Here is a 61,665-nt window from a genome sequence, read left to right on the forward strand (position 1 = left end):
AAAATGAAAGAGCGTTGCATTTTCCATAGTTGTGGATGAATAGTGCCTGCTTTCTAAACACTACAATATTGTTTGACTGATCAGACGGCTAACTAAAGATTTATAATAGTTCCCAATTAATATGGAAACAATAGAGTACAAGGGGGTTTGGGGCACAGAGCCTGCTGTGCCTGCTGGGTGCCAGTCGGGTACCCGACATCTGCATGAGAGGGAGAAAAGAGGCCTCTCTGTGCTTTTTTTTGTGCCATTTTATGAGCCCACACACCCAATTACATACAGTGCCTTTGGAAAGTTTTCAGACCCCTTCACTTTTTCCACATTTTGTTGTGTTATAGACTCAATTTAAAATTGATGAAATATTTTTTTTTGCCATCAATCCCCCCCACACAATACCCCATAATGACAAAGCAAAAACACGTTTTTAGAAATGTTTGCACATTGATTATTTTTTTAAATACAGAAATACCTCAAGCACATAAGTATTCAGACCCTTTCCTATGACACTCTTAACATTTGCTGAAAAATTAAAAAATGTCTTCAAGCTGAATTGAGTCCATCTGAGTGCAAGGATAATACTTAATGTGATTTATTTTGTTTTTATAGTCTCTGGTTTGCATAGGAATCAACTACACACTGTGTAGATTAGGATGTCACTACCAACTCAGCAAATTTCATAATTTTCTTTTGATCCTGACAAACTCCCCAGTCCCTGCCGGTGACAAACATACCCATAACTTGATGTAGCTACCACTATTCTTCACACAAGGGATGGTGTGGAAACTGCATTGCATGTGCTGGATTTGCACAAAACTTTGTAGTAAAACCAAACAAACTTTTTGGCCACTTGGTTATAGTTTTGTAGAGTGACTGAGATGATGTTGTCCCATCGACTGTAAGTCTCCCCAGGCCTCAGGGTAGCATTCCTGAGCAGTTTTGTTCCTCTCCATTTGCTCAGCTTGTAATGACAACCTGATCCACACAGTATGTAATTGATTCCTTTACAAATCAGAGACCCTATAACAACAAAGATATGAATTCCAAAATTACAGAAACTATTATCCTTGCATTAAGATGGACACAATTCAACTTATTGAGTGATTTGTTGATGACATTTTTGACACTTATGTAAATTAGGTATTTCTGTATTGCAATTTTAATGAATTTGGAGAAATTTCTAAAAACATGTTTTCGCTTTGTCATCAGTATTGTGTGTGGATTGATGATAAAATAAATTAATTTAAATTGAGTCTATAACACAACAAAATGTGGAAAAAGTGAAGGGGTCTGAATACTTTCCGAAGGCACTATACATCTGTGGGGGGACATGCAGCGTTCGGCCTGTAGAGGGAGCTACAGGACCGTGGCCGGGGTTGTGTCGGCGAGACTTTTGTTGCACACCTGCTGCGAATTAAGTCTCGCCGGCGAATGTTTAAGATGTGTGTGCTTCTGCCATTTCAGTGGAGAGGTGAGCTGGGAACGGCGAGAGAGAGAGAGAAAGAACACGAACACGAACACGAACACGAACGAACCTACCGACCTACGAACCTTGGGACGAGGCTGGAAAGCCCCTTAAGAGGTTCACTAAAGACTTTATGAATAAACAGGAGCAATCCCTAATCCCTACACTGCGTCTGCCTCTGTGTATCATCGGACATTGTTACAACATCTAATAGTGCAAATACACCTAATGTGCCTGTTTATTTGTGTGGATCCTTGAGCTCTCCTCCAGAATCAGAAAACCATGCATGCCACTGAGTTAACTGTACATTATAGTATAGTGTTTTTTCTCTAAATTTATTCACAAATACTGACCTGAGATTCTCTCCCAACTGGCTATTGTTGACTTTTATAAAAAGCTGAACACTGATCCAACTATTACTTTACAAAACAATGTTTTTTTCTTTTTTGGATACAGCTAGACAGAGTGGTTGGATTTCTAAAACAGAATTTCCTTCACTGCCAACATCCTATTCGTCCAGTTATGTATAAAATCCATAAACGGATGCTGGATCCACAGGGATGTTGTATTGTGGCCCAAACTAACTTGTTATTATGAAGTTTGTTGATATTTTTTATTTAACCTTATGTTCAATCTATTCCAGTGTATATAAGAGATGTATATAAGAGACTACTGATTTCATTGAAAAGATTTCTGATTTGACTGATTTACCAGATGACGCGTTATTGTTAACCTTGGATATTACAAGTCTTTATACCAACATATCCCATAAAGGAGGCCTTAAAGCCTTACACTTCTATTTACAAAACAGGAACACTACTGCTACTCCCCCCAATAAATGTATTGTTGATTTGGCTTCCCATGTCCTTAAATACAACTACAGTGCCTTGCGTAAGTAATGGGACAGTGAAGCATTTTTTCTTTGTTTTGCTCTACACTCCAAAAGTTTGGATTTTAAGGTTAAAGTAGAGATTCTCAGCTTTTATTTGATGGTTTTTGTGTACATATTGGTTTCACCATTCAGACATAACAACACTTTGTATGCATAATCCCCCTATTTCAGGATACCCACAAGTGATCCCACAGATTTGTCAAATGCCCAAATTAAGCACTCATGTTTAGTATTTAGTCGACAGTCCTTCGCATGCAATACCTGCCTGAAGTCTGCGACCCATTGACCCCACCAGATGCTGGGTGTCTTCTCTGGTGATGCTCTCCAAGGCCTGTGCTGCAGCCATCTTCAGTTGTTGTTTTTAGGTATTTTTTCCTCAAATCTTAACATCAGGAAATGAAATGCATGTTAAATTGGAGCATTTAAATCTGAAGATTGACTTGGCCAGTCAATAACTTTACACTTTTCGGTTTCCCCACCCCCACACACACCTCTAGCAGGCTCACTTTCCTCTCCTTTGAAGTCGGAAATAAAGGCAAATGCAAGCTCACAATGGAAATATCCCCCCTGCCTTGAGTCTGGAAAGTCCAGTGAAATACATCTGAATCTGGTTGGTTCAGAATGTAAAGAGTGATATACTAAAATGATGTGTAATGTGTGTTATGTTTTTAGACTAAGAAGGGGGACACCTATGCTATAACAACAGTATTACAGGTATACTTCAATTACAGAGCACAACAGTCAATGTGGGTCAAATTGCCATTTACAGAGCGGATTTATTCAATGGATTATTCTAGAAGAGTCCTGTAAAGGAGGAAGTTAGCAGACAGATAGATATACCACGGCAAGGCAAGACTCCCAGACACCAGGGAAGGTGATGGAGAGAGTGTAATAAATTAAAGGGACACAATTAAAATAACTAATAAGGTAAAGCATAAAAAGGTAAACCCACTAAAACACCCAAACTTACCATGGTGCTAGAAAAGGAAAGAAAGTTTAGTTTGAGAAAGGGACTCTTCACTAAATTGGTTATCAGATTAGATTAGATTTAACTTTATTGTCATTGCAGAGTACAAGTACTGAGATAAAATGTAGTGTGGCATCTAACCAGATATAGTGCAAAAGATATGATATTGTAGACAGTGCATGGTATTACAGTGAGTATAAATAGATGAATATAATAAGTGAATATACATGAGATGAATATCAATATGATATGTACAGTTGAACAAGGGCAAAAGGTCTTGAGGTATGTTATATACAGTTAGGTCCGGAAATATTTGGACAATGACACAATTTTCATGATTTTGGCTCTGTACGCCACCACAGTGGATTTGAAATGAAACAATCGAGATGCAATTGAAGTGCAGACTTTCAGCTTTAATTCAAGGGGTTGAACAAAAATATTGTATGAAACACCATTTTTATACACAGTCCCCTATTTTCAGGGGCTCAAATGTAATTGGACAAATTAACATAATCATAAATAAAAAGTTCATTTTTAATACTTTGTCGAGAATCCTTTGCAGGCAATGACTGCCTGAAGTCTGGAACCCATGGACATCACCAAATGCTGAGTTTCCTCCTTTGTGATGCTTTGCCAGGCCTTTACTGCAGCTGTCTTCAGTTGTTGTTTGTTCGTGGGTCTTTCTGCCTTTAGTTTTGTCTTCAGCAAGTGAAATGCATGCTCGATCAGGTTGAGATTAGGTGATTGACTCAGCCATTGCAGAATATTCCGCTTCTTTGCCTTAAAAAACTCCTGGGTTGCTTTCGCAGTATGTTTTGGGTCATTGTCCATCTGTACTGTGAAGCGCCAATCAACTTTGCTGAATTTGGCTGAATCTGAGCAGACAGTATATCCCTAAACACTTCAGAATTCATCCGGCTGCTTCTGTCTTCTGTCACATCATCAATAAACACTAGTGACCCAGTGCCATTGGAAGCCATGCATGCCCATGCCATCACACTGCCTCCACCGTGTTTTATAGATGATGTGGTATGCTTCGGACCATGAGCCGTTCCAAGCCTTCTCCATACTTTTTTCTTCCCATCATGCTGGTACAGGTTGATCTTAGTTTCATCTGTCCAAAGAATGCTGTTCCAGAACTGGGCTGGATTTTTAACATGTTTTTTGGCAAAGTCTAATCTGGCTTTTCTATTCTTGAGGCTTATGAATGGTTTGCACCTTGTCGTGAACCCTCTGTATTTGCTCTCGTGAAGTCTTCTCTTTATGGTAGACTTGGATAATGATATGCCTATCTCCTGGAGAGTGTTCTTCACTTGGCTGGATGTTGTGAAGGGGTTTTTCTTTACCACGTGAAGGATCCTGCGATCATCCACCACTGTTGTCTTTCATGGACGTCCAGGCCTTTTTGTGTTGCCCAGCTCACCAGTGCATTCTTTTTGTTCTCCGGATGTACCAAACTATTGATTTGACCACTCCTAATATTGCCGCTATCTCTCTGATGATCTTGTGGTCCTCTCTGGCTCAGTTAGTAGAGCATGGCACTAACAACGCTTAGGTTGTGGGTTTGATTCCTGCTGGGACCATGTATACTGAAATGTATGCACTCACTGCAATGTAAGTCGCTTTGGATAAAAGCGTCAGCTAAATGGCATATATATTATTATATTGATAGATTTTTTTTGTTTTTGCAGTGTAAGGATGGCCTGTTTCACTTGCATTGAGAGCTCCTTTGACCGCATGTTGTGAGTTCACAGCAAAAGCTTCCAAATGCAAATGTCACACTTGGAATCAACTCAGACCTTTTACCTGCTTAATTGATAAAGAAATAACAAAGGAATAGCCCACACATGTCCATGAAACAGCTTTTGAGTCAATTGTCCAATTACTTTTGGTCCCTTGAAAAAGAGGGGGCTACATATAAAAGAGCTGTAATTCCTAAACCCTTCCTCCAATTTAGATGTGAATACCCTCAAATTAAAGCTGAGACTCTGAGAGTCTGCACTTTAAGCCCATATTCATATATAACTGTAACTTGAATATATTTTGGTAGGCAGCTAAAATAACAAAAATTGTATTCAAATATATATGGACCTAACTTGTATGTCCCTGTTGTGAATGTGAGCACTACTGTGGCTTATCTGCAATCAAGGGTCACTTTAGGATTGTTGTATTCAGTTAACATTGTCAAATCTAGTCCACAATCTACTTTAGCCAGGACCCTCAAGGCCATGAAACTGTAACTTGTGAACAGGCCTCAGTCGTACATGCAGAGGGTCTAGACCTGGAATCACTAGACCAATCTGACCCCTTCACACCAAACTGATGTTAAGTATTTGCTATGGAAATATAGAGATTGAAATATAGAAATATGGAGAGTGTTCTCCAAAGGTGATGGTGATCTAGGCTGTACATCATTGATTGAGCATTCCATTGTTAGATGATAACCCTACTAAGCAGCGTTAACGTCGCATCCCACCATCTCAGTTAGAAACTGTGAAAGCTCACATCAAACAATTGTTAGATGCCACGGCCATCCGGGAAAGCTGTAGTTGTTATGCCTCTCCTCTGGTTCTAGTTCAAAAGAAAGATGGCTCCCTGAGAATGTGTGTGGACTACACACTGCTTAATGCTAAAACACGAAAGGATGCATTTCCCCAACCTATAATTGAAGTCATTGGATGCTTTAAGACGTGCCAAATGGTTCTCCACTCTCGATCTAGCCAGTGGGTACAACCAGGTCCTGGTAATGGAGGCTGACAAGAATAAAACAGCTTTTTGTACACCTTTTGGTGTATTCAAGTTCAACAGAATGCCATTTGGCTTATGCAATGCTCCAAGCACATTTCAAAGGCTAATGGAGAGAATATTTGGTTTGCAGTCCTGATTGCTTTATTTAGATTATGTAATAATCTTCTCTTCATCTGTTGAACAACACCTGCAGAGGCTCGAGCTAGTCCTGGCACGCCTCCATCAAGACAAACTGAAGGCCAAACTGAGCAAATGTTTCACCGTCAACAAGTGAGGTACTTTGTGAAGTATGAAGTATTTTCCCAGGTTACCTAACCTCATTTTTGATTCAAAAACATCAATTACCCAACTCGTTCTCAGAGTTGGTTAACTCTTGAGGGTCTCCACCGAACTGGGTAAATCCGCTTTTAGTTCTGCTCTGCAGATTCACTGCTGGAACAATCTGCAGCGAACATTTAAATTGGTTGCTCTGGTTTAGGTTCAGTTTAAAGTTTTAATTAAGTTCACTGAAAAATGTCTTTGTTTTTCTTGATTGTGTTTTATTATGTTGTAATTTGTGTATTATTTCTATATTATTGTAAACTGTGTGTATGCAGGGCTCCTTTGTAAAAGAGACCTTGGTCTCAATGGGACTGACTCAGACACTCAAACACAAACTCACAACGGCACCCATCTTGGCTTATGCCGATTTCCAAAAGCCCTTTATCTTGGATGTAGATGCAACAGCTTAGGAGCAGTGTTGTCACAGGAGCATGATGGAACAATTTGGCCCATTGCATTTTCCAGTAGGGGGTTACGGAAATCTGAATGAATGAAATTTTAGTTTTTGGGCTTGAAAAGGGGCGGTTTCATTATCTGTTGGGTCATAAATGCATAGTGCATACAGATAACAACCGCCTCAGCCACTTCCAGACGGCCAAACTGGGAGCAGTTGAGCAACGGTGGGCCTCAGAACCGGCTATCTTTGATCTTGAAATAAGATACACACCCGGGCCGTCCCAATGGAAATGCAGATGCATTATCACGCCAAAATGTCGCCTTTGAAACTATTGCTGCTCTCACACCACACTTACAGCTCTGCCAGGGGATCTTAGACATAACATACAGCAAGAGTGTGACTCAATGAGACCCTGTGATTGGCCAGTTTCTGATCTTCTGGAATCAACAAAGACAACCCAATCAGGAGGAGAGCCCCTATGGTCCTGTAGCTAGTGCGACAATGGGATAGGCTGTTGGAGAAGGATGGTATCCTATACCGAAGGGTTAAACCCCCAGAGGGAGGCCAGGATTGGCACCAGCCCATTCTACCACAGTCAATGCAAGAGTAAGTCCTCAAAAGTGTCCATGACGATCATGGCCACGAAGGGGTAGAGCAAACAACTGACCATGTCCGGACGTGATGCTACTGGAGCATAAAACAATTGAAGAGTACTGTAACAACGTTGCATACTGGCAAAAGCTGTTCAGCCCAAAACAAGGAGCTTCATGGGACACTTGATGGCCACAAAACCCAATGACATCCTGGCCATAGATTTCACTGTCCTGGAGCCATCGTTTGATGGGAGAGAAAATGTGCTGACAGATGTGTACACACAAGCAATTCCAACTCAAGACCAGAGTGCCAGGGCAGTAACTGAAGCTGAAATTGGTTTTATGTATTCGGTGTACCTTGGCAACTGCGTTCAGATTAAGAGCGTTGCTTTGAAGGGAAGCTTATTCAACATCTATGCAGCATGTATAACATGACCAAAATTAGGACCACCCCATATAGGCCCCAGGATAACGGCCAGTGTGAATGCGATAACAGAATGCTACACGACCTGCTCTGCACACTCCCACAAGACAAAAAGAGGAGGTGGACCACTCATCTACCTCAAGTAGTATTTGCTTATAACACTACTAAACATAATTTCACAGGCTACTCCCATATGTTCTTATGTTTGGATAGGAACCGCAGCTACCTATTGACATCCTGTTAGGAATGGAGAGACAATTGGAGTGGGTAACTGCAGATGAATGGGTCTCCATCACAAAGCGCTGACCCAGGTATACCAGGGAGCTACGCAGCGACTTGCACAAGGTGCAAACCATTTATAAGCCTCAAGAATAGAAAGGCCAGATTAGACTTTGCCAAAAAACATCTTAAAAAGCCAGCCCAGTTCTGGAACAGCATTCTTTGGACAGATGAAACGAAGGCTTGGAACGGCTCATGATCCAAATCATACATCTTCTGTAAAACACGGTGGAGGCAGTGTGATGGCATGGGCATGCATGGCTTCCAATGGCACTGGGTCACTTGTGTTTATTGATGATGTGACAGAGGACAAAAGCAACCGGATGAATTCTGAAGTGTTTAGGCATATACTGTCTGCTCAGATTCAACCAAATTCAGCAAAGTTGATTGGACAGCGCTTCACAGTACAGATGGACAATGACCCAAAATATACTGCGAAAGCAACCCAGGAGTTTTTTAAGGCAAAGAAGTGGAATATTCTGCAATAGCCGAGTCAATCACCTGATCTCAACCCGATCGAGCATGCATTTCACTTGCTGAAGACAAAACTAACAGCAGAAAGACCCACGAACAAACAACAAGTGAAGACAGCTGCAGTAAAGGCCTGGCAAAGCATCACAAAGGAGGAAACTCAGCATTTGGTGATGGGTTCCATGGGTCCATGGGTTCCAGACTTCAGGCAGTCATTGCCTGCAAAGGATTCTCGACAAAGTATTAAAAATGAACTTTTTATTTATGATTATGTTAATTTGTCCAATTACATTTGAGCCCCTGAAAATAGGGGACAGGACTCTTCTAGAACAATCCATTGAATAAATCCGCTCTGACCCACATTGACTGTTGTGCTCTGTAATTGAAGTATACCTGTAATACTGTTGTTATAGCATAGGTGTCCCCCTTCCTAGTCTGAAAACATAACACACATTACACATCATTTTAGTACATCACTCTTTACATTCTGAACCAACCAGATATTTGCATCTCGATTGTTTCATTTCAAATCCATTGTGGTCGCGTACAGAGCCAAAATTAGGTATTTCCGGACCTAACTGTAGGCTACTCCATCTTCGAGGGTCAGTAATGCAGTTGAAACTAATAGGCCTGCTGGAAGGTGATTTTCACTATTATTTGGCTCTAACAGAACTGTTGGAACGCCTCTTTCCAGCCGGGCTCTGCCTGTGTAATCTGAGGGGTAGAAAACAAACCTGGCCCATGCTTCCCAAACAGATCAGCATAGCACTGGCCTATGATGTTCATGTCCAACAGCCCAGGGGTTGTAGAACATTTTCTAATAATATCAGTTTCCACACGAAGGTGTGGCTATATTTTGTTAATAGCAAAGCATATCTAATATTGATAATCTGACTCCAATGTAATTATCACAATGTGCAAAGAATTGTTGAGTTTGTGCTGAATTAGTGCAAGAAAGGTAAAATCTAATGAATCAAATGAGGCTTTAATGATACTGTATACTCATACAATTATTACAAGGCAAATACTTCATAGAGAAATGTTACATTCTTATAGAGAGAGAATAGAGAGAGAGAGATGACCCCAGGTCATTCAAAACAATGCTACTTACAACATGATGACCTCACAACAGGACACAGGAAAGAGAGAGCTTTTCCCTGACCTCTGCTTTTTATATCACCCTAAAAACCACAGTATTTAAATTAGGAGCTGTTGATAAGGAGACCCAACCGCAATTGATCTTGATCATCTAAACTGATGACATCACAGCTTTGACACCTCAAGACATTCCACAGAGCTCACAGCCATTTTTCTTCCGGGGGGATAGTAAACTGAAGAAGATAGGGGCAGAATTGAAATTCTCCCACTGCAGTGTCAGTTCTTTCTTTTTCCAAAAATGTGTATAGCTAGGGGAATCTTTGACGACCAGCACTCCACATCTGGGGATCTTCCTAAGGAGCACTGCTAGTTCTAGCTGTAAGTACCCCACGTAGGGAATGTCCAAGCCATTGGCTGCTTTGAGCTATAACCAGCACAGTTTCTTCTCGCTGGATCCAAAGTACTTTAAAAAGAAGCTCTCTGTTATTGTGGAGACCATTGAGCCTGTGCCTAGCAGAGACAGACCTTTAACCCCATCCATGAGTACATGCACAACTGAGCACTGCCTAACTAACCATTGTAGGACAAACAGGTCGAATTAGAGCAAAGGTTAGCCCCTTCTGATGTCTGACTCATAACAACAGAGGGCAAGAGTTTTCTGATGGCTTAGCTTGAAACCCAGGCTTTGGTTTAGATTGAAAATCATTGGGCATAGGCTGGCGACAGTATGTAGCAATATGTCCTTGCCTGTTGCAGCCTCAGCAATAACGTTCCTCTGGTGTTGCCTACCTTGACTGGGGTTGGGTTGATGGCAGCTTGGAGTGACAGTAAATGTTCATTCAATGCTGCAATCTGGGCCTGTTGTTGCTTCATCAGATCTGCAATCATAGAAAGCTCAGAAGGCTGATGGGCCCAATTAGCTGCCTTAAAATGTCTCATGTCAGCTCGAGTGGCATTACACCATGGCGAGGGGGAGCACTCCTTCCCACTATCTCCTTCCTCCACCCAAAACCTCAACCTTCATATTGTTTAATCTATTTTTGTTCATGAGCATATTTATAATAATTCTCTGCGCTGTGAGAGAATGTGTGATGACGGTATGAGAGTAGATAGGAGTTTGTCCTATTGCTTGGTCCTCGTTAAAATAACCTGATATTTAAACCATTTCCACTCTTCACCTCTGTAATTCATGAGCTGCTATAATAAACTCGATTTCCCCAATCTATCTGATAAGGCAAACCATTCTCTTTTCAAACATCCTACACAGCTCTTCTCACCGCCTTGTGGTGGCTTTCGGCAGCACTTCACACCGCATATATATGGTGAAGTGCTGTATAGTATATTTGAAGTGCAGCGGCATGCAGCAGCGGTGTGCAGGGATTAAACCCCTGCCTACTGTACAATCGAGACTGACCTGGATTTATAATCTCATCAGTGTTAATCAAGGAATAAAGGTCTCATTCAATGCTGCCCCCCTGTTGTTAACCCTGTTATGGGATTGACCTCCATTTATAATCCTATCAGTTTCATGAAGAAGCCATGACCATTACCGGTACCCCTGCTTAGAACAGTGATCTGGACTGGCAATCCTATCACCGTTTTTAATTAGAGAAACCCCACACCTGTTTTATTAGTAAAAGACCTGTTCAATGAGACTGAATTGCTTTTTCAAGGTATTTATCTCTCTCTCTCCGAACCGACAGACACGAAGCACAGCTGACCAACCAAAGCACAACTGACCAATCAAAGTGCCGCTTCTGTTGTGACCATTTTGCGAGAACCCCACGTGGTTCTAACTGCTTCCGTGTTTACACTCATTGCATAGCAACCTGGTGACAACCTACTCTGCATCACACACATGCCACAGCGTGAGTGTCTTTGGAGTCACTGCGTCAAGGATAATTATTAAGATCTAATAGACTTCTGACGTTCAAACGACAATATAATTATGGTGATTTGTTGAAATAATTAATTTCTAAATCCTATAATTGTCTGAATCTGAAGTTTTAAATCATTTGTAAACATTTTGCCAATTCGTTAAGTGATACTTAAACCTGATGCCATTGGTGTTACGGTCCCTTCCCCTAACCAACCCTCTGGCACCACCTCGAGGCCGCGACGGTCATCACTGGAGCGTCCTACTCCCAGTCGACAGCGCACCTGGACCCGATCCCCAATCAATGCACCTGCAACCCATCCCCAATAAACGCCCTACAAAAACCCTGCCTGAACTCCACTACATTGCCAGAACGTACTGTATCTATGGTAACCTTCCCACGTGACCCGCAGACGCTTCAGCCCTATCGAATATCCCTACGTGTTCGTTTTACCTTGTGACTCACCTTGTTCTCCTGTGCCCCTCCAGAACCCTCGTCTCCCTTGGACTCCCTTGTTTATCCCTTCCACGGACCTAGCCCCTACCCTGTACGTCAACCCTACCCCTACCCCTCTCTGCTACTGGATTCCCCGTTACCGAACCCTGGACTGGACCCCGGCGACCCCTTGGATTATCCTTCTCTCCCCTACCCCTCTCCCTATTTTGTTATTATTAAATACGCCGTCGGGCTACACATCCACCCTCTCTGTGTGCCGTCATTTGGTTCCTCAGACGTTCCTGTGTAGCAATTGGTGCTCGTTAATTCTACCACCCATACTTTTTTGAATACTGTTGTTTCAATTTGTTAATTGCCTGATCAGCTCATACGGCTAGTAAGAATACTGTACTGTACTGTAGATTTTCTAAAATCTATGCTTTAACCAGAACAATGCCTGAAACCATAGAAGTAGAAAAACTTGTCACAGCTCTGATCAAAGGGGAAAATCCCCAATATATGGAAAAAAATTGTAAATTTGGATTACAATGCGATTGAACAATCAACATCCGAGCTGTGTCAACAGACCCCAATCCTCAATCCAACAGGAACAGGACTAATACAATTCCTATCCAGCATCTCCATCAACCAGGCCGTCCAGCAACGACTACACTCAGAACGAGAAGGGAATGCTAAGCTAAAGTGAGACCTAAAAGAAACAAAAAAATAATTGAAAGCATGATAAATACATACAAGAGCAGGAAACATACGTAGAAGAGCTCAGACAAATGTATGAAACAAAGGTTCAGTCAGGACATTTACATCGTTTCATGTAAAAGTAGTTTAATGAAAATGGTACACATTAGGTTTGGCGTAAATAGATGGCTCCGCTCTGATATAGCTCCCCACTTGAAGTTAAGCAGGGTTAGGGTTAGATATTATATCCAAATAATATACATAGCGGGGAGCCCATGAACTTCAAACCCCCGTAGGTCGGTAAACACAGAGCAAACTTGCAGGTGGTGGGTGGGATACCCAAAACGTATTCACATGCCAGTGCGAACAACTGCTCAGCTATGGTGGAATCTAAGCATAACTCTTATAGCCTGTCCCATGAACATGTGACATGCTCTGCATAGCGTGAGATCAGCTAACGTTCTCCTTGAAGTGTCTTGCCTAAACCTTTGTGAACTTCAATAAGACAGCTCAAACAAAGTCATGAGAACAGAAGTAGAAGAGATCAGACAATAACGTGGAAAATAGGCAAATGAGCTAGAACATACGCTGGAATCAGAACAAGAAATAATTAAACAAAGCAACACAATCCATAGAGAGATCAGGGAAAAGTTTGAGGAAATATAACAAAAGTATATAGAGGCGCAAAATGAACTGTCAAAATCGGAGTCCTACGAGACCCAACTACACAGTTGGGGGAAATGTCACTAAAATGTGCTGAGAGCCGAGGACAACTCGATGACCCGCAACGGCGAAGACAGATCGAGTCTTTGAAAGAATAACCTCACTCAACCAAAGAAAAGTGAGATGAGACGGTTTAAATTCTCCAAGGTATAGATCAGCAGCTGGTGGACAAGAATAAAAAGCTAAACTTTGCAACAGTTTTGCAATAAAGAGCTGCAAGATTAGCAGGACTGTATAAAGGAGGAACAGAAATGGGTCGCTGCTCAGGAAGTAACCATTGCTGAGAACCAACGTGACCTCACAACCCAAGAGGGAGAAGTTGAGGACCTCAAACAGGCACTGGACAGAAGAGAATGGGAATACCAGACTGGAAGCGACAGATGGACACAACAGGGAAAGATATTGGAAGCGATAACCACTGAAAGGGACTGCTTACAGGCAAGGTATAAAACACTGAAATAGAGAAAAAAAAAATAACAACAATTAGCGAGATAAAATCTGACCAGGAACAATAGGAAATAAGGTACCCACCAGACCCATCAGCTGACCGTTACACTTCCCGATTTACCGAACAAGCAACAGTGGAATCCACGTCTCTTCTCAGCACCCAGACAACCGGACGAACATGCCTACCGCACTTCCTCCCCACCAGGTCGGGAACAGGAGCCAGACTTGCGTGTCATCCCGCAGGAAAAGTTAGACAAAGTAGTGAAAAGAATTACAGAATTCAAACCTGTCCCCAGGCCCAACAACAATACGGAGTCATACCTCCAGGACACACTACAACTATCCTAACAATTGCAGACAAAAGATGAACTGCTGAGAAAGACTTTGCACAAGACGTCTCAGGTTTCATCTGTCGCCAACCCCTTGAGGTCCAAAACAATTATGAAAAATTGTGGGGAAAAAAAAGCTTTTAAGGTTGAATATTCCAGTTCAGCAGGCAGGCCCCATGACAATTTCCTCACCCACACGATCAAATAGGGTTGAACAGAGCACCCACAAGCTTATCATCAACAGCTAAGGGAAGCATATTTTGGCCAGTACAACACACACAAAACATGCACCCCACATATGTGAACTACTTGGGACCTCAGTGGACGGACATGGTTAATGACTGAGATTTGTGAGTTTGCAAGCTCAGCCTACAGAGTATTTAAAATAGCAGCAGGCAAAGCTGCCAACCCTGAAGTGTTTGCCGTACAACGAGAACAACCCCTCCAACTGGAGGGAGCAATGCATGCCAATGATGGTCAGAACCACTCCTACCACCACAACCATCATGGGCAGTCAACGTGGGATAGACGACAGAAGAACGAATACTTCTATTCAGACCATCCGAACAATTTTAAGGGGGACGAACTCTCTTTCCAACATAACCGTCGCCAAACAGACGATAAATATCCAACCAATACATCTTATAACTCACCCCGACCTTACCAAAATAATAACCACTACCCACGCAAACAAAATGACCAACAACACAACAACAAACAATATGGAGGACAAAGATTAAGCACAGCCTCTAGAGAAGAACTAGACAAGGAAATTGAAAAGTGTAGATAATTGGAAAAGAACGATAAGGATCCAAAAGCATAACTTAGACTTAAGTAGAAAAGACATCATACTGATTACAACAGGTGGATCTCATTCATGATAAAAGTGACTATAGTCGATTAACCGCCAATCTCTAAAAAAACGTCCTCCTTGCACTAAAAACCAAGTGGCCATCTCAACTGTTCAAACCGTCCCAAGCCTTGCACCTCAACCTTACGAAACTCCGCCTCTCCACTTCGTGGGAGATATGACTCGGAAAGGAAATGTTAGAATTGTCCAAGTATTTCTGTATTCTACTTCCAAGTATTTGTATGTGCCCCTCACCTCTGGCCTAGTAGCAACCTATCAAGTCAAATACACAACACAGAGACAAAATAACACCAGGTGCTAGGGAAAGGGAGTAGAGGGATAAGGACCTGTGCAAATTCCATTGCTAGTTTATTAGATTAGATTAGATTAGATTCAACTTTATTGTCATTGTGCAGAGTACAAGTACAGAGACAACGAAATGCAGTTAGCGTCTAACCAGAAGTGCAAAAAAGCAGAAAAGTGCAGTGTGAACAGTATATACAGGTAGTGCAGTATATGAGCAGTATAGTAGTGCAGTATAGTATAGGTAGTGCAGTGTAAGCAGTATATGAATTAGCAGTAGCATTATAAGCAGAATAAATAGGATGCAGTATGAACAGTGTAAGCAGCATATGAGCTGTATAGGCAATGCAGTCTAGCAGTATATATGTATTAACAGTAACATTAGAGTAAATAGCAGAATAAATATGGAATGCCGTATGAACAGTATAAACAGGTATGTACAGTATGTACAGATATGTGCAGTGTATTAACAAAAAATATAAGGATATGTGCATTATGAACAGTATAGACAGATTATGAACAGTATAGACATATGTACAGAAGAGCAGTGGTATGGAGTAAGAGCAGTTTGTACAAGTGTGGATACAGTATGTACCGTTTATAGGAATACTGTAAGAGTAGTGCAATTGTCCGGGGGGGGGGTGCAGGGGTTGGTAGGTTGTCACCTAGGTGCAGAGTTCGAGTTCAGTAGGGTGACAGCCGCAGGGAAGAAGCTTCCTCTGAACCTGCTGGTTCGGGTGCGGAGAGACCTGTAGCACCTCCCGGAGGGGAGTGGGGTGAACAGTCTATGATTGGGGTGAGAAATGTCCTTGACGATGCTGCGTGCCTTACGCAAGCATCGTTTGCCCTGGACAGTTTTCACCACTTTCTGCAGTGCTTTCTGGTCAGATGCAGAGCAGTTGCCATACCATACTGTGACACAGTTGGTGAGGATGCTCTCGATGGTGCAGCGGTAGAAGTTCACCAGGATCTGAGGAGACAGATGGACCTTCTTTAGTCTCCTCAGGAAGAAGAGACGCTGGTGAGCCTTCTTGTTTCTCTGGGAGATGAGTCCCAGAGAGAGAGACCTGCTAGTCTGAAACATAATTTCTTTGTAACATCGAATAAAGTACCCTCTCCAAAAGACGTCAACCTTCAGATCTCTTTATTTCATCTTATTGCAAGCCTGAAAACCATTGTGTTGCTGAAATTACACATATATCTAACAACTTGGTGCCATGATGACCCGGATTGCCCAGAGATAACCAAACCAGATCAGACCAGGAGTGATTGACCTAACTGTGCACGAGTTGGGCCAGAAACTACTGAGTGGAGACGGATTAGCTGGCACCCCGCTAGATTCCCAGACTCTCCCTTTCTGCTATAAAAGCTTCGGTGAGTCCTCTTGCGTAATCCCAAACAAGCATACACGCATGAGTGAATAAAGTGTGACTGATGTTAAATGTTCACTTGGAATAGTGGAGTTGTCACTAGAAAGTATTGATTAAAACGTTTTATCAATATAACTGTTCATTCTCTTGAGTCGCTATTTACCTGGTATATATTCTGTATATTCATTCTTGAATCTATCCTAAATCTGACTACTAAGACTACTGTCCAAATTCTGTAACGCAGATACCCAGCGTTTTGGGTATCTGTCAGTCCATTATTTAGTTGTCTTGTTATCCTGTCAGTCTGTTAACTATCGTGTTATTCTAGTAATTGATCACTACTTGTGTGAAAACTAAAACAAGAAAAGACTTCCATATGACAACGGAATATGAGCAAGTGCTTCAGCAAGAAAAAACTAAAACCAGAGTGCTGGCCGAAGTGGAAGCAGAGCAGAGGGCCAGGGCATTGGCTGGATCCATAGTGGAACACAAACAAGCCAGGCTCGACGCAGAGCAGAGGGCCATGGCGTGGGTGGAATCCAAAGTGGTGTCTGACCGCGCCAGGCTTGAAGCAAAGGAGAGGGCTGAAGTGCTCAAGGTGAAGCTCGAAACAGAATGCACTAAAACCCGGAAGTGGAGGGAGAGAGATAAAGGGAGACGAACGAAGAAGCCAGCCAGCCAACAACCCTCTACCCTGTGAGAGAACTCAAGCAAGTGGTAGCTGCAGTGCCAGGCTATGAAGTTTAGATAGATAGATTGATAGATAGGTATTTTATTGATCCCCAAGGGGAAATGAAGGCGTTACAGCAGCTCACATCACAAACAACAACAACAAAATAAAGTGACAATAGAATAATAGAATAAAATAAAATAGACATCTGAAACATTATATACAGTAAGAACAGTCCAGTATGATTTAACATCCCCCAGTCTGACTCTGATCACCCCAATCAAGCCAGCTGGAGGAGGAGTTGGAAAGCTGTCATATTTACGCATACACATATAACAACAGTGTAGACTCATCAAGACTGAAATGACGCATGCTTGGTGAGAGCTTGGTATGCCTTAAAGTTTGAGAACCCTGGTATTTGTTAGAAGTATCAGTGATTCATTTTTATATGACATTGCTTGCTGTTTTTTATATCTTTTATTATTAATTTCTGTATTTCCTTATTCTTGATTATTGTACCTTGTTTTCCCACTGAAGAATAATCAACTGTTAAGAATAATCAACTTTTCCAGCTATCTAGCTGAAGAAGCCTTCACCCCTCCCTGGGTTTAATGGTATTAAGTTCTAGAATCTCATGGCGATTCTGTATGAGGATGTTGTCCTAGAGACAACAGGGGTGTGTGTTAAGTAAATGAAGGAATGTAAACACTTTTTATTCTGGCTGGTTTTTATACTTCTTGTTTTTATACTTTTTATGTTTTGATGTCTTTATTGTTCATTTCGGTAATTTGTCAACCTTCAGATCTCTTTACCTAATCTCATTGCAAACCTGAAAACCATTGTGTTGCTGCGGAAGAAATTACACATACACTCACTGAACACTTTATTAGGAACACCTGTACACCTTCTCATGGTGCAGGTGGTGTAATGGTGTGGGGCCACTATTGTCAAAGTGGGGTACGCGTACTCCCGGGGGTACGTGGATCGATCTCGGGGGTACGCAAAATAAATCTGTGATTTACCTTCCCAAACAGTCCTGTTGAACAGACGATTGCAGTCTCAGTACCAAAAATAAATGCATGCACCCGATCTAACAGAATAATATTATCACAATGTCTAATATGTAAGGGATAATGTTCATAGAATATCAATTAGGCTCCAAAATAACCGACAGGGGGTACATGACTGTTAAAAGTTTGGGAACCACTGGTGTGGGGAATGTTTTCTTGGCACACTTTGGGCCCGTTAAACCAGTCAATCATCGCTTGAATGCCACAGCCCATTTGAGTATTGTTGCTGACCATGTGCATCCCTTCATGGCCACAATTTACCCATCTTCTAATGGCTACTTCTAGCATGATAATGCACCATGTCACAAAGCAAAAGTCATCTCAAACTGGTTTCATGAACATGATAATGAGTTCAGTGTTCTTCAGTGGCCTTCCCAGTCACCGGTTCTGAATCCAATTGAACACCTTTGGGATGTGGTAGAACGGGAGATTCACAGCTTGAAAGTGCACCTGAAAAATCTGCAGGAATTGCGTAATGCAATCATGTCATCATGGACCAGAATCTCAAAGGAATGTTTCCTTTGAGATTCTTGTGGAATCAATGCCACGAAGAATTGAGGCTGTTTTGAGAGCAAAGGGAGGCCCTACTCAGTATTAGTGTAGTGTTCGTAATAGAGTGCTCTGTGAGTATATATATTAACAGACACTCTCAGAGACCTTACCTAGTGACCAAAATCGAAAACTGTCTTCACTGCGAAGCCCTGGCAGACACAGGTTCCACGATTTCCCTGATGTCCTCAACATTGTTCAATTACCTAAAACAGGCCATAAACGCAACGACAAGATGGCTTAATGTACAAAAATGCGACACCAACCTCGTCGCCTTTCACCATGAAAATCATGTTGGAACTCGTTTACCAAGACGGAACGCTGGTCCACCCCATATACGTTACCAGCCTTGACATGGAACCACTGCTAATTGGAATGGATTTGATGGATTGTTTGGACCCATTGATGGACTGGAACAGATTCAAATTTGGTCTCAAGTGACTGACCCTGCACCACTTCCGTCGGGCGTGACTCAACTCGCACACTGTAACATGTTGACCAGCAGGGGTGGACTTGTAAAACTCCCTCAGCTGACCAACAATGGCCAGCCACCCAGGACGAACGAGAAACTGTGGCCTCGTAATCAGCTCCTGGAAGAAAAGGAAGCGTTCCTGTGTGCCCTGGATAATTCAAAATCCAACACCTACCACTCTCTACTGGTCGGCGTTATTGTGTTGCACAACACATCTGTAGATGATGTAATTCTAGCCCTTTGGTCTGAAAAATCTGCCAATAATCTGGACCTGTACAACATCCTTAAATGGTGCTTGCGGCACCCTGTGACAGGTAACTCACTGGCCATATATGGAACAAGACGTATCACAATGTGTTAAAACTGCCTAATGTGCTGCCAAGCAAAGCTCCACATCTCCTACCACCCTCGCTCGTCCGAGCAGGTGGAAGGAGCCACAACCCTCCACTCCACTGGTGGGACGCCATTGAAAATGACAGGCAGGCAAATTAGTCTCCCACTGCATTTCTGGTACCAACCAGGAGACGTCACTATAACTACCACTTGCAATGCCCATCAGTTTGTGGCTGACCAGCGCTCTGACCTCCAAATTACCTTTGCGTATGCTCAGGAACAGAGTGCAGAAGGTTGTAACTACTAGAAAGCCTTTCAATGAGAGCTCAATGGAGGGAGACTCATAGAGGTTATGGAAAGTGATTATTCAAATGTGCAAATAGTACAATGTGGGGGGACATGCAGCGTTCGGCCTGTAGAGGGAGCTACAGGACCGTGGCCAGGGTGACGTCAGCGAGGCTCCGTTGCACACCTGTTGCAAATGAAGCCTCGTTGACTAGATGGTTTAAGATGTGTGTGCCTCTGCGCTCGAGGGAAAGAAGGGCGACTGGAAAGTCGCCGAGTGTTTACTAAACGATTACTGACTTTATGAATAAACGGGACCTTTCCCTCACCGACACGCTGCGTCTGCCTCTCTGTGTACACGGACATTGTTACATACACACACTCAGGGGGGACCGCCATTGATAGTCTAGCTATGAACAGAATCCTATTCCATGTTGACCTTAAAGCAAAATAAATAGATTTTCTTCTAAACCTTACAATCCTTGATACTGAGAACAAGTTGAAAACAGTGTTGAACAATGGGTTGGGGCAGAACGATGCACTCTGTGGCATCAAACAGCTATCTAACAAGAAACACTGGCATGCACCACTGACAACTCAGGATGATGTAATCACCTCCCAGGTTGAGATAGCTAGGGACAAGTGGTTAGTCAATACACCTGCCACCCTAGCTTATGAGCGTCATGACACCACTAATCGAATTACCCTTCCTAGCCATACACTTTGGACTAACATACCAAAGGGAGCAATTGCCTACCTTGAGGACAGTCTTACAGTAGGCTGAAGTTTCGAGCCAAGCTGCTGCTGTGACGATGGTGACAGTGTGTTACAAACATTCCCGCCTGACTAACTGTGTGACAGTAGCTTATGAGTTGTTGTTGTTTCCATTTGGAAATAATGTTTCTCAGTTGATTCCGCACATTTCAGCAGTAGGCTACGCACAAAGCGCATTTATGTCATTCATTTTCTGCTCTGGCACTGAACGTATTTCATGAATCAGTTTCATGAATCAGTCAAAAAAATGTACATGCCATGTGCAATGACGAGAATAAAACAAATAAACAGTTCTGATCACGAAAGCGTTGCATATATTTGTCAGTGTGTCAATCTGATCACCCTCGCATTTTGGCCCCCCACCTCTCTCTACCCAGCGAAAAATGTTCCTATCACCTGCTAAACATGAGAGCTTTCATGAATCGATTACAAGTCTTTACATGCCATGTGCAATGACAAGACTAAAACAAACTATATTTTCAGTTTTACTGCTCGTACTGTCCTTGGATAAACCATTTCTAGAACATTTTTAGAAAATATGTCTATCCTGTGCATATGATCAATACATTTTCACTTGACTTTACTCTTTATATTACTGTTATTATAGCCCTCATATACTTTTAATTCCAAATATTAACACGTACTGTATTAGGCCTGACCAATCTGCTCAAATACATTTCAATAGAATTAGGGGGGGAGGTGGGCTGATTGTATCATATTTGGCATTCATAATCGTTTCACATTAACAAACAAAAGCATGACAATTTATCTAGCCACTGGACAATTAAAATGATGGCACTATATATACAGTTGTGGTCAGAAGTTTACATACACTTGTTTACATATACTTCTTTGTCACAAAAAACATTCATGAAGTTTGGTTCTTTTATGAATTTATTATGGGTCTTCTGAAAATGTGACAAAATCTGCTGGGTCAAAAATATACATACAGCAATGCTAATATTTGGTTAAATGTCCCTTGGCCATTTTCACCTCAATTAGACGCTTTTTTTTAGGTACTAGCTCTGGCAAGCTTCTGGTTGAATCTTTGACCACTCCTCTTGACAGAATCGGTGCAGTTCAACTAAATTTGTTGGCTTTCTGACACGGACTTGTTTCTTCAGACAGTGCTTTCCGGCTGATGCATGAGCGCCTCACCCACCTCGAGCTCAACGCCTCGAGCCAGCCCAACTCTCAGCGCCAGCGCCGCCGTCTCGTGATGTGAGCCTAATCCCCGGACCCAGAGCCCAGATTCCCCACGGTTTCCGGGAGCCTCACCTCACGCCGCCTTGCCCCTTCGGGGGGGGAGTTCGATCTCTGCCGCGGCTTCCTGGCTCAATGCGAGCTCGCCTTCCATTTCCAGCCCAGCAGATTCCGCTCTGGAAGGGACAAGGTGGCCTTCATCATCTCACTGCTGACCGGGTGCACGCTGAAGTGGGCCGTCGCTGCTCTAGCCAGTAGCTCCGCCTTGGCGTTGAGTTATGAGGACTTCAAGGCGGAGTTCCGTTTCATCTTTGATCACCCCCAGGAGGGCTCAGACGCAGCTTCCCATCTCCACGTCATCCGCCAGGGGAATCGTTCGGTGGCGGATTACTCCGTTGAATTCCGCACCCTTGCGGCGGAGAGTGGCTGGGGGAATAAGGCGCTCAACAGTGCATTCAAGTGGGGATTGAATGATGACATCAAGGACTGGCTTCTGAAGAACCGCCCCTCGTCCTATCAGGAGCTGGTCACCCTCGCCCTGGAGATGGACGACTGCCTGCGTGAGAGGCGTTATGATCGCAGTCAGGTCAGGACTTCATCTCCAAGGTGGACGACCCCCCTCGGCCGCTCTCGCCAGTTCCTCTCCTGGACCTCCCCAAGCCTCAATTCCCACGACGCCCCCCATTCCCGTCGTGGGAATACTCCTATCCACGCCCAGGCTCTGGACGGCCAACCCCTGGGTACCATCACCCACAGCACCGTGCCCCTCACCCTCACCCTGTCGGGTAACCACAGCGAAACTCTCCGGCTCGTGGTCATCCCTGCGTCCACGGCCCCCCTGGTGTTGGCACAACCCCCACGTATGCTGGACCACTGGGAGGATCCTGGGATGGAGCGTGGGGTGTCATGCTAACTGCCTCCGCTCTGCCCCCTCTCCACCTTGACCTCCCAGACCGGTCGCTCCGCCCCCAGACCTGTCCGGCTTGCCTCCCTTCTACCACCACCTAGCCGAGGTCAATAGACCTCGTTCCCGGTGCCGCCCTCCCGTCCGGCTGACTGTATAACCTCTCACTCCTGGAGAAGCAGTCCATGCGGGAGTATATCTCAGAGTCCCTGGCCTCGGGCATCATCCGGCCGACCTCCTCCCCGGTGGCATGAAGAAGAAAGGAGGAGACATCCGGCCCTGTATCGATTACCGGGGCCTCAACGCCATCACGGTGAGGAACAAATATCCCCTCCCTTTCCTTAGCTCGACCTTCGAGCCCCTTCGTCACGCAGCCATCTTCACTAAGCTAGATTTCCGGAGTGCGTACCATCTGGTGCGCATAAAGGAGGGGGACGAATGGAAGATGGCCTTTAACACGCACCTGGGGCACTTTGAGTATTTAGTGATGCCTTTCAAGCTCACTAATGCTCTGGCCGTCTTTCAGGCCTTAGTGAATGACGTGTTGCATGACATGTTGAACATCTTTGTGGTGGTCTACCTGGACGACATCCTGGTGTTCTCCAGGACGGAGGAGGAGCACCAGCAGCACGTCCGTATGGTCCTCCAACGACTCTTGGAGAACAGATTCTTCGTGAATGCCGAGAAGTGCCAGTTCCACACCGCCTCCGTGGAGTACTTGGGACACGTCGTGAAGAAGGGTAATCCACGGGCGGTGGTGGAGTGGCCCCAACCCTTAAACCGCCAACAGCTGAGACACTTTCTGGGCTTCGTGGGATTCTACAGGCGGTTCATCCGGGGTTACAGCCAGATGGCCGCCCCACTGACCGCCCTCACCTCCACGCTCCGCCCGTACTCCTGGACATCGGAGGCAGAGGCCGCCTTCTCGACCCTGAAGAGTCTGTTCACGGAGGCCCCGGTGCTCATCCACCCTGACCCTACCCGTCAGTTTTTTGTGGAGGTGGATGCGTCTGACACCGGCCTCGGGGCCGTCCTGTCCCAGATGTCCGCGGAGGACCAGAAACTCCACCCCTGTGCGTACTTCTCCCAGTGGCTGACACCGGTGGAGAGGAATTATGACGTGGGCAACCGGGCCTTGGTGGAGTGGAGACACGGGCTCGAGGGGGCCCAGCAGCCTTTTTTGTTTTGGTCCGACCATAAAAACTTGACCTACATCCGGTCGGCCAAGAGGCTCAACTCCCGCCAGGCACGCTGGGCCCTCTTTTTCACGCGCTTCGAGTTCACCATCACCTACAAGCCGGGCTCCACTAACACCAAGGCCGACGCACTCTCCCGCCTGGCCCTGGAGGAGGTGGCTCCGTCAACCCCCGGCACCATCTTTCCCCCCTCCCGAGTGGTTGGCGTTGTCACCTGGGCCATCGACTCCGTGGTCCGGGCTGCCCAGCGAACTCCCCGGACGTGTCTTCGTTCCCCTGTCAGCCCGATCCAGAGTCCTGGAGTGGGGGCATGGTAGCAAGTTCGCGTGTCACCCAGGGGTGAGCCGGACGCTAGCATTTATCCGGAGGAGGTTCTGGTGGCCCGCCATGGAGACGGACACCCGGGAGTACGTGGCCGCATGCACCATCTGTGCCCGGAGTAAGGCGTCTCATCCCCCAGCCAGACTACTACAAACCCTTCCTATCCCCTGTCGCCCTTGGTCTCACATTGTGTCTGACCGTGGTCCCCAATTCACTTCTCGGGTGTGGCAGGCCTGCAAGGGGATTGGGGCCACAGTCAGCCTCTCCTCCGGGTACCAACCCCAGACCAATGGCTGACATCTGCCCTGGGTGGAGTACGCACACAATACGATGACCAGCAATTCTATCGTCCCATCCCGACGCTACAGGGCGGTCGCCCGGTGTCTCCCGTAAGGGGGGGGGGGGGGGGGGGGGGGTACTGTTACGGCCCCTCTCCCTGACCGGCCCTCTGGCACCACCTTGAGGCCCAGGCGATCATCCTCACATCCTAACCCTGTGTAACACTTACTTTTCTTTTCTTTGTCAAGAAACTACGAATATCCATGATTATTTAGAAGGAGGACATATTGAGCTAGCCTGGACAGTGTGAAAGAAGGGGGGTAATCAGAAGACGATAGCTTCAAAAACCTAACATTAAACCAAAAGGCTCACCTTTAACGTTAGCTGCAGGTTGCAAGACCAACCAAAGCCGACCAGTCACAAATAGAATTTGAAACATGTAAAGAAAACATTACTTCACTTACTAAAACACTGTGTGTTTGGTGAAACAATCCACCTGAAACTATTAGTGCAAACTAAACAGCGAGTAGACTTCTGGATGCAGAGCGAAGCGAGACGAAGCAGGAGCCAAAAAATATTTTCTGTCACTGCAAGCAAGGTAACAGTGAAAACCTGGTATGGATTTTCAGAGAGGGTAAACTCTCACTCAATGCAAGCGGAATGGATTCATTTGGAACCTGCATCTATACCTGCGCAGGCTGCTCAGAGCTATAGAGGGGGTTTTCGGCGCTGGGATTATGGCAGGGGCCCTTATGGATGAGCACAGAGGTTTGGGTCACGTGGATACCGAGGGACATTGGCGTGGGAAGCTGGCGCCATCTAGTGGCCTTAGCCTGGAAGTACAGTGCCTATAGAAAGTCATCATACCCCTTTGAAATAGTTGCTATATTTGTCGTACAGCCTGAAATCAAAACCCATTAAAAAAAAACTTTTTCCAGCTTCATATACAAATTTAGCCATACAACATCAAACTAATGAAAAAAAAGGCGACAGTTCTGAAAATTTATAAAAAATGAAAAACAAGAATAACAGGGTTAGAAAAGTCATCAGTCCCCTGATTTAATACTTTGTAGAGCCACCTTTTGCTGCAATTACAGCCATCAATCTGTTTGGATATGTCTCTACTAGCTTTGCACACCTAGATTGGAGAATATTTGCCCATTCTTCCTTGCAGAATAGTTCGAGTTAAGTCAAATTCCGTGGTGAGCAGCAATGGACTGCTCTCTTCAAGTCCATCCACAGATTTTCTATCGGATTTAAGTCAGGGCTCTGACTTGGCCACTCAAGGACATTCACCTTTCTATCCTTAAGCCACTGCATTGTTCTTTTGGCGGTATGTTTAGGATCGTTGTCGTGTTGGAAGGTGAATGACCTGCCCATCTTCAGCTGTCTAGCAGAGGGACGCAGGTTGTCCTCAAGAATTTGAGTGTACTTGGCAGCATCCATTTTCCCTTCAATCCTGACCAATTGCCCGGTCCCCGCTGAAGAGAAACATCCCCACAACATAATGTTGCCACCACCATGCTTCACAGTAGGTATGGTGTGTTTTGGGTGGTGTGCTGTGTTTGGTTTTCGCCAAACATAGCGCTTGGAGTTCAGTCCAAAAAGTTCAATCTTAGTCTCGTCTGACCATAAAACCTTTTTCCACATCGCAACAGAATCTTCCAGGTGTGTTTTTGCATAGCAGTGTGGCACTTTTTCAGAAAAGGCTTCTTTCTTGCTACCCTGCCATACAGGCCAGCTTTGTGTAAAGCTTGTGAGATTGTTGTCACATGCACAGACAGACCAGTCCCAGCCATAAAGACTTGTAAGTCCTTCAAAGTTGCCTTTGGCCTCTTGGTAGCTTCTCTGATCAATGTCCTCCTGGCTCGGTCATCCAGTTTGGATGGACGGCCTGATCTAGGCAAGGTGTTGGTGGTGCCATACGCTTTCCACTTCTTAATGATGCTCTGAACGGTACTCAGAGGGATAGCTAAAGCCTTAGAAATCTTTTTGTAGCCTTCACCTAACTTGTGCCTTCCTACAACTTTATCCCAGAGGCCTTTTGAAAGTACTTTTCCAACCATGGTGAATTCTTTGCAGAACCACTTCTTGTAGTGGAATCCTCAAGAAACAGCTGGTTTTATTCTGAAGTCATCAAAACCACTACAATTGATGTCAGGTGGGGGGCAATTAGCCTGGTGTTTGATCTGGAAGTTGATTGTTTGCACCTGAGCAAATTTATAATCGTATACTCTAAGGGGCTGATCACTTAACCAAACCAGGTATTTCACTAATGAATTTTTTATTTTCACTTTGATGATGAGGGTTATAATGTGTACATACAGCTCAAAAAAGTTAGATTTGATTTATTTTAATTTCCAGGGTGTAATGTGACAAAAGGTAAGATGACTTTCTATAGGCACTGTATCTGGGGGAGCTGAGAGCTTGGCTCAGGGGAGCATTGAGGATGGAATTAAGAAAGAGGTTATTGATATTTAGTATAGTACTTATCACCTGAAATGATGTGTTACTCTCCTTGCTAAACATAAAAAGATGGATTACACTGTGCTTATTACACCAAAGGATCTGAATGGTTATTCTAGCCCATGTATTAAAATATCCCTTTTGGATGAATTGTCCTCATCGATAAATTAAATTCCTGCAACCACACCAACTGGCACTCATATAAGAATAGAGCCGTTGTTAACCATTGGGGCTTTCATATGCTAGGCTCTGATTTGTAAATCACTTTCAGAGCATAACAAACTGAAGCAGGGGAAACTGTGGGAAGTAGACGGTTAACAGCAGGGTGAGTCTATTCGACACCAGCCTAAGTATATCTTTAGAAACCTATTAGGGTAAGACCCTGTAGGCTGAGGATCTAACCCGTTAGATGGAGGGCTGGACCGGGACTCCTGTATCGGGTCTAATACCGGGAGACATCCCCCAGCCTTGTCTTCATGGTGCTGCCTGCTCACTCTTCCCTCAGAACTGGTGAGGAAAAAAACATCCTTGGATCCGATTTCATGAATCATTGAGAGTCTGTCTGTCTGTCTGGGGGGTGGGGGGTTCTCCAGCTCCTGGCTGTCTTCAAACTGGAACCAGAGCTGAGGAACTCCATCATGTCTAAGTATGGGGACAGTGTGCATTATGTCTACTTTAACAAGGGGCTATGAGACAGACAGACACGGCTCCTTCTCCTCTCCCCCCTTCTCTTACCTCTCTCTTCTCTGTAACTTCAGTCTCTGTTCCCCCCTGGACCAGCTCCACTATCTGTAGACCAATGTACGACATCAGCCTGTTACACTCTCCACCCAGAACATTTTTGTAATGTTGCCCCCAAGAGAGTGCCCTGTTCTCAGTGGGTAATATGTTTACAAGAGGCTATAAATAACATGTTTGTATGCACAGTTGTTGTATTGTGAGAGTGGAGTGATGTTTATAGTGATGACAGATTAGTGCATGAGAGGCTGGACATAAATTTAAGAGACAGAAGAGTTGTGTTTGTATAGCTTTAACTGGCATCACACTGCTTCTTACATTACACCACTGTGATGGTCCTGTGTCATCTGATAACTGGCTCTTCATGGATTGATGGATTGTTCACGGATTGTTTTGGGTGAAGTGACATAAACACTGATGTAAGGCGAGCTTAGTGTTTTCCCTTCTATTATCAAGGTTAGGATTTTGGGAGGGTAAGCTAATCCTAGAATTCTCTACCTATGCAGAACATCACCCGAAGTGGTTGTCCACAGGCCCCCTAGTGGCCATATTTGGTGCCTGTATCTGCCTTAGAAACTGGGCAGCCTTGACCAAGTACCTGCACATGATTCAAATGGAATGTCCGAACCAAGAGCCACCTCCCTAGGTTCCTAACCAACCCACTAGTCCATTGTCTAGACCTCAAAGGATAGTTTTATGGTGGAATGTTTGCCATCCTGCTTATATTAGATCCTCTTAGATCAACACCAGTGTCTAGTTGTTAGGGGCAGCTTTGCAATTCAGTACAAGGAGCTATGTCCAGAGGCAATTCAGATTAATACGAATTATGCAAAACGGATTAGAATGATTACCTCCACTGTGCTCTGAGAATGGAACATCTCAGAGCACAGTGGAGATAATCATTCAGATCCGCTTTTTGATTTAATAACAATAATAAATAAGAGAAAAACCAAAATATGTTTTTATTTATACAATCTACATGTACACAATACAAATTATAGTATTAAAGCCTGACCCCACTGAAATGGAGCCCGAGCCCGACAACAATAAATTACCAGTGCCGCCGAATGAGATGAGAAAGCCGCTTGCTGCTGCACCTTTTTTTATTTTTATTTTTTTTGAAGAATTCTAAAAAATGTGGTTGCCTGTTGTTTTTGTGTGTTTGTGTCAGTGTTGATGCCGCATTGACAGCACTCCTTAAGAGAAGGCTTCATGCACGCTGCCAATGCAGTCAGACTTTTTTTTTTTTTTGTCATGCAAAAATAAGGGCTTTTAAACTTTTTCCATTAGAACAGACTCCTTCCCGATTTTTTAAGTTGGTTTTGTGCTGTAACAGTTAAACATTTGCCACACTGGCAAAAAACACAAACTTTCTAATCATCCTGATGCTATACCATCTCCGAATAGCAACAGCAAACATTTCGCCGATTGGCCATTGAAATCACATCCATCTGCGATGTCGGAGGACCGGCCAATAAAGGGCTCAAAGTGAAAGTTTGCTGACGTCCATTGAGGTGTTGAAAAGACAACTTTTTTTTTTATTGCAGACAGAGACAATCTGGGTATAAACTATGGTAAACAGAATGTTGACAAAGTGCTTGTTAGACGGAGGGAGTCAGTGTAGTTTCATTAGAGAAGATATGTTGTGCGCCAGTGATAGGTGAGGAGACTCTTAACTTGCACACGTTTGGCACAGATAAACCAGGACTGATGAAGTGTAGAAGAGTACAAGCTAAGCTCAAGAACATAAGAAATGGTCAGAACATAGAAGTTGAGCAACTAGAAACACCACAAGAAACGCCACAAGCTGTCTCTGTCACCTCCCCAGTCAAACTTCACATTGTTGTTATCTATCGTCCACCAGGTCAGCTTGGCCACTTCTTGGATGAGATGGATGTCCTTCTCAGCTTCTTCACAGAGGACGGCACACCGCTCACACTACTGGGTGACTTCAACATCCAGTCGGAGAAGCTTCACCCGTCTGGAGCACTTGACCTTCAGCCTTACCCTGTCCCACTCATAAGGCGGGCAATCAGCTCGAGCTTCACCAGATACTCCCATACCTCCAACCTTACTGTTACCCCTCTTTTTTGATTTCTGATCATCATTTTGTATCCTTCTCCCTTCCTCTCAAATCCTCCCCCTCCCTGTCAGTCTCTACCCATACTGTATGTACCATATCCTCTCATCGCAACCTGCGTACCCTCTCACTCACCGCTCTCTCTTCCTCTGTCTTATCCGCTCTACCCTCTGTTGAATCCTTCTCCCTTCTATCCACTGATACAGCCTCCTCCACCCTCCTGTCCACTCTTTCCTCATCCTTCGACTCTGTGGGGGGACATGCAGCGTTCGGACTGTAGAGGGTGCTACAGGACCGTGGCCAGGATGCGGGAGCGAGGCTTTGTCGCACACCTGTTGCGAATGAAGCCTCGTTACCAAATGGCGATAAGATGTGTGTGCCTCTGCTTTTCAGTAGGAGAGTGGCGGTGAAGAGAAAAGGTGCTGAAGACACGCGGACTGGAAAGTCGCGGGGCAGAAAGCATATTACCATAACTTAAGACTGAACAATAAACGGGTTGATTCCCAAGTTCCACTACCTCTGTGTCCGGACCATTGTTACAGACTCTCTCTGTCCACAGACCTCAAGGCCGGCACGATCCTCTCCACGCGCTCCCTGGCTGTCTGAAACCCTGCAAGCTTGTAGAATAGGGCTCCGGGCAGCTGAGAGGAAATGGAGAAAAACTGGCCTCCCTGATGACCAAGACCATTAGAAGTGGAAGGCGTGACATTCTGGAACTTAATACCATTAAACCCAGGGAGGGGTGAAGGCTACTTCAGCTATACAGCTAGAAAAGTTGATTATTCTTTTGTGGGAGTTTAATAATTATTATAATAATAATAATAATTAATTCTTATTTTTAAGTATAATAATCAAAAATAAGGAAATACAAAAATGAATGATAAATAAACAAAAGATATTAAAAAAAATAACAAGCAGTCATATAAAAATGAACCACTGATACTTCTAACAAATACCAGGGTTCTCAAAGGTTAATGCATACCAAGCTCTTTACCAAGCATGCCTTAGGTCAGTCTTGATGACTCTCAGTTTATTGCGCTGAAGCATTGAGGCAAACATTTTGAGCACCACACATTTCCTGAGCATGAATATCGCCAACAGTTTCAATAGGCCCATAGCAAAGGAGAGGCCCAAGAAAAGAGGTCCCACTCAGAGGTTTTTGGAATGTGCAGGGCAGACACAACTTAATATGTTCTATTTGCACTGCCAGTTCTTGAGAATGGTCGGGAATATAGAAACAACAAGTGGAATTAAGTGGAACTGCACACAATCCCCCTTGTTGAGCATAAAGCATGTCTAGGCCCATATGATGTTGAAGTGCCACTTTTCTCATCTGACTAGTCTCTTCTCCCAACATTTCTAGTGATGTTGCAGTAGCATTAGCCAACTTATCCATCTCCTCTGCCAACATCCTAATATCAGACAGGGCATAGTAAACACCTACAGGTGAGGGGGATACAGAGAGAATAAAACGTTGGAAACCTTGAGCATGAGTCATTTTGGAGGTTGCATTAGCACTGAGTGAACGTCTAGTTCGTGTGTGAGTCCACATAGTCAGAAGGTAGTCCTAGGTGATATATGGCTACAACTGATTCCAGAGAGGAGTGTACCAGTATCCCAGGAAGAACAAACCCCAGATAACAAGTCCCAACCCAGTGAGAAGGTAACATTGAGTAAGCCCTTAGACCACAAACCCAATAAGTGTTGTTCACCGTGTTGAAGCTGGGTGGGTAAGCCCTAACTGTGGCTTTGTTGTTACACTCGCTCCGTCCAACTTGCACACTACTTTTTTCCAGATTTCAGACAGTTCTGACTAAGGGAGGTCCATTCCCATGTGAACACAGTGCTGTTGTACCTTTGAGGTCTGATAAATCTATGTGTGGGAGGTAACATGGAATACACAACTATTTGTCGGGCTGAGGCGTAGTGATGAGTGTTCTTTCGAGCAGCCATGGAGAAGCAGTCTTGCATCAGAGGAAAGTTAAAGCGGACAAGGCATTTTGGGTATTCCCAGTGCAAGAGATATGGGCATCAACATAGACATAACATTGAGATTGGTTAATCTTTCCTGCTACCCTGTGTGCATACTGTAAGGCAACTGTCACGCCTGAGGTTGCTGTCTGGTGACTCTGGTGCCCTCCTCTGGCGGTACGGGGCCCTCGTTCCAGTTTTCGTATTTCTTTAGTCCAAGTTATTCCGCTTGTTAAGCGCGTACCTTAGTTAACGGAGCTTGGTTTTCTCCACCTTTATTTTACCCTTTTTCCCCCCAGTGTTTGTTTGTGTGCCGTGCCCCAGTTCTGTCATTAAAAACTCTCCTTGATTTACTTTACGCTGTCGTCTGAGTATCTCTCCGCACTTTGGTCCACTGCATGATCATTGCTAAGAGGCAACATTTTGTGGATCTGTCTGTACCTGTAACAATATCACACTGAGGAGCACAATAAGCTGAAGCATGATGGTTAGAGATGAGAACACAAACAACATGTTTACATGAGGTTTTACTGTGTATGCGTAAATAGGCATATCTTGAATCTGTGTATATGTTTGCGGTTTTCCCTTGTGCTAGATTGCATGCTTCAGTGAGGGCCCGCAGTTCCGCTTGCTGTGCCGAGGTCCCAGAAAAGTGCCATAGTGCCAGAGGCTATCACATCACTGACAGTTCCACACTCCGTCTTCCACCATGGAGGACCCATCGGTAAACAGTATACCAGATTTTGTGTCTTACAAGGTCTGTTGTCTGAATTTGTCGATTTACCCATGAGACCTTCTTGCCTGTGATGTTCAGAGAGGTGTTCATTTTGGTCAGGATGTCATGTCCTAGAATGGGATGCTTCCCAATCCACAATGTGTCTGTGAGAGTTGTTGGTCCAACTCCAATCTCCACTGGCTTGGTTTCGTGGAGCTCCAGTTTCCCCCCTCCTATTCCATGCGCACTCAGTGTTTTTCCAGTGTAGGAGATGTTGATTCCTTTAAGGCTGCTGCTTGGGATGATTGTTATTTCAGCAGCCTGAAGAGGGCACAAGAGGGAGGCATCTAGTCAACAGCCCTCCACAGCGGCCATTATAGCTCTCTGTCGCTCTGGGGAAGCATGGAGTTTGAGTTTGTTGATTGGTTTTGAGAGTAGTTTGGATTGTCAGGGATCTTGTTTTCTCCCCTCTGGGATTCCTGCCATTTTCTTTTCTTGCAGTCCTCCTTCCAGTGTCCACCGCTCTGACCTTTATGGTACTTCCTGTTCCCAGGTCACGATCCAGTTGTGGTAGTTTTGCCACGAGTTCACCATAACTGGCATTTCTCCAGTCTGCGCTTACGGTGACTACACCCCTTCGGAGTCCCTCTCTCACTGCTTGCATCAGTTGGTGGTTTAGGGCTCCACGGACGGTCTTGTCCATGTTGTCTGACGTTATGGCAGGCATGCCACTGTGACTGAGCCACGTCTGACGGAAGCGTTCCTCGAAGTCTGGAAAGTGCTCAGCAGCCTTCTGGAGGCACTTGGTTACCTCAGTCCACTCAGTGGTGGCATGGGAGGCTGTAATCACCCATGCTTGAATACTTTCCCAGGCTCCAGTGATGTTCTACCCATCTACACCCAGAGTGTTGTCCACTCTCTGTGCCGTCATTGGTTCCACCCGAACATCTCTGCGTAGCACAAATGTTAGATAAACTTATTAAGATAAACTAAACTGCAATGCTGTATTTACAGAAATACAGTACATACTTTCCACTAGTTGCAGGGGATATGATTGTATTTGTTATGTGATATGTTATCTGATATTTGATGAGAAGGCGTCGGTAGAGCTGGCTGTCTGTTTCAGCAGCTCTGTCCTTTTTAGTTATTTATAGTAGTTTTTATAATGTTTGTTAAAACCAACATCGAAATTTAACCAAAATGACCATGGACACTAAACGTTTTATTTCCTTTTTCACTGTTTTACTACTCTCTCTCGACTGTTTTTATTCCTGCTGGATTTGCATGCTGCAAGACCGCTATTGTTTACTTTCGAGAACAGCTGATCACATTGGCTCAGCCGGCAATGGTTGTCGGCGTGCACCCACTGTTTTACCGGAGGAGATAAGGAGATGGCATTGGGGATGCAGAGCGGGGGTGAAGCGACAGATGAAGAAAAGGAGATATAAACCGTATCTTTCTTCTATCATCATGGGCAACATGAGATGTCTGGGCAATACGATGGAGGAGCTTACGGCATTGGCGAGAGGACAGAGGGAATACCGTGAATGCAGTCTTATGTGTTTTATGGAGACATGGCTGCAGGAGGTTGTTCCAGACGCAAACACTACCATCGAGGGCGGACAGGATTCACCGTCAGTGCGGCAAAAAGTGAGGCGGAGGAGTTGCTGTATTTGTCAATAACAGAGGGTGCAATTCTGACCATATTCACGTGAAGGAAAGCGTCTGTAGCCCGGACATCAAACTTTTGGCCATAGGACTTCACCCATATTATTTGCCATCTGAGTTCTCACATGTTATTGTTGTGGTCGCATATATCCCCCCCTCTGCCAGCGTGTGAGACTATGCACACTGTTATCGTGAGACTGCAGACCCAGCACCCCAGTGCATTCATTGCAATCTCTGGGGATTTTAACCATGTCACCCTGACAAAAACACTGGCAACGTTCTCCCAGTTTGTGAAGTGCCCCACTAGGGAGAACAAAACACTGGACCTGTTATATGCTAATGTAAGGACGCCTACATCTCTACAGCACTCCCCCCCCGGGCAGATGGGACCACAACCTTGTCCACCTCAAGCCCATGTATGAGCCTCTCGTCCAGCAGCACTCGGACTGTGAGGAGATGGACACAGGAGGCTGATGAGGCTCTGCAGGACTGTTTTGAGACAATGGACTGAGAAGTTCTCTGTGAGTCACATGGGGAGGACATTGATGGTCTTTCACATTGCATCTTGGACTACATTAACTTCTGTGTGGAGAACAACTTACCTACTAGGAGAGTGCTGTGTTTTCCCAACAACAAGCCTTGGATTACAAGCCCCCCGACACCACTGCAACAGCCAATGACCCCCCCACCACCCCCCGCTCCAGTGTTTTCATCAGTACAGTTCAGGTGAAGAGAGAGCTGAGGAAACTCCACATCAGGAAGGCTGCGGGCCCTGACGGTGTGAGCCTGAGGGTTCCCTGTGTGGAGTACTCCAGTACCTCTTTAACCTGAGCCTCATTCTGGAAAAGGTCCCATCATTGTGGAAAACATCTTGCTTGGTACCGGTATCAAAGAAAAGGAACCCCAGTGTTCTGAATGACTATAGACCGGTAGCCTTGACATCCCACATCATGAAGACCATGGAAAGACTGGTGCTAGCACACATGAGGCTCCTGGTGAAGACATCCTTGGACCCCCTGCAGTTTGCCTACCAGGCAGACATTGGTGTGGACGATGCCATCATGCTACACAGAGCTCACTCCCATTTAGATAAGGCTGGCAGCACTGTGAGGGTCATGTTCTTTGACTTCGCCAGTGCATTTAACACCATACAGCCCTTACTACTTGCGGATAAGCTGCTGAGTATGCAGGTGGACCCCCCCATTGTTTCCTGTTTTACGAACTACCTGACCAACAGGCCACAGTTTGTTCGGCTGCAGCGGACTGGGTGGTGAGCAGCACTGGTGCCCCCCAGGGGACAGTTCTGGCTCCCTTCCTCTTCACCCTCTATACCTCGCTCGGACTTCAGGCACAACACAGATACTTGCCATCTGCAGAAGTTCTCAGACGATTCTGCTATTGTGGGATGTGTCAGTGGAGGCCAGGCGACCGAGTACACAGGACTGGTGGACAGTTTTGTTGAGTGGTGTGAACAGAACCACCTGCTACTCAACATCAGCAAGACAAAGGAGATGGTGGTGGACTTTAGGAGGACTAGGGTCCCCCTGTCTCCAACCAGGGAGAGGACGTGGAGGTGGTCCAGAGCTACAAGTACCTGGGGGTGCACCTGGACAATAAACTGGACTGGCAACACAGATGTCCTGTACAAGACGGGTCAGAGCCGAATTTATTTTCTGAGGAGGCTCAGGTCCTTTGGCGTGTGTGGCCAGCGCAGTGCTGTATACTGTGGTATGCTGGGGGGGCAGCATCAAGGAAGGTGACACCAAGAGGCTGAACAAGCTTATTAGGAAAGCTGGTTCTGTCCTCGGTGTCACCCTGGACACTGTGGAGGAGGTGGCCAATAGGAGGATGAGGACCAAACTCCTGGCCATCATGGACAATCCCTCCCATCCCCTACATGACACTGTGGCAGAGCAAAGAAGCTATAGGAGATCTTTTCTGCCTGCCGCGATAAGACTGTACAACGTCAGGCTGGGGGATGTTAAATCATACTGGACTGTTCTTACTGTATTTTATGTTTCAGATGTCTATTTTATTTTTTATTATATTATTCTATTGTCACTTTATTTTGTTGTTGTTGTTTGTGATGTGGGCTGCTGTAACGCCTGAATTTCTCCTCAGGGATCAATAAAGTACCTATCTATCTATCTATTACATTATTTATTTATTTTTTAATATATTTTAGTACAACAGGGGCAGTTCGTGCAACAGAAGGTCTTGGGTATTTGGTATGCTGGGTGACAAACAGGCCAGTTCTGAGGATTGTAAAGCGCCGTTCTACCAGACACCTTATGCCCATCGTTCAAAAGTACATCCGACGTGGGAGCACCGTGATTTCAGATGGATGGCAGGCTTACCGCCATCTCAGGGATGAAGGTTACAACCATTTTACTGTCAACCATCAAGATCATTTTGGTGACCCTAGGTGCGCATACCCAAAACGTAGAGAGGCTCTGGGGTGTGTGTCAACAGTTTGGAGACTCCGAGGTAACCACACTGAAAACCTGCTCAAAGATCACTTGGATGTGATTGAGTGGACATACTAGCGAGGAGATGAGACGGGCCACTTGGTATACTTTTGCATAACATCAGGAAGAAATACCCTGTATGAAGAAGTTACAGGAAGTGCAGTGGCGTAACGTCATTCAGGGCGCTGTTGCGAGAATTCAGCATTACCCTGTCATAATTGTATCTTCATATCCTACCGTTTACTAACTGGGTTTAATGGGGAACACCAACGTTGTTGCTCAGCTTGACAGCGCATACAGACACAACATTGAGCGCCATAACCAAGAAACTGAGGAGAATAGATACGTGCTGGGTAGAATAATTGCTTGCATTACATTGTGTGGTAAAACCGAATCGGCCCTACATGGACACGATGAGTCTATCGACTCTCTGAATCCTGGCATATTCAGGTGCATCTTTGAGACAATGTGTGAGGGAGATTCTAGACTCCAAAGACATTATGATGAGCAGCCTGTATTTAAGGGTACATCCGCAATTATACAAAACGAACTACACTGTTGCATAGCCAGCTTGTTGATGAGCTACACTGTTGCCCGAGGCGGCTTGTTTATTGTTTAGATGTCTGCCGCATCTTTAATATTGCTTTCCCGCGGGGTCTGCTGCGTGTAAATTGGACTGGCAAAATTACTCACAATGCAAGTCATAGCTGAACAGAAAGCTAACATGTTGGAAATAGAAGCTGCATGATTGCGCCCACAAGAAAGAGTTGAACATATTTCTTAATCTTAAAATATATTCTGCTAATAGGCTGTCTTAATGTAGGCTATATGCAGTTGCGTTCATGAATGGCGATGTGTTTTGTTTGACTGTGGTTCCACTGGCATGCATCTGAGCATTTTTGACGTTTGTTGTTAATTTCAATATGACACACAGTAAGTCTTGACCATTGTTGTTAGTGTATCTAAGGTTGAGACTCCAAGGCATTTTGGGAGGTTGGCAGAACATGCTGTGTACAGTGCACCTGAACTAGTCCAAACCCAGGGTCTGTTTAGATTGTAAATAATAGTATGTGTGTGTTTGTGAGTGTTGCAATGTCCCTGTTGGGCCAGCATGCCATTCTGCACTGGTGCCATTAAAACCAGCACTTAGTAGGGCTAGTTTGCTGTGAGCGTGTGGGTGAGAGGTGTACAACAAACAGGCCTAGTACAACATTGTCTGGAAGGACAGATGCACAAAACAAATGTTACTCATAGTAAACTGCCTATTGTATATACAGTGCCTATAGAAAGTCATCATACCCTGTGAAATCTTTACCTTTTGTCACATTACACCCTGGAAATTAAAATAAATCAAATCTAACTTGTTTTGAGCTGTATGTACACATTATAACCCTCATCATCAAAGTGAAAATAAAATTTGTAAAACATTCTGGACAATTATAAAAAATTAATTAGTGAAATATCTGGTTTGGTTAAGTGATCAGCCCCTTAGAGTATACCATTGTAAACTTGCTCAGGTGCAACCAATCAACTTCCAGATCAAACACCAGGCTAATTGCCCCCCACCTGACATCAATTGTAGTGGTTTTGATTACTTCAGAATAAAACCAGCTGTTTCTTGAGGATTCCACTACGAGAAGTGCATGGTTCTGCAAAGAATTCACCACGGTTGGAAAAGTACTTTCAAAAGGCCTCCGGGATAAAGTTGTAGGAAAGCACAAGTTAGGTGAAGGCTACAAAAAGATTTTGAAGGCTTTAGCTATCCCTCTGAGTACCGTTCAGAGCATCATTGAGAAGTGGAAGGCGTATGGCACCACCAACACCTTGCCTAGATCAGGCCGTCCGTCCAAACTGGATGACCGAACCAGGAGGACATTGATCAGAGAAGCTACCAAGAGGCCAAAGGCAACTTTGAAGGACTTACAAGTCTTTATGGCTGGGACTGATCTGTCTGTGCATGTGACAACAATCTCACAAGCTTTACACAAAGCTGGCCTGTATGGCAGGGTAGCAAGAAAGAAGCCTTTTCTGTGCCACACTGCTATGCAAAAACACACCTGGAAGATTCTGTTGCCATGTGGAAAAAGTTTTCGGTAGTTTTATGGTCAGACGAGACTAAGATTGAACTTTTTGGACTGAACTCCAAGCGCTATGTTTGGCGAAAACCAAACACAGCACACCACCCAAAACACACCATACCTACTGTGAAGCATGGTGGTGGCAACATTATGTTGTGGGGATGTTTCTCTTCAGCGGGGAGTGGGCAATTGGTCAGGATTGAAGGGAAAATGGATGCTGCCAAGTACACCCAAATTCTTGAGGACAACCTGCATCCCTCTGCTAGACAGCTGAAGATGGGCAGGTCATTCACCTTCCAACACGACAACGACCCTAAACATACCGCCAAAAGAACAACGCAGTGGCTTAAGGATAAGAGCCCTGACTTAAATCTGATAGAAAATCTGTGGATGGACTTGAGAGCAGTCCATCGCCGCTCACCACAGAATTTGACTGAACTCAAACAATTCTGCAAGGAAGAATGGGCAAATATTCTCCAATCTAGGTGTGCAAAGCTAGTAGAGACATATCCAAACAGATTGATGGCTGTAATTGCAGCAAAAGGTGGCTCTACAAAGTATTAAATCAGGGGACTGATGAATTTTCCAACCCTGTTATTCTTGTTTTTCAATTTTTATAAATTTTCAGAACTGTCACCTTTTTTTTCATTAGTTTGATGTTGTATGGCTAAATTTGTACATGAAGCTGGAAAAAGTTTTTTTTAAATGGGTTTTGATTTCAGGCTGTACGACAAATATAGTAACTATTTCAAAGGGGTTTCTATAGGCACTGTAGGCCTATATGTTAACTGCTGTTATGCACTTCTCTATGTCTCTGTGTTTCTATGTACAGGCTGAAATATTTCATGTTCAGAAGAAATAAACATTTCCAATAAACATAATTGTACGCATTACATATTTACTCTGCCTCTGTTTCTTTCTACTAAAATGTAACTGTGATCCTTCATTTTAGAGCAGGGAATTTGGAGTAATAATGACCTGCATCTGGTCATAGGTTTGCTCTCCTCAGTGACGAGCAGCGGTTCAGTAGGCATCGGCCGTGGTCGACATTGCCAATTGCGGGACATGGAAGAGAGGGGACAAAATGCATTATTTTGCGAAATGATGGAGTTCCTCTGCTACCTCTATCAGATTTTGAGTGTTTGAGAATGATAGTAAACCAATGCTCATCCATTTCCAAGTCAGAGAGTGTGAGATCATAAGGATCAAAGATATTACCACAAATAGTGTATTCACCATACCTTAGAAACCCATACTTTGTGTGTATTTCATTTTCATAAGTTGTGAGAAACACTGATTCTAAAACGTCTACATCACGACTAAAACACCCGCTTCTTAGAGGACACCAGCTGTGTACTAGAGGATGAGTGAAAGGAAAACTAATAATTGCCTTAGCATTTTCTTTCTTTCTTGAGGAGGAGACATACATAAGTATTCCTGAACAGCTATACTGCAGGAATCATGCACCGAAGCTGAAACAGAAAGCTTGCCATTACATCTGAGCCTTAAAAAAGAGGGCTGTGTTTCCCGTGATTCAAAAACATTGACTATGAAAACACATACCACAGAAATATTAATTTAATTAAAGATGAAAGAGTTGAGTGTCATCTCCATAGCTGTAGTAGGAGAAACCATGTGAGGAAATTACCGAGCCTCTTCGTATAGAGGGAGAACAATAAGGGCCCTAGGACAGAGCCCTGGGGGACCCCAGTGGTGAGGGCACGTGGAGAGGACAGCGATCCTCTCCACGTCAGCTGGTAAGAGGGATTGGCCAGGTAGGATGCAAACCAGGAGAGTGCAGAGCCAGAGACGTCCAATTCTGAGAGGGTGGAGAGAAGGATCGGGTGGTTTACTGTGTCGAATGCAGCAGACAGGTCCAGAAGAATGAGAACAGAGGAGAGGGAGGAAGCTCGAGCAGAGTGGAGGGCCTCCGTGACAGCAAGGAGAACAGTCTCAGTAGAGTGCGCAGCCTTAAAGCCGGATTACTGAGGGTCAGAGAGGTTGTTCTGAAAGAGGTAGTGAGACAGTTGGTTAGAGACATGTTCAAGGGTTTTAGATAAGAAGGAGAGAAGGGATACCGGTCTGTAGTTATGGACAGCAGACGGGTCAAGAGTTGGTTTCTTGAGAAGAGGCTTGACTCTGGCTGTCTTGAAGGCCGCTGGGACAGATCCTGTGGATAGAGAGGAATTGATTAAGGTGGTAAGAAATGGAAGGAGGTCTTTGGAGATGGATTGGAGAAAGGGGGAGAGGTGGTTGCCCGCTTGGATATGACCAGTTTTAGAATATCATCAGGGGAGAGGGGGGAAAAATCTGATAAACCAGAGACCAGGTGTAGCACAGTGGGTTTGGGAGGAGAGGTAGCAGTGTTGGTGAGAGGTAGAGGGAAAGAGCTACTAATGTCATCAACCTTCTTTTCAAAGTAGTTGACAAAGTCATCCGCAGACAGGGAGGAGGTGGGTTGAGGAGTGAGGAAAATGTGGAGAACAGTTTCCTTGGGTCAGAGGATTGAATTTTGGAATGGTAGTAAGAAGCTTTAGCAGCTGAGGTGTAGTTGAGGAGGAGAGAGATAAGGTTCTAAGTCATCAGGGAGGCCAGTTTTTCTCCATTTCCTCTCAGCTGCCCAGAGCCTTATTGTACAAGCTTGCAAGGTTTCAGACAGCCAGGGAGTGCGTGGAGAGGATCGTGCCGGCCTTGAGGTCTGTGGACAGAGAGAGTTGAAGGATGAGGAAAGAGTGGACAGGAGGGTGGAGGAGGCTGCATCAGTGGATAGAAGGGAGAAGGATTCAACAGAGAGTAGGGAGGATAAGACAGAGGAAGAGAGAGCGCGCAGGTTGCACCGAGAGGATACAGTGTGGGTAGAGACTGACTGGGAGGGGGAGGAAGGGAGAAGGATACAAAATGATGATCAGAAACCGGAAGAAGGGTAACAGTAAGGTTGGAGGTATGGGATCTGGTGAAGACAAGGTCGAGCTGATTACCCGCCTTATGAGTGGGAGGACAGTGGGACAGGGTAAGGCCGAAGGAGGAGAGAAGGTCAAGTGCTCCAGACGAGTGAAGCTTCTCTTGAAGTCACCCAGTAGTGTGAGTAGTGTGCCGTCCTCAGGGAAGAAGCTGAGAAGGACAGCCATCTCGTCTAAGAAGTGGCCAAGCTGACCTGGTGGACGATAGATAACAGTGAGGTCATGGTCAGTTGAGTATGGTGGGTAGATTAGTTTGGAACAGTTGCGAGTGGGGGTTTAGCGTCTATACGTCCTCCTGAGGGATGAAATAACAGGAATAGGGAGGAAGCACATTGTGATATTGGCCGGTATAGAGAGAGGGTTTGTGGGAAATACAAGACGTAGGTAGCACTCAGTATACTCAGAGTAGTGAAAAAACAAACTAATAGAATACTTTTAGTATTTTAGTAGTTTGGCCTTCCTCGATGGACTCCACAGATTGACTCTCTCGTATTCATGTCAGGAGGCTGTCGCTCTATGATCGTCACAATAGAAATGCAGATTCTGTGATTGCTGATAACTAGCAGGGTAGCAGCCCCTCCCACCTGACAATCAGTTAACGACCACACAGGTTTCACCACTCACTCAATCCCAAATGTATTAGTCCATCTGCATCCTTATCTAGCAATTGTGATGTTTTGGTGGCCCGGGTGGTGTGCCGAGTGGACCAGGGTGTGCTTCCAGTTGGTCTTAATGTAAAAGATTATATTTTGGATACAGATTATCAGTGATGTTGGTATTGGGGCAGTGCTCTCTGAGGAGGAAGGGGGATTGGAGCGGGTTATTGCATATGCTAGCAAAGCGCTAACCAAAGAGGAACGCAAGTATGCCACTACCAACAAAGAGCTTTTGAGGATGATTTCCTTTACCAAAAACTTCAAACACTACCTTCCAGGCAAGGAATTTGTTTTACGCACTGACCATAACTCTCTGAGGTGGCTGCACAATTTTCAGGGCTTAGGACAGGTCGCCAGGTGGTTGGAACAGCTAGCTAACTTCCAGTATAAGATCGTGCAGGGTGTAAGAAAATAAAGGACAGTAACAACGTCTGTGTGTAAGAAATGTTTTACTTGGTAAAAGCAAAAAGCAGCTGCTGAAAGTCTGTTTGTGCCCACAGAAAACACCTGCCCAATAATTGAGACTTCAGACATTCCATTGACTTAACTCTTGGAAACACAGGAAGCAACTTCTCCGCGGGAGGTTGCGCTCTGGGTTCAACGGGGCTGTAAGCAAGACCCCAAAACGGGCCTTTGGAGACAGGCTAGTAAAGGAAAAATTGTGGCTCCAAGTGGTCTCATTCCTAGTCTCTGCAGAGCGGCTCATGTTATGTGCTGATTGGTTTATACCACAGGACACAGACCATGTGCAAAGTTTAATTTACAAATGCCAAATTTGTCAAGAAAACAATGTCAAAAAGGGAATTCCCACCGAACCTGGAAAAATGCCGCCTCCAATCGGTCCATTTTCACACCTTTGTATGGATTATATTGACGTGTCAACGAAACCGTTATTGTCTTGTCATTAGCGATCGATTCTCTAGATGGGTGGAGGCATTTCCTACAGCCCACCCAGACGGCAAATCCGTCATCAAAAGCTTGGTGAGGTAAATTTTCTGCAGATTCAGCATTTGCCAACACCTGTCCAGTGACAACAGTGTTCATGTTACAGCTACCATGGTCAAAGAAGTTTATAAGATTCAAGGAATCAATCATAAATTCAGTACAGCCTACCACCCGCAATCGGCTGGTCTGGTTGAGAGATGTAACGGGATTCTGAAACAGAAACTGGCCAAAGCATGCAAAGAAACAGGACAGGATTGGGTTACTTGTTTACCTTTAGCTCTTATGGCTATGAGGAACAGTAGAAGTAGAGAAACTCATTTAACACCCCATGAGATTGTGTGTAGACAGGTAGTCCGGTAAGGGTCAGGCAGGCAGGGGTCAAACAGGTAAGCTGGCAGGCAGAGGGGCAGAGTTCAGGCAGGTAATCGGGTTTGCAGACAGGCATAGGTCGAGTAGGCAGGCGGGCAGTCGTACACACGAGGTCAGGCAGGGAAGCGGGCAGTCATGCAGGGGAACAGGCAGGTAGGCGGATAGTCGTTCAGGTAAGCAGGCAGGAGTCAGGAGGGAACTGTGGACACAGGAACAAACAAGGTAAGGAGTAGTGATGGCAGTTTGACACTGAAGCTTCGATACGTGCTTCAAACACTGACCAACTATTTTTATCGAAGCACTGCTTCGAAGCTTGCTTCGGACGTCATATATCACGTGACATATGACGTCCGAAGCAGCAACTGCTTCGTTGCCTGAATGAATCACCTGACTGGTTCGCGGTCCAATCAGGTGATTCACTGGCACTGCCTCGTCTCGATTCTGACAGGTGAAAGGTTGCGACAGTTTTGAATTTGAGTGCCTCAACACTTTATAACCGCTCTAAACAATGCACAATTTGTGGATTGTCGTAGTAGGTGCGTTGTTGCTGTTGAGTTGTTGGTATTGCGTTTGTATTCTCTGAGTGTTCTTCTTGTAATCTTTGAGTGTTCCCCATCCCACATAATCACCCCCTGCCATAGTTACACAAACACACCCAACCTATGCCATATTTTCCCCAGCACTCTCTCCTCAATAACACAATACACACATTCATCAATCTTTATTTGTAAATAGAACATGATATTCAGTCTTAGTGTGTGTGTGCATCAAAGAATTTCATCAAAGCAAAGATGCTGTAGCGAACGGCGTGGTAGAGCAGCTTGCCTTAAGCGGGTATCGAACTCGCAATCTTTCGCTTACAAACCGGCCGCGCTAGCCACAACACCAAGAGCGGTAACTCCCTTGGCGGAATTGCTAACGGGCCTTTCACAGGGTCGTTACAATACTTTAAATCCAAGGTTGATCAAAGCAAAGATGCTTCAGAACAAAAGATCTTTTCTACAAAAGTAAAGTAGTTTCTCCAACACTGCTCATTGAGGTGTGTGTGTGTTCGTGCGTGCGTGCGTGCGTGTAATTAAAAGCCTCCTGTCCACCAACTAGCCTGCCTAATTTGACTGCAGCCTTGCACTTCGCCAGGAGAGGTCACTGTAACTGAAGCTTCGAGTAATGAACCCATTTTCGAAACAATTGGCACAAGTGGTTCAGTGCTTCACAAAAGCTTCATTTGCCCATCACTAGTAAGGAGGCTGGGAATGCTAAGAAGCAGGAACTAGGAATTATAGCTAGAAGCGTGACTAACAATGAACTGATGTTACGATCTGGCAGGGTCGTGAAGGTTGAACTGGTATTTATGGCAAATGCTGGTAATGAGAATGGGGAACAGCTGGTCATTTGACTCTGACTGGTTGAGAGAGAGAGGTAGAGGGCGTGACACATCTGGTTTAAAGACTGAGAGGGAAAAGGTGGGAACAAAGAGGTGATTTGGATATAAAAAGGCTGCCCACAGAGGGATATCTTTGAATTTTTCTCTGCCCTGTGTCGTGTGTAGAGTATGTCTCTCTCTCTGCATTGATTTTGGTGTATTGAAAAGTTCCTGTCAACTTGGCTTAATAAATGAGCTCAAAATTAACTTTGGTTTCTTGATTACTGAATATGTAGTATGCTAGATTGTGACTAACCAAGAAGAACTCAAGTTTGGAGGGTTTTTCCTCCACACTATCACACCTTATTGAGTCCCTGCCTTGTATCAAGAGCTACATTTTGCATAACCCACTCTATACCTCCAGACCTTCCCCCCTTGACTGTGAACAGGTTGAATATCTGGTCAAAATCATAATTAGCAATCTCAAATTCATACTAAACCAAATGTCCTACTGTGTCACTGTTGCCATGACTGTCTTACGGGTAACACTCTATTCAAAATGTATATGCCTGTGATCTGTTGCTGCTAAGATTGTCAATTTGCAACTCCTCTACCTTCCTCAAAAAGTCCTGAAAGCTTGGCCTATCACCTTGATGGGACTCACATTGACTTGTGATATGCCCAGTTTTGCCACATGCAAAACAAACAACGCTTTTACACTGTCTAGCAATATGCCCTATCTTACCACATGCAAATCAGACAACCATTCCATTGGATCTCTCCCTGTGAAAGCTTTTACAATGTCTTGCTATGTGCCCACTCTCCCCACATTTAAAGCAAACAATAACCCCATCTGAGTCATATGTTGGGGGTCGCTCCATACCAAAGTGGGTACATTGTATGTCCCCAAAAGCAGCTACAGGGTACATTGTAGTTGCCATTAAGTTTCTGACAGTGTTGTAGACTTGATCATTTTTATCACTATGTCTGCGTTCAGAGTGTTAGAATCTGTGTAGTGCAAGGGCTTGTTGTGTATTGCTCTGTGCAATCAATGCTGACTTGAAAAGGGGGTCCTGCTGAGTTAACCCAACAATGCCACTGTATGAATTGAAAGCTTCACACAACCTGCATGCATATATCTTGTTGAATGTTCCCTTGATACCATTTGTACCTCCTTTATCTTTCCCCAATCGACTGAACAAATACCCATTACAGCAAGCAAAGCCTTTTTCATTCTTTGTCTGTATATTCTGAGGAAAAGTGCTGGCCAAAGAATGGGGCAGACAAGCCATTAACACAACACGTGTCACAATCAGTTAAGCCATGGAAATCAGCATTGCGTTCTAGAGTAGCTAAAAATTCCACAGGCTGATTAGGTTCAAACTTCCTATTGAATCTGTGTCTCTGGGAGACATTGGTTTCACTGTTGTGGTGACGACTGAGCGTGTATCACCCTGAGCTGGTGTATAAGTGGGAACCGTACCGTATCAACAGATAAACTATCCCACTGTTTTTGTGTGTCTGGCTGTGTTGGTCTATCCCAAAAAGTGTGTTCAGACCTCTTATTGCATGTTTCCAACAAGTAATAATAAGCTGTCTGCACTTTCGCTAAAGGTGTCCTCTAAGGCTGTTTGTGTGGCAGCAATGATTTCCTTTTGCCCAGAAACTTCCTTCATTAGCTGTAACTGAACTTCTGCACTAAGGTTAGTCTGGGATTAATATGTTTTGATTGCAGAAGTTTGCTGTTGAACCCGATCCTGTAGTACACTATTCTATCTTTCTAGTGTAGATATTTTTGCCTTGAACTTTTTGTGAGAAAGAAGTACTTGCTGTGTGCCACTTGTTCTTTAGTTTTTTTTATTATTCTTAAACATCGTTGGGTTACTCTTGAGTTCAGACATAGGGCTCATATTGGCTCTCTAACCACTGTAGTATATCAGGTAGCCCATGCTTATCAATATACTGTCCCAATAACATTGTGAAACCACACTCAAATCTAACAAAAAACACGATGAAAAACTAAAACTGTCTGCCTTTCTCAAAAAACTAAACAAAATGACAAGTGTTCCCAACAGCTGTCTGTCCAATTACTTTAGGAAAGCAAACCAGCAGCGTTAGCAACCCCTTATAACCGTATTCCAATTACTTTGGGAACAATACACACATGTACTGCCCCTGACCGTGGGCTTTAGAAATAGACAACAACAAACTGTTTTATTTTATTTTATTTAACCTTTATTTATACAGGGGCCTCTTTTGCAGGTGCACCCTGTCCACAATATTTACGCAATAACAAAACAACACTTAAAAAATACAACACAGTTCAATACAGAAATCAATACATCATATAAAACCACAATATATTAGGAGAAACAATCACGTCTTTCACCAAGGAGGTCCCGTCGCTGCACGCCGCCGCACTTCAAAGTCACCGATGCACCGTACAAACGGTGTGAAGTGCTGCTGAAACCCACCACAAGGTGGTGAGAAGGATGTTTGAAAGGTGAATGGTTTGCCTATGGTTTATTATAGCAGCTCGTGAATTACAGAGATGAAGACTGGAAATGGTTTAAATATAAGATTATTTTAAGGAGGGTCAAGCAATAGGACCAACTCCGATCTATTCTCATACCGTCATCACGCATTCTCTCACAGCGCAAAGTTTGTTGCGTTTGATGTTTTAGCGCAATTATATTTCGTAAGGGGGTGTGTTACGAATCCCCACAGATACTACGTCTAGGGATATAAAAGGGGGGGGGGGGGACGTAACAAAGTGTCTGTATATGCTGCTGAGGACTGCTGGTGCTGTGGTAGTGCAACACACACGACTTAGGATGACTGAGTAAAATGGCAAACAACAAGACAGATTTATTAGTAATACATACAACAAACAACCAGACAACACGGGGGAAACATAGAGAGGGAACTAAGGGGAGGACGCCAAACGGCGCCAAATAAATGAAAAAAAAAAAATAAGCTAGTATTCTAATCCTATCTGTTCTAACTACGAAAAGTCTGCTATCTAACTAACTAAGTCTTGCCCGCCTACTCTAAACCCAAAATACAAGAGGTGGCGCCCGCCTGAGGAAACTAAGCTAATGTATATAACAAAATCCAAACCTGCATGATGGAGGTGTAAGCCCATGGGCGTCTTACCTGCCAAACTCGCCCTCCCCTGGGGCTAACTACAGGTGTGGCAGCGAACACAATGGTAGGACAGACACTTTACAAGAACAGTAGAATAACAACACTATGATGTAACAAATTACAGAAAACCGCTAACCGATGCTACAACACCCCCTCCTCTTCTGAAGAGTGCGCGGGAGTTTTAAATGTAGACGGAGGACGGTCTAATTGGACAATGGATGACCGCCAAATTAAACCATTGGTCGAAGGACAACAGGGGGAGTGACGGACGAAACGATGATTGACAGGGGGATGAACCAATACCTGGGAGAGAGACAGAGGGAGAAACAAACAGACAAACGACACCACATGCACACAAATGTGGGGACGTAACACTCCCACCCATAAAGAGCAGACCTGCTAGGGATTGCAACACAAAAGAAATGTACAAACAATTTTTAGGTCATGTCATTTTTTTTTTTTTTTTTTTTTTTTTTCTCTCTCTCAACAAAACAAAAGTTGTGCAATGAAACTAAAACAAAACTACGTGCGAGAAAGCGCGTCGGCCAAAACATTCTCAGAACCTTTTTTGTGTTTAATAACTAAATTATAACTTTGTGCCATTAATGCCCACCGCATGAGGCGGTGATTGTGGTTGTACATCCTATCTAAACAAAACTAAAGGATTGTGGTCAGTATATACCACGACAGGGAGAATGCTAGAACCAACATAAACATCGAAACATTGTAGGGCGAGCAATAAAGCGAGGGTCTCCTGTTCAATGGTGGAGTACCGAGACTGACAGTCGTTAACTTTGCGTGAAAAGTAACAGACGGGGTGATCAATACCATCTGCATCTTCCTGCAGCAAGACAGCACCAGCACCAACCATACTTGCATCCACCTCCAATTTAAATGGTTTACGGAAATCAGGGGCAGTGAGAACAGGAGAACTACAAGGCAGCACTTTTATGCCGTTAAACGCACTCTAGCACTCAGCTGACCAATAAAAAGATACAGACGGGCTGAGCAAACCAGTCAGAGGTGCAACAACACTGGAAAAGTTTCTGCAGAAACTGCAGTAATATCCAGCCATGCCTAGAAACCAACGCAATTCACGTCGGGTGGTGGGTGGAGGAAAATATGTTATAGCGGAGACATTGGCAGTAAGTGTACGGACTTCACCGCGCCCCACCTGTTTACCAAGATATGTGACCGTAGCTTTCCCAAACTCACACTTGGCGAGGTTCAAGGTCAATGACCCCTTAGCCAAACGCTCAAACACAGTTCTTTCTTGTTCTTAGTTTTTGCTTCTTCCAGACTAATAGCGGCGGTAATACATTTCATGAGACCAACATCCTCAGTTTGTGCAGCGATAAGCTTCACACGTGTAACGGGTAATTTCATCTCACTACGATCAGGCACTTCCTGATTCACGACACTCTCTGTGTCGGGATACACTGGGGACACAGGCGTGGAGGGACACTGAGCCTTCTCACGGGAGAAGACTAGGGCGAGCACCGTGTCAGCCAAACCAATAACGTCACCCCATCTACATGACTGAGCACGCGCCACACAAGCAGGGAAAACCTCAGGGAATTCCACGGCTAAAATGTCACCGCAAGACTGTGCGTCAGGAGTATCTAATACTTCCAACACCGGCATCACTCGGCCTTCCGCTATGTCATTTCCCAATATCATAGCCACACCATGAACGGGAAGCTGCGGCTGCACGCCTACTCTGAAATGTCCACTAACCAAATCCGAAACCAAGTAAACTTGGTGTAAGGGCACAGGCACACAACCCATTTCAATGCCCTGAAGCAACATATTCGAACCACAGTAAGACTGCTCAGACCAGGGCAACACATCCCAGAGAATCAGGGACTGCGCAGCACCAGTGTCTCTTAAAATTTGAATCGATTTATCTGTCGTGTCTCCGGTAAACGAAACTAATCCCTGAAATATGAACGGCTGATAGGTGGGATCAGGAGAAATAGGAACACAGCTGGAGCCTCGACTCACCACTGGACCCCAACTAGTTTGGGAAGTAGAAGGAATTTCTACACTCATTATCAGTGCGAGGGGTTGAGAACACAGTTTTGTGTGTTAACACAAACTCGTCTGCAAGCACCGCTGCCTGGGAGAGACGTCACTTTCTGCTCATTGAGATACACTACCAAACGCTCTGGGAGACAGTTCTTAAATTCCTCCAACAAGAGTAACTCGCGAAGGGAAGCATATTCAGTCGCCTTACTCGCTGAGCACCACCTGTCCAAAAGAGTCTTTCTCTCTAGCAAACTCAACATAAGTCATATTTGGGGACTTCTTGTGATACCTGAACTTCTGTCTGTAAGCTTCAGGCACCAGCTCATACGCACGTAACACTGCGGTCTTAACCACATCATAACTTAGACTATCCTCAAGTGTAAGAGCAGATCGACCTCCTGAGCCTTACCAACTAACTTACACTGCAAAAGGATAGGCCAAACATCCTTAGGCCAGCACAAAGACGCTGCAATGCACTCAAACACACTGAAGTAGGAAGCTACTTCAGTCTCCCTGAATGGAGGAACCAAGACAATGTTTCTACTTACGTCAAATTTGTCGGATGGCGGAACGGGTGGAATAGTCACTCCAGAGGAAGACCGCACACCAGATACAGCATGATACGCACCAGGTGTTCTTGGATTCGGGCTGCATGCAGTCCATGATCCAGGAGCGTCTGGTTCGACCGGGGGCATTGTTAAAGGCGTCGAGGGTGTTGGTGAAGTGTGTGCATGGGGACATTTACGAATACCCTGTGGTCGCTATCGAAATTCATTATGAGGGAAAAAAACATAGTGTACAGGCGGCGGTTAGCTGATTCTAGGTGTAGATTGGGAGGGGTTTCCTCAAGAGGTAAAGCGGGCTACCGGGGTGCGTGCACGACAGAGAGGGAGGTGTGAGGCGTGTAATGTGCTCTGTGCTGAGGCGGTGCCTCGCGACACTGCCGAGGAGCCGGAGCCGGAGCCGGCGGGGGGGTCTCAACCCGAGATTTCCCCGCCGAACTATCCGCTGCTAGGCGACTTCCCCCTCGAGCAGTCTCGTGACGAGACCCTACGATCGGCCTATGACCAAGTGAAAGCAATTGATGGTACTTTGGTACGGCCAGACACAGTGCGCGCCCACCCCTATTTTGCGATTATCAGCGACAGGTTATACAGAGTAAGTCGTGACTCACATAGTCAGGAGGAAGTAATCCAGTTGTTGGTTCCCCGTAGCCGCCGGGAAATGGTCTTCCAGGCGTCTCATTTCAACCCCATGGCAGGCCATTTAGGGTATGATAAGACACTAAACCGTATAATGGCTCGATTTTATTGGCCGGGAATTTGGGCAGAGGTGCGTACATGGTGCGCTTCTTGTCGCGAATGTTAGTTAGTAAATCCCCCAGCCATTCCACGGGCCCCCTTGCGGCCCTTACCATTGGTCGAGAACCCATTCGACCGCATTGCCATGGATATTATCGGGCCATTTGATCGGTGTACACAGGGATATCGATTTGTGTTGGTCTTGATAGATTACGCAACCCGATACCCCGAGGCAATACCGCTGCGCAATATTTCTGCCAGGAGTGTAGCGCAGGCGTTGTTTCAAGTAATCTCCCGCGTGGGAATCCCTAAAGAGATTCTCACCGACCAGGGCACTAATTTTATGTCACGCACCCTCAAAGAACTGTACGGCTTGTTGAACATCAAGGCGGTTCGAACCAGTGTTTACCACCCAGCCACTGATGGCCTTTGTGAGAGGTTCAATTGGACCTTGAAGTCAATGATCCGGAAGTTTGTACACGAGGATAGTCAGAATTGGCATAAATGGCTAGATCCCCTGCTGTTTGCGGTATGGGAAGTCCCCCAAGCTTCCACCGGGTTTTCCCCGTTTGAATTACTCTACGGGCGTAAGCCCCGGGGTGTCCTAGACCTTCTTAAAGAAAATTGGGAGGAAGGGTCTAGGGACAGTAAAAGTGAGATTCAATACGTACTGGACTTGCGCACAAAGCTCCACGCCCTAGGGGTTATCTCACGCGAGCATTTGCAGAAAGCCCAGGAGCGTCAAAAGCGCCTATACGACAGGGGAACTAACCTGCGAGAATTTACACCGGGAGACAAGGTGCTCATTCTGTTACCCACCTCCAGCACGAAATTACTCGCGAAGTGGCAAGGGCCGTTTGTGGTCACACGTCGCATGGGGGACGTGGATTATGAGGTAGTACGCTCGGACCGGGGGGATAGCTTGCAGGTGTAAATCTCCTAAAAAAATGGAACGACGTGGTCACTGTTGCTCTGGCTACAATAATTCCAGAGAGAGATGAGTTCGGTCCGGAAGTCCCAAAATCAAAAGTTAGCACTCCGGTCGGTATTGATAACCATCTCTCTGCTAGCCAGGCCACGGACGTTGCAGATTTGCAAGCTAAGTTCGCGGACGTGTTCTCTCCCCTGCCCGGTCAGACTACTCTTATCGACCACCACATAGAAACGCAGCCGGGTTTAACGGTGCGCACGCGTCCCTATAGGTTGCCGGTACACAAACGAGACATTGTGTGCAGGGAATTGGAAGCCATGCTGGAGCTGGGTGTGGTCGAGGAGTCCCGCAGTGACTGGTGTAGCCCCATCGTGCTTGTCAACAAGCCGGATGGGGCTATACGGTTCTGTGTGGATTATAGACGGGTTAATGCGGTCTCCAAGTTCGATGCTTATCCGATGCCCCGGGTTGACGAGCTCTTGGACCGGCTTGGCACGGCCAAATATTTCACGACGTTGGATTGCACGAAGGGATACTGGCAGATTCCACTCTCGCCGATATCCCGGGAGAAAACTGCATTCTCCACTCCGCTCGGGCTATTCCAGTTCACGGTGCTCCCTTTCGGGTTGTTCGGAGCCCCAGCCACTTTTCAGCGCCTCATGGACCGCATTCTGCGGCCGCACTCTGCCTATGCTGCGGCCTACCTGGATGACATTGTCATTCACAGTGACACCTGGGCGCAGCATGTGCAGAGTGTGGCGGCGGTTCTGCGGTCCCTGAGGCAGGCGGGGCTGACGGCCAACCCGAAGAAGTGCGTGATCGGGCGGAGGGAGATCCGGTATCTGGGGTACCACTTGGGTCGAGGGGAGGTGCGGCCATCGCCGCCTCTCCCCGGCCCAAGACTAAAAAGGAGGTGAGGGCCTTCCTGGGGCTGGCTGGCTGTTACCGGCAGTTTGTGCCGGGATTTTCAAAGCTGGCCAGTCCCTTGATGGACCTCACCCGGAAGGGTGCCCCGGATCCGGTCCAATGGTCGGGCCAGTGCCAGGGGTCGTTCGAGGCCCTTTAGGGCGCTCTTTGTGGAGAAACGGTCCTGTATGCGCCTGATTTTAACCTCCCTTTCTCCCTACAGACGGACGCATCGGATAGAGGCCTGGGAGCGGTGCTGACCCAGCGCGTGGAGGGGGCTGACCGGCTGGTGCTGTGCCTGAGCCGCAAACTATCGGAGAGGGAGGGCCGGTACAGCACGGTGGAGAAGGAGTGCCTCGCCATTAAGTGGGCGGTCGGCGCCCTCCGCTACTACCTGCTGGATTGCGCTTTCACCCTCTACTCCGACCATGCTCCCCTCCAGTGGCTCCACCGCATGAAGGATGTGAACGCGAGGATCACCAGGTGGTATCTCGCGTTGCAGCCCTTCAACTTTTCGGTTGTGCACAGACCGGGGGCGCAGATGGTCGTGGCAGACTTCCTCTCCTGTGCAGGGGGGGGGGGGGAGTAGGCTGTCGGCCGGCGTGTCCCCGGCCTGTGTCGGGCGGTGGGGGTATGTGGGGGGACATGCAGCGTTCGGCCTGTAGAGGGAGCTACAGGACCGTGGCCAGGGTTCGGAGGTGAGGCTGATTGCGCAGGTGTTGCGAATGAAGCCTCGCTAACGAAAGGTTTTAAGATGTGTGTGCCTCTGCTTTCGGAAAGGAGGAAAGAGGGCGACTGGAAAGTCGCCGAGTGTTTTTGAAAGACTGTAAAGTCAGACATAACGATTGTCTTAATAAACGGGATATTCCCTCCTCAACACGCTGCGTCTGCCTCTGTGTATCACGGACATTGTTACAAGCTAATTTGTCAACTATTTCCCTCTCTGGAAAACACTGTTATGAAATGGTTGTCAGGGTTAATACAAAACATGACATGAGAATACCAACACACTTTACTGCCGTTATTTTCGTTATATTCTTTTTTTTGTATTAGGCCTTTAAACCTTCAGCCCTACAAGGAAAGTTGTGGGTGTCTCAAAGAGATGGAAAGCTAGCTCTGTTGTAGCCACCACCCAAGTCATATGTGACCTGTGGAACGGAGCGTTCTGTGAAGAAGTTTGGGAAGGCCAGCGTATGTATGTTGTTCTCTAAAGCCCCAGAAACAGAGGAGTCTGACTGACAGTGCACAGGGGGCTGTACTGGGCTTGTCCGCATGCTCTCCCCTGCTTTCTTAGATGGGCCTGTGCAAGTACTCCATGGCTCGTTATGGAGGAATCGCCCAACTAAATGGTGAGGGTCGTAGGAAGCAGGATCATGGCCAGCCATCTCCTGCTGGACCCTAACAGGCATGCCATGAAAGAGGTCCTGATCATTGATCATGTTGCTATAATCTGGTCCCAGAAGCTCAAAGAACTCAGCCGCCTCAGGGTTGCCCCGTTCCAGGTCCTTCAGGGTCATACCAGATGTGGAGGTGACTTTGGAGTTGGCAGGCTCTGTGAAGAACGAGGGGGGCAGATTGCGATGCCGTAGGGGCGGCTTTCTCACCCCTGATGTCCTTCACCGGGTTGAAGAGGGCTGCCAGGCTCTTGCTCTGTAAGTTGGCCTGAATCCCATCCCCCCGCTTGGGGAGAGTTTTGCCCTGAAAGGGGCTGGGCTGAGTCGGGGGAGAGCCCTGTCTCTTGGCTGGGCTTTGGGCTGTCTTCCCTGGTGTTATAATGCCTGTGCATCTTTTGATCTGCTTCTGTAGATACTTGCGGTGGTTAACTTTCCTCTTGGACTTTACTGGCTTGTCCAGTGCCAGTTTGATGTTGCTGGAGGCTGAGTCTATGAAACTCAGGAGGTCTCTGGTGGTCTCCCTGAAGTCCCCCTCACTCTCCACCTCATCCAGAAGACTTTTCTCCATGTCATACTCCATGACATGGACCATCATGGACAATGAAGGTCACCCACTGTACCACACCATCATCCAGCAGAAGAGCTTGATCAGCTGGAGGCTACGAGCACTGACATGCAAAACTGACAGACTGACTAAATCATTTGTCCCCAGAGCCATACAACTTTACAATAAGTCAATCAAGGGCAAAGAGATGGACTTCTCTGCATAACCTCCACCCTCTGTATCACATCACTATCATGTATCATGTCACTGTTTCACCTCATTAACTACAATGTTTACTGGCTATGCTAGGCCTCATACACAGCCCCTACCTCCCTCCACCAGCCTGGACTAAATGCACTTTAAAAATAGTCCATATTTATGTAGCCCGTATTTAGTTTTTAGTATTTAATGCTGTAATTGCACTGTCTGCCTTACCTTTTTGCACCTCACCTAACTGCAAAGACATTTACAACTGCACCTCGCCTGTATACAATACTGCTAATGTTGTATGTTGTATGTGTATGTTATGTGTGATACCCCTATGTCTGTACGCTACTTGGAACCTGAATTTCCCCCTGGGATAAATAAAGTTTCTATCTATCTATCTATCTATGACGGATCCAGAAAAACAGAAATGAATGAATTGGGAGTTCATGATTTGCAGTCTGAACAGCCATTACCTTACCTATGGCATCCGCTGTGATCTATAAAGTGAAGAGATTCATCAAAGCATGTTTTTCAACATGCTAATGCTGGTAATGCAGCTCCCGTGAACACTCCAGAGCAGAACTGAGGGACACTGTTTGAGGAAAGCAGAGAGAGCTCTCTGGGGGCTGGGCAAATGAGGTCAGAATGTCAAAGAGGAGGGGCAGAGGGACCACAGGACTTAACTCTTTGCTCATGCCTGACCACCTGCAACTAAGAAGGGTTTGTCTAAGGTTCTCTGCTGTGTCAATACCCAGTGGCGAGAAAAAACAATACCCAGTGGCGAGATTCTCCCCCTTCACTTTAACTGTGTATGTGTGCAGTGAACCCAAGACACTTGTGAAACCAGATGATATGACTGTGGCCTTACTATATTACTTCGAAAGCTTTAAAATGAGTTGAAAATATGGTATTTTGTGTTTAAACTAAACCCTTGGGAGTCCTTTCTAGTAAGAAAACAAACTAATTGAAAATATAGAAATGCCTAGTTAAAGCCACAATCGGTAATTCTAAAAACAACAAAACGTCAGCCCTGCCACATGAAAATGAGGGATGGGGTTGGAGGAATGTTACCACTTTCAAATTCATAGACAGAACTCTGGATGCAAAGACTGTCAGTGGGAGTTTTGGGAGTTTTAAACATAATTTAAAGCTATACAGTGTTTATGTATATTCCTGTTTTAGTAAAACAGCCTTATATTTTGGGTTATGGGTAAGACAGTTGTATTAAGGTTTTAAGCATCTATAAGTAATATTCCTCAAGAATCAATGGGTATATCATACATTTATAAAAACAAAAACACAAAAAACATGAACAATGGATTGTGGCTTCTGTGGATCTGTTGTCACTATTATTATTGAAACCTTTTTGCAAAGGCATTTCAACTGAAATCATGTTATTTGCAACCCCTATCATCAGAAGCATAAAAAAAAAATCTTAGATTTAATTTCTTTCTTCTTTTTTTTTTTACACATCTTTGTAAGTGCTACACTATGGACATAACCAGTTCTAACGTGATCTCTCAAAAACTGTTTGCTCACTGACATGTAGAAGTTGTTTTTCCTATGGGACAGTCGATCTTGGAGTATGACTTCATGCAGCATGGAGAAATGAAAGAGTCATCTAGCTAACATGATCCTACAGTGTTATTTTCTATGGGAAAATCTTGGTGCCCAAACAGGTGCCACTATTTGGGAGCTTCTTCCCAACTTCTTGCTGTGTCTTAATCTGCTCATGGTGAAAGTAGATTTCTTCTGTATTCCCAGACCAGTGGGAATTTCTACCCCGGCCTGACAACTATTATGGGCTGCCTTTGACATACAGCCCGACAAGGTCTAAATACCCTCTATTCTTCCCTCGGCAGTGAAAGGGAGTTTTGTGCCAGAGGTTCATTAAACTGCACCTCACAGCCCTTTCGTGAAATGGGTCTCAATAATGAACAGTCGATTTCACTAGAAAAGCTGTTAAATTAAGGGGAATAAAGTGCAGTTCAAGCTCAGTGTGCCAGAAGAAATGTTGATCTTAAGAAATCCTGGGTATGAAACTGACTGCTGTAAACAATAATGCATTTACAGGAAGTTTCCAAGTGGCCAACAGTGAATACACTAGAAGATGTGTCCAAGCCTTGGGATTTTCATGGTGCCAGAGCATATCCTGATTTAAGTGAAATTGCTGAAGGAAAGTGCACTCACCGGCCACATTATTAGGTACAATTATAAGGTATTATTAGGTTCAACTGCTTGTTAACGCAAATATCTAATCAGCCAATCACATGGCAGTAACTCAATGCATTTAGGCATGGTCAAGACGACCTGCTGAAGTTCAAACCGAGAATCAGAATGGGGAAGAAAGGTGATTTAAGTGACTTTGAACGTGGCATGGTTGTTGGTGCCAGACGGGCTGGTCTGAGTATTTCAGAAACTGCTGATCTACTGGGATTTTCACGCACAACCATCTCTAGGGTTCACAGAGAATGGTCAGAAAAAGAGAAAATATCCAGTGAGCGGCAGTTCTCTGGGCGAAAATGCCTTGTTGATGCCAGAGGTCAGAGGAGAATGGCCAGACTGGTTCGAGATGATAGAAAGGCAACAGTAACTCAAATAACCACTCGTTACAACCAAGGTATGCAGAAGACCATCTCTGAATGCACAACACATCAAACCTTGAAGCAGATGGGCTACAGCAGCAGAAGACCACACCGGGTGCCACTCCTGTCAGCTAAATACAGAAAACTGAGGCTACAATTCGCACGGGCTCACCAAAATTGGACGATAGAAGATTGGAAAAACATTGCCTGGTCTGATGAGTCTCGATTTCTGCTGCGACATTCAGATGGCGTAAACAACATGAAAGCATGGATCCATCCTGCCTTGTATCAACGGTTCAGGCTGGTGGTGGTGGTGTAATGGTGTGGGGGATATTTTCTTAGTACACTTTGGGCCCCTTAGTACCAATTGAGCATCGTTTAAACGCCACAGCCTACCTGAGTATTGTTGCTGACCATAATCCCTTTATGACCACAGTGTACCCATCTTATGATGGCTACTTCTAGCAGGATAACGCACCATGTCACAAAGCTCAAATCATCTCAAACTGGTTTCTTGAACATGACAATGAGTTCACTGTACTCCAATTGCCTCCACGGTCACCAGATCTCAATCTAATAGAGCACCTTTGGGATGTGGTGGAACGGGAGATTCGCATCATGGATGTGCAGCCGACAAATCTGCAGCAACTGCATGATGCTATCATGTCAGTATGGACCAAAATCTCTGAGGAATGTTTCCAGCACCTTGTTGAATCTATGCCACAAAGAATTAAGGCAGTTCTGAAGGCAAAAAGGGGTCCAACCCGGTACTAGCAAGGTGTAGCTAATAAAGTGGCCGGCGAGTGTACATGGGTAATGTGTTGGTGAGGTGAGAACACATATGGCTGGACATATTATTCCACACAGTGAAGAGGTCAATAGTAAAATGTAAAGATTCACATTTTTACTATTTTTACTTCTATCCACAAAATGAACAGATCTGAAGAAGCTCAATGAATTAGATACAGTGCCAATAGAAAGTCATCATACCCCTTTGAAATAGTTACTATATTTGTCGTACAGCATGAAATCAAAATCCATTAAAAAAAAACTCTTTCCAGCTTTATGTACAAATTTAGCCATACAACATCAAACTAATGAAAAAAAAGGCGACAGTTCTGAAAATTTATAAAAAATGAAAAAGAAGAATAACAGGGTTGGAAAAGTCATCAGTCCCCTGATTTAATACTTTGTAGAGCCACCTTTTGCTGCAATTACAGCCATCAATCTGTTTGGATATGTCTCTACTAGCTTTGCACACCTAGATTGGAGTATATTTGCCCATTCTTCCTTGCAGAATTGTTCGAGTTCAGTCAAATTCCGTGGTGAGCGGCGATGGACTGCTCTCTTCAAGTCCATCCACAGATTTTCTATTGGATTTAAGTCAGGGCTCTGACTTGGCCACTCAAGGACATTCACCTTTCTATCCTTAAGCCACTGCGTTGTTCTTTTGGCGGTATGTTTAGGATCGTTGTCATGTTGGAAGGTGAATGACCTGCCCATCTTCAGCTGTCTAGCAGAGGGACGCAGGTTGTCCTCAAGAATTTGAGTGTACTTGGCAGCATCCATTTTCCCTTCAATCCTGACCAATTGCCCGGTCCCCGCTGAAGAGAAACATCCCCACAACATAATGTTGCCACCACCATGCTTCACAGTAGGTATGGTGTGTTTTGGGTGGTGTGCTGTGTTTGGTTTTCGCCAAACATAGCGCTTGGAGTTCAGTCCAAAAATCTTAGTTTCGTCTGACCATAAAACCTTTTTCCACATGGCAACAGAATCTTCCAGGTGTGTTTTTGCATAGCACAAACGAGACTGAGTGTGGCACTTTTTCAGAAAAGGCTTCTTTCTTGCTACCCTGCCATACAGGCCAGCTTTGTGTAAAGCTTGTGAGATTGTTGTCACATGCACAGACAGACCAGTCCCAGCCATAAAGACTTGTAAGTCCTTCAAAGTTGCCTTTGGCCCCTTGGTAGCTTCTCTGATCAATGTCCTCCTGGCTCGGTCATCCAGTTTGGACGGACGGCCTGATCTAGGCAAGGTGTTGGTGGTGCCATACACCTTCCACTTCTTAATGATGCTCTGAACGGTACTCAGAGCGATAGCTAAAGCCTTCTAAATCTTTTTGTAGCCTTTGTAGTAGAATTTAAGTAATGGTATTTTTGAAATAACATACCGTTAAACCGGAGCTGTTGATTCATTCAAAGACTTTATTCACAGAGAACAAAGCCGTGTCAGGTTTGCAAAGTTGATCCCCTTTCACTTCCGTTACCTGTCCTTTCATAAACATCACACAGGTCAACGCCCTTCATTCAAATTCCTGTCTACTTACACCAATGACATTTAAGAACTACATTTCGTCATCCAGGGGCTACTCCCACCTGACGTGGCGTCGGTCAGTCTGTGGAGAGATCAATTGACCTAGGCTGTTTACAAAAGCCATCTGTCCTGGCTGTTTACAACTGTGTTTATTACTCATCTATCCTGTTTCTGCAGCTTTGATCTATTGTACTCCATTGTGTTCATACCCTCTAGTCAACCCCCACTTATCTGATCTCACCCCTTCTGAGATGTTCCAGGACCATCTGGTGTCCTTGTGACCTTTTCCCCTAGGTGTGGGATTACAACCCTTATATTGTCTTTAAATTTACCATATATTCCCCCCTTTGGGACTTAATAGTCCCACATCCTATATTAATGAGTTGTAAATGATACACTAATAAAACATACAAGTGATTTCAAGACAATATACAGAGGCAACTCACAAAAGTAAACATAACCTGTATGGCATCAACAGTATGACATTCTATTAGCTCCTGGGGACACGCCTCCTTTACAGGTGGGGGCGAAAAACTTTGGGAAAATTCCCCCACGGTTCTCACCTTATCCAATCATCATTGAGCAACCACTTTACAAGTCTGCAAATGAGCACTCGTCCCCATGAGCAACAACTTAACTACATTTAAATGACTACACAAATTGTTAATAAAAAAGTTAAACAACACACAACACATCATTCTATTATGGGACCTATATGTCCAACACAGGGGAACACTCCTTATCCCTTAACCATGGCCATCCCATTGAGCCTTTATGTATGCATTCAACATGGTCATTCTATCAGTACTACACACAATAATTGTCACACATAACACTTTAAAACACATCAATGTCCATTCAAATTGTCAATATTCCCAAAGGGAATATAGTCCTTGTATGGCCCGGGTTTCGTCTTTCTTGAGGATTGTAGCAATGCTTCTCCCCTGTAGGTGTAGTTGTTAGCGCTTGCTAGTCCTGGCTGGGAGTCTAGACGATCTCGTCATCATCGAATGAGGGGGCAGAAGACTCATTACTGCCTCCCCAGTTGAGAACAGGATATAGGTCTAGGTGGCCTCCCATTGTGTTGACTGCCA

The 61,665-nt window shown here is 45.1% G+C and overlaps 1 protein-coding gene across 1 annotated transcript; it reads right to left on the minus strand.

Moving 5' to 3' along the window:
• Positions 1-54,619: 54,619 nt before the first annotated feature.
• On the minus strand, positions 54,620-56,140 carry LOC310823831 (protein FAM181B-like; the record flags this gene model as incomplete). Its single annotated transcript, XM_083696703.1, is given in 4 exon segments — positions 54,620-55,130; positions 55,132-55,502; positions 56,080-56,121; positions 56,123-56,140. Coding segments are annotated over 4 exon segments (942 nt in total).
• Positions 56,141-61,665: the final 5,525 nt, after the last annotated feature.

Source organism: Argentina silus (assembly GCF_951799395.1).
Source record: "Argentina silus genome assembly, chromosome: Y".
Taxonomy (NCBI): Eukaryota; Metazoa; Chordata; class Actinopteri; order Argentiniformes; family Argentinidae; genus Argentina; species Argentina silus.